This window comes from Solanum lycopersicum, chromosome 11 (assembly GCF_036512215.1).
Source record: "Solanum lycopersicum chromosome 11, SLM_r2.1".
NCBI lineage: Eukaryota > Viridiplantae > Streptophyta > Magnoliopsida > Solanales > Solanaceae > Solanum > Solanum lycopersicum.
Window position 1 is genome coordinate 36,018,201 of NC_090810.1, and position 72,089 is coordinate 36,090,289.

Below are 72,089 nucleotides of genomic sequence, written 5' to 3' on the forward strand. Positions count from 1 at the left end.
CCAAAGACGATGGGTAAGTACGACTCTATTTGGGTGATTGTTGATAGGTTAACTAAGTCTGCTCATTTTATTCCGGTTAAGGTGACTTACAATGCCGAGAAGTTAGCCAAGATCTATATCTCAGAAATCGTTCGGTTGCATGGGGTTCCACTATCCATCATATCAGATAGAGGTACGCAGTTTACTTCTAAATTTTGGAAAACATTGCATGAGGAATTGGGTACTAGGTTGGACCTTAGTACTGCGTTCCATCCTCAGACCGATGTTCAGTCTGAGAGAACGATTCAAGTGTTGGAGGATATGCTTCGCGCATGTGTAATAGAGTTTGGTGGCCATTGGGATAGCTTCTTACCCTTAGCGGAGTTTTCATACAATAATATCTATCACTCAAGCATTTATATGGCCCCATTTGAAGCATTGTATGGTAGGAGATGTAGGTCCCCCATTGGTTGGTTTGATGCATTCGAGGTTAGACCTTGGGGTAATGATCTTTTGAGGGATTCGATAGAGAAAGTGAAATCTATTCAAGAAAAGATTCTAGCGGCGCAAAGTAGGCAAAAAGAATTTGCAGATCGAAAGGTTAGAGACTTAGAGTTCATGGAGGGTGAACAAGTCTTGTTGAAAGTTTCGCCAATGAAAGGGGTGATGCGGTTTGGTAAGCGAGGTAAACTTAGCCCAAGGTATATTGGTCCATTTGAAGTACTTAAGCGAGTAGGGGAGGTGGCTTATGAGTTAGCCTTGCCTCCAGGGCTGTCCGGAGTGCATCCGGTATTCCATGTATCGATGTTGAAAAGATACCATGGAGATGGAAACTACATTATCCGTTGGGATTCAGTTTTGCTTGATGAGAATTTGTCTTTTGAGGAGGAACCTGTTGCCATTCTAGATAGGGAAATTTGCAAGTTGAGATCAAGGGAGAATGCATCCATCAAAGTTCAATGGAAGAATCGACCCGTTGAAGAAGCCACTTGGGAGAAGGAGGCAGATATGCGAGAAAGATACCCACATCTGTTTACAGATTCAGGTACTCCTTTTCGCCCTTGTTTTCCTTCTTGTGATCGTTCGGGGACGAACGATGGGTAAATTGGTATCTATTGTAACGACCTGTTTAGTCGTTTTGAGCAGCAGATTTTATTTCTGGAAAAAATAGGCTGAGGCGACGGACCCCACGACGGACCGTCATGGGCACGACGGACCGTCGCAGGGTCTCGTTTCAAAACACTTAGAAAATCTGAAAATTGGGTACTGAAATCGACTCTCTGAACTTCGTAACGGAATGGCAGGACGGACCGTCACAGGTGTGACGGACCGTCACAGACCCTTCAAAGAAATTGAGTCTCTGAAGTCTGTGACGGAGCAGCAGGACAGACCGTCGCAGGCGCGACGGGCCGTCACAGACTGCGTAATCCCAGTCTGGGTTGGATTTCTTTATACGTTTTAAGGGACGTTTTTGACTCTTCCTACTTTAATTATAAAGTTAGTGGGTTAATGTTAATAAGTCTAATTACTTGGGGGTTAAAAGAGGTAACCTTAAGTTAATTAGTGGGTTATTATTGCCATCTTTTATTCTCAATTATATACTAATTAAGGTAAAAGAAAGAGGGTTTGAATAAAGAAAATAGAAAGAACAAAGAGAGAGAGAGGATCGAACAGGGAGAGAAGAAGAACAAAGCTTTGGGAATTTGCTTGCTTAATTTCTAATCTTCAGTGGAGGTAGGTTATGGTTTTTATACTATTCGTAGTGAACTCTTAATAGCGAATGATATGTATGGGTAGTATTGTAAACTCTTTTATATGCTTAATTGTATGCTTGCATGAATGTGATTATATGATTGTGATAAAATAAGCATGATGAAGCTATTGAATCCCAAATCTTGAAAGATAACCCTAATCTACTTTGTTAATGATGATACCTTGGTATAAAAGAAGGCTTGATGAACGAAAGTAGTGAGATTAGGGGATCGGGTGCCACGTTCCAGTACCAGGATAGTATATGAGGATCGGAGTGTCACGTTCTAACACCAGGATAGAATATGGATCGGGTGCCACGTTCCGGTACCAGGATAGAATGAGAATCAAAGTGTCACGTTCCGACACCAGGATAGTATATGGATCGGGTGCCACGTTCCGGTACCAGGATAGAATATGGATCGGGTGCCACGTTCCGGTACCAGAATAGAATGAGGATTGGAGTGTCACGTTCCGCCACCAGGATAGTATATGGATCGGGTGCCACATTCCGGTACCAGGATAGAATATGGATTGGGTGCCACGTTCCAGTACCAGGATAGAATGAGGATCAGAGTGTCACGTTCTGACACCAGGATAGTATATGAGGAGCGGAGTGTCACGTACCGACACGAGGGGAATAAAGATAATGAATCTTGAAAGATGATAATATATTCAAATCTAATGAACCTAATTCCCAAATGAGTATGATGATGAGGCGTGAGTCCTCATTGATGTGCTTGGTGTTGTAACCAAGGGTTATGGTAACTGTAAATGCTGCATGCTAAGGATATTAGTTGATTTTATGATGTTGCTTAATATATACTGTTTTCTATTTTGAGTTGACCGATGATATCTACTCAGTACCCGTTTTTTGTACTGACCCCTACTTTTATGTTTTCTTCTTTGTTATTTGTGGAGTGCAGCAAACGTGCCGTTGTCTTCAACTCAACAGTAATTCTAGCCAGTCTTCGTCACACTGGATCTTCAGGGTGAGCTAACGCTTCTAGCTTGGACTGGATCTTCTTCCTCATGTCTTGATGCCTTGAAGTTCCGGCATGGACTAGCTTTTATTTGTTCTAGCTTCTTAGAGTACTCTTAGTTTAGTAATTTGATCATAGATGTTCTTATGGTGATGACTTCCAGATTTTGGGGAATAATAGATGTTGAATTTTAGAAGTTAATGAATTTGTTTTATTTAATGAGTTTGAGTCTTCCGCATTATTTACTGTTGATATTATATTGAAATGTTAGAGTTTAGATTGGTTGGTTCGCTCACATAGGAGGGTATGTGTGGGTGCCAGTCACGGCCCGGATTTGGGTCGTGACATTAAAACTCCTCGAAATTGCCATGTTAAAATCCTAGAAATAGGTGCTTTAGCATTGCTAGTTTACTAGGTATTTGAGTTAGACAAATGTAGGTTAAAACACTACCAATTCGATTTGGGTCATAGGGAATGAATGGGGCATCTCCAGTTCTGTCACTGAGTTACAGAACGAGACCTCGATGATGGACCGTCGTACCCACGACGGACCGCCATTGGGTCCATTCCAACCGCCCTAACACCCCACTGTCCAATTTTCTCCAAGTGTCCACCAACGGCCACATGCGACGAACCGTTGTTCCCATGACGGTCTGTCCTGCACAACCATTCTGGTTGTCAGATACCCTATTCCTAAAGGTCTCTCACTTTTTCTAAGTGTCCTCCAACGGACACATGCAACGGACCGTCATCCCTACGACGGTTCGTCCTGCACAACCGTTCTGGTTGTCAAAGACCCTATTCCTAAGGGTCTCTCATTTTTTTCTAGGTGTCCTCAAACGGACAACTATAACGGACCTTCATACCCACGATGGTCTATCCTGCATGACCGTTATGATGGTCAGAGACCCCTATCCTAAGGGTCTCCATATTTTTTTCAAGCGTCCTCTGACGGACACCTACGACGGACCGTCGTACCTGTGACGGTCTGTCCTTCACATACCGTCATACTTGTCGAGACTCTCCTTTAGGGTTCTCCATATAAACATAGTCCAAGTAAGACACGACGGACCCCATAACGGTCTGTCGTACTCACGACGAGCCGTCACCTGGTCCGTTGTGTTTCACTGTTACTATAGCAATGTCATTTATTTTAATTTTTATTTATTTATTTTGTGTGGTTTTTCTTGTCTTTTTTGCTCCTTCTAGTACTAATATTGATCCTTTACAGGTACTATCTACTATGCACCAAAACAAGATCGAGTCTATGCACGCGGGCGATCAAAGTCTGTCGCCCCGTCTGCCCGCCTGGTCATTTGCTCTGATAATGAGCATGACTCCGAGTACGTGCCTCCAAGCACTTCTATCTCATCCCGTGCTCCACGTGCTTCCAGAGCCACACCCAAAAAGGTGGCGCCCGGCATAGTCACTGCCTCCTAGTTTGATGAGGAGCGCACACTGATCGGCACACCTTTTGCGTTAGCCACTAATGAAGAAGGAGCGTATGGCTCCTTAGGAGTTTCGTGGTTGGAGGAAGCCTCCGGATCTGCTAAGGTTCCTGCACCCGCCACCGCTGCAATGTCGGCCTCGTCTGATAAGGCTGACAGTTCGGAATCCACACCCGGTTCACCAGCTCGTGCTCTCACCCCGGTTACTGACCAGCCCAATCGGTGGTGTGTCGACGGGCAGTTTCAAGTCTATTCTGATGCAGAGTTCCTGAATGACAAAGGAGTTATGACTCGGTCACTTACATTGGAGCGGCGGGTCCTTACGGGAAGTCTCCCGACGATGCCTGAGATCCAGAATCTCTTCACCAGACATCGACTGGAGTGGATGCATCCTACGTAGCGACTCTCCGATCACAGATTGATAGGCAGGCTGCCCCCGCCAAACAGGTCCCACTGGAGCAGGTCCGAATACGTGGCATTCAGGTTGATATCTCCCTGCCTGCCATCCGCCGGTTTCTATATGGCTAGGATGTTGATGCTAATCGGACCCCTCTGAGTGCCGAGTTTGACTACCGATGGCAGATTGTTAAAGATGGCCAATTTCTGAGAGAGACCACCAAGAGGTGGATGGCCCTGCACTTGTCCGTTGATGGAGAGGGTGCTGACTGGGTGACCGAGCCGAAAGGGGCCATCAAGAAGGCCAACCTGAATTTCACGACGAAGTTTTCATGGTTGATTGTCCGCCACTGCCTTTCCCCCACAACCGCTGATAATATCGTCACATGGGATCGAGCAGTACTGATGGCGGCGATGATAGCCAGGTTTGAGGTGGATTTTACGGGGCTTCTACAGGCGGTCATGTACGAGAGGGCTTTTAAGGTCACAACTACTTACCCTTTGCCGTGCATGATATTTTCTCTATGCAGGTCCGCAGGTGTGCCTATATGGCACGTTGATCAGCTCAAGACCCCTCTGGGCACTGTTGATATCGGCCTCATCAGGGATGAGGCCAATGAGTTGGCTCCACACAGAGGGCCCCGTCCAGAGTTGCCTCAAGTTGGTGATAATCAGGCTGATACGGTAGCGCAGGCCCACACGGCTACGCAGGCGGCTTCCACTGACACTACCCTGGTCGAGTCTATCCCGAGTAGTAGCACTGCCCCAAGCTCCTCTCGCTCAGCCCCTTTACCCACTCTGGTCCCGCTTGCTAGGGTCCAGAAATTAGAGGCGCAAATGGCTACACTTCTGCATCATATCCAACCTTGGATGCAGAGGTCTATTGCCGAGGCAGAAGAGCACTTGGAGCAAAGAATCGTCCAGCACACAAAGCGGAAGATCGTTGAGGTTCATTAGCGCTTGGATGCTTTTGAGTTGAGGGTACTAGCCCGTCCATCCCCTCCGGTGGATGTGTCGACCCATCAGGCTGCGGTCGACATTCTTTGCAGATATTGATATGATCTTAGAGGCTAGGGTGCCTGAGTCTGAGGCCCCTTCTGCAGAGCCTGCTGAAGACACATTGATGGAGGCCCTATTCGCCACTTCAGAGATTCCACCACCTCCCCCTCGAGATCATACCAAGATGCGTAGGGGTCGAGAGGAGGATGAGGCACGAGCAAGGAAGAAGGAGCGCCGTGAGATGGAGGCTGCGAGGAGACCCTCGCTTGTTGAAGAGGAGGCGCGTCAGATGAGAGCAGGAGAGTTAGCTGCTGGGGCGTCTAGCTCCAGAACTGTGGAGATAGCGGGAGGCACTGCTGATACTGCTGTTAATGCTTAGGACACCACTGAGGGTGTCCAGATTACAAAGGTAGTGGGTTCCAGGAAACCGGACCCACCAGCTTGCTGATCGTCGGCGCTTTGCGCCCCAGGTTTGCTTCACCTACCACTCTAGTATTTCAATTTTTTTATGCATTGGGGACAATTGCATGTCTTTTTGAGTGAGTGTTAGGGTGAAGTCTGAGTAGCCCAATTCACTATTCTCTTTTGGGGTTTTCTTGCCTTTGTTCTTTTTCCCAAGAGACTGATTACTCTTTCTGTTGAACGGCATGTCTATATCTTGTGTACATAGTTTAATTCTGGAGCATGATGGCTAAAATGATATCCTGAATAAATGGAAAATGATGCATAACTAGGCATAATAATTGATAAATGTGTGGCTCTAAGCATGACGTAGAGGTACACCACTGCATGACCCTAAGTCTGAAATGTGAACTACGTGTCTGATAATCTGGTAAAGTGATGAGATGTCAAGTGAGTGTGAGGAAGATTTGAATAGTCCACTATTTGTACTGAGCTAGAACTTGCCTGGTTAGTCCTGCTAAAAGTAAGTTGTAATAGACAATTAGGAAAGGATCATAGGCCCTTATTCAATATAGCCCATTTTTAGCCTAAATAAAAGAAAACCAAATGAAATTTATCCTTCTTTGATCCAAATGATTTGAGCTTAAATTTGACCTTTCTTTTTCACCCAAACTGATCTTTTCTGGGAATAATGTGTTGGCCCTGGTCCCTCCTTGGACATGTGCACCTCATCTTATGCCTAAAGCATAAGTTGAGGGTGGCTAATGCAGTAAACAGCCTTTTTAAGGCTCTGACCCAACTTTGGGTATTGTGTACTTTGACTCATGGCAAAGTCATGAGTTGAGGGTGGCTATTACGAGGAATGCTCTGGAAAGTGGGGTTGAAAGAACAAAGAGAGAGAAAGAACAAAAGTATAGTGACTCAAGAATTAGTTGAAAGAAAAGTAAAAAAATATATAAAAAAAAATTACAAGAAATACAAGCAAGAAAAGAATAGAGTCACTTACACAAATGAAGAAAAAAAAAGGAAAATAGCAAGGTGAAAGAATATGGGAAACTGGGCAAAATAAAATGATAGAAAATGGTATGTTTAGCCGATATGTCAAGGAAGGCAAAGGATAAAACATGGATACTATTGTACAAAGATATTTTATTGAGTCATAGTGCGTCGATTGAGGACAAACAACGAATTTAAGTTGAGGGTGTTGATATACCGTGGTTTCACGGTATTATTAATACTTTTTCCTAAAGTTTAGTGTGTCCAAAAGCCTTTTTGTGCTAATTTTTATATAAGTTTCTCCTTATTTGCAGGAAATCTATCCAAAGATGAATGCGGAGGTTTTTGAGCGAAGAAATGCAGAAGAGACCACCTACGGAGCTTGTGACGGTCCGTAGGTGGCAGCATAGTGCAGCTGCTAAAGGAAGATGGGGAAGTCTGACCAAGTGTGTTTTATACGGAAAGCGTGACGGACCGTCGTAGCCATGATGGTTCGTCCTGCAGGTTCATCATGAAGATCAAAGAAGTAGTCTCAGTACTCATATTCCAAGAGTTCAAGTGTTTTGAAATGGAGACCCTCGACGAACCGTTGTTCCTCTGACGATCCGTCATACCTGCCATCGAGGGTAATGAAGAGAGCAGCAAAAGAAATTGCACAAGTATGGGACGACGGAATTCATGACGGCCCCGTCGTGACCACGACGATCCATCGCGAGGTCCGTCGACCCAGCCGCGTTTTGACAGATTTCCAGCAAATAGAGTCCTTGTTTAATTAGGTTTTTATTTTCTATAAATAGTTCGAAAACCTCATTTTTGAGGTTAGACTCTGGATTATTTGGTTAGGCCCTTGATTATTGTTAGAATCTTGATTATTTTTTAGACCTTTTGTGAGATTCTTGATTATTTTGAGATTCTTGTAATCTATTGTTGGTGATTTTTGTTGATTAATCAAGCGAGCTTTCGAATTTTAATCTTTCTCATTGAAGTAAGTACATGAATTCTTATATCAGATATTTGAATATTGTGATTATGACTATGGGTAACTAAACTCCATAACTAGGGCTGTTGGAACCATAGGCGAATAATGAGGTAAAATCTAACTAAAATAACAATTCTAGAATAGTGTCTTGCATATATTGATAATTCTTTCGCTTAGTCTTTTTAACAGATGGCCAACGTTAGAACTCGCCTTAATGCTACTTGTCGGACCAAGGAGGTAGATAATAGGAAAAGAATTATCAACATAGATTTAGTGTATACAGTCTAATAGGCTAGATTGATTGGTACGAGGTAATAAGTTAGTCAAATATCGAATACGATGCTTAATATGAGGTAAAGATAAGGGTTAGGATAGCAACACACGTAGCCGGACCAAGGTGCGGAGTGAAATTTTCTAGATGCCGGACCAAGGATTTAGAAATACATAACTTATCACTTTGCATGCAAGATACTAGGAAAGAATTGTTATAGTTAGACTTATCAAGTTATGAACCTGTGGGGAACACGTAAACTCTAGTTACTTTCATTAATTGATTAAACTCCAACATTTGAAGCTATTAAGTGTCTCTTTAATTTCGCTAGTTATTTTCATTTATTTAGGAATAGAAACCCCCCTTTTTATCATTTTTGCTTTCCAAGGAAGTAATTGACTGAACAATAGTAATAATCGATTGAAGTTAAGTCTAAACTATTTTCCTCGTGGGAACGATTCCAACCTCACTAGTTGGGTTATTTACTTGACACAACCGCTTTACTTCTTATTTGAGAAGTAAGTTTGAGCGTATCAGTCCACTGAACCCATTGTGTCCTTAAGAAATTTAATTCCCTCAAGTACCCGAGGTTGCTGATTAATTCCTCTCAAGATAAAACGGATTAACCATTAAAGAAGTAGCGGTACCTCAAACTTCAATAATTTCAACGACCTCAAAATGAAAACAACGAATCACACACACAGATACAATCAATTGATTTTATTTTGTAAGAAATGTATGCAAGAGGAGAGAAGAATTCGATGCAGAAAAATGAAAGAATACCTCTCTATTTATAGCCAACAAAGGGTAAAGGTCGCAACTCTTTGGAAATAAGATGACCTTTCAGAAAGGTTACAACCCTTTGGAAAAGGAACAACCTTTCAAAAGGTCACAATCCTTTGGAAAAGACACAACTTTTCATAAATGTCACTACCTTTCGGCAAAGTCACAACCCTTTAGGAGAGTCGCAACCCTTCATTTTTTGTTCACACCTTTAGAACCCAACAAGAAATTGTATCGTTGATTGTTGACCTGTCCTTCAGGGAGGATTTTAGAATTTCTCAATGATACCATCATAATATATCATATACTGACATGATATCATTAAGGACTATTTTATGTAATTTGTAACACTCTTCAAATCATGTATGATATCATCACCATATATGAATATATTGTTGAAGTAGCACTAAGGTCCTCTTCGTTCAATATTAATATAAGTGTCAAAGGTACACCTAAACTATCCCTTTTTTTTGGTTCATACCTAAATTATTGATAATGTGAATTTCATACCTAAACTATTACTTATTAGTTTAAGAAACGCACATCTCTTTTAACTCTCTCATCATGCTGTCAATATTATGATTTGAAAAAAAATGAAACGAAAAGAAAGAATAAGAAATATTTTTAAAAAGAAAAGAGGAAAGGAAGAGGAAACAAAGAAAAATTTTACCCAACAATAAAAAGAAAATTAGATGAGAACAGAAACAATATTAAGGCAATGGCTACAATAAAGATAAATGTATTAAGTTTGGATTCAATTTAAATAAAAATAATTTTGTAATGGGTCCAAGTGATGTAGTTTTTCTTTTAAAATGAATCGATCCAAATAATTGCTTTAATTTATTATTGTCATCCCCTTTTACTTTGTTGCAATATAAACTAGACTTCAGCCTCATTTATTTGCAATTAATGGAGGTTGAATTTTAATCATTTAGATCTTCATTCAATTCATTAAGTAAGTTTGATTTTTAGGTCTGAATCTGAATCTGAATCATTCAAATTAAGCCCATTAAGTTTATTTGTTTTATTTTTTAAAAAACCTCTCAACGGCTATAAAGAGGTCTGAACGGATCAGATCTGTAGGAGACTCTTTAACAACATTCAGACTCATTTAATAATTATCAAATAATAAATCATCGCTCCTCTGCTTGTGCTTTTTTATCTCATAACTAAAAAAATTATGTCTCTCTTTTCTCAATAAACACCATTTTTTCCCTCTTGAACTGGTAAGTTTTTATAAATCCTTTGAAGTAATTTTCTTATATTAATAATTTTCTTGTATTGATGTGTGTCAAGAACACTGGTTGCAATAATATTTTTGATGTATTGTTGTTTATCAAGGTTTTGAATTAAAAGTAATACTTCATATCATGATTATTAAGAAAATTTACTATCAAAAGTGATATATTTTGTTGAAATATGAAAATTTTATAATATTCTACTAATATAATTTTCAATTTCACTTGCACATTCAAATATTGAAAACAAACAACATTAATTATTTAGTGTTCAGATTTAGAGATTACATCGCAATATTTAGATGTGTTTTCAGATCATAACACCAGATCTTATGTAAAATCTTAATACTCAGATGTGTATTCAGATTTATACCTCTTAATGTTAATGAAAACAAATGAGGTCTTATTAGGAAGTGCAACTTCTCATTCGATGATAAATGATTGGCGCAACGTTTATAATTCATTCTTTCCTACCAACAAAACACTCACGTTGGTGCAAAGTCTCAAATTTGACCACCAAAAGGCATCATGGTTCATGCCATAAAAGATTAATCACCCTTTTGATCTAATATTGTATTTAGAATTCATTCTTTTTTCCAGTTGACTAAAAAACAAAAAAGTGTGATTTCCTCTTGTGTCACTAACACTATGTTTAGATTATTGTTATCCATTATATTATATTACATTGTATCGTTATTACACATATACTGTTTGTTTCGATTGTTATTTAAAATGTACTGTATTGTATTTTTAAATTTTGTTGTTACATAACAATAAAAAACCCTATTTTATGGAATAATCAATTTGGTTTGTTCCCATCGTTACTTAATTTCTTCTTCCAATTATATATTTATATAATATTTCAAAATACTATTTATCCTTTATCTTAATTATTTAAATCTAGTCAAATGTCCTACCCTAGAATAATTAAGAATATTTTAGTAAATTTATAAATTACAATACAGTACGGTACGATCAAACCAAACAATTAAAATATTATTAAACAACAACAAACAATATAGTCTAACCAAACATTGTATTTATCATATAGAGTACAATAGAATACAGTACAATACATTATAAAATAATTGGTAACAATGATCCAAACAAAGTTTAAGAGTATGTTAGGGTTGACTTTTGATTTTCTTTTTGCTTATTTTTATCATTTTAATTTTAAATTAAATGTTTATAAATATTTTAAAAAGAATTTACTCAAATACTGCAAAGGTAAAATTATTTTAACTTAAGAACACTTAAAATAAGTAAAATCTAATTATTGTGTTGGAATAGCGTGCAATTGATAATATTCTTTGCAAATTGATAGAATTTTATTCAAGCACAAAATATACTTCTCTGTCTTCACCTACTTATAGGTCCAATATCATGCTTTTATGAACCTTACGTCTCATTGGAGTCTTGGACATCCAAATTATATAGTTTTTGAGTATCGATTCCAACAATTAAACTAATTCAAGCAAGGGTTAGAATAAAGAATCAAAGAAAAATGTTGAAACGCATATTTTTTAATGTCCTACTAGATCATATTATATTTCCAACAACTTCAAATGCCAAAATCTTGCTTCCTAAACATAAAATAGAATTTAACATGTAACAAAAAAAAACATTTTCTATAAATTGGTATAGATAGGAAGCACAACTTCCTCTCAAAATCACAAAATCTTGATTTAGCAAAATATATTTCCAAGAATATAATATGGCCCCAAGTATTGATGAAAGTAATGCCTTGTTTGATTTTGTGGTCCAAAAGGGTAATGGAGTAAAGGGACTTGTAGACAATGGCATTAAAGTAGTACCAGAAAGATACATACAACCACCAAAAGAGAGAATATTAATTGACAAAAAAATCATCAATTCAAATGATGATATTGATCAAGTATTGGTGGCCATTGATTTATCAAAAGTACATGGTCCTGAACATGATCAAGTGGTGGGAACTATTACAAAGGCTGCTGAGACACTTGGATTTTTTCAAGTGATTAATCATGGTGTGACATTGGAATTGTTGGAATCACTTAAAGGTGCAGCACATAACTTCTTTGCTCAAACACCTATGGAAAAGGCTGTTTATCTAAAAGAAGTGAGTCCAAGTCCGTTGGTTAAATATGGGACTAGCTTTGTACCTGAAAAGGAAATGGCTTTGGAATGGAAAGATTATGTTAGTATGATGTATACTAATGATGATGAGGCACATGCACAATGGCCTCCTCAATGCAAGTAGGAACTCTTCTTAACTTTCTCTTTAATTGGATCACTTTCTAATCCCACTTTTTATGGAAGGTTATACACTTAGTATAAACTTTTTCCGCTCCTAGTTTAATCTGACACAGAGTTTATAAAAAAAAGATTTTTTTAAAAAAACTTAAAGTCTAAAATATGTCATAGATGTTTGTATTATTATAAATTATTTTATTAAAGATAAAATAAATATTTTAAAATTAAATTATTTTCTAAATATAAAAATGATCATTACTTTTTAGACTGACTAAAAAAAATGAGTCATTTAAATTGTAACAGAGAGTACTTGTATAAATTAGATTATATCAAATAAAGAGCATGTGGTCATGTCCATATTAATTCCAAAAACCGTTATGTGAATACTTCGCTTTTGTTTTGATTTTAATTATGTACATGCAAAGTGTAAAAATCTATCCTATTAAAGTATTTTTAACTTATTGTAGCAAGTAACAATATTTTATTAAAATATATTTTTCTCATATTTGATTGATTATTTTTTTCAGAAGAATAAATTCTTTAAATTTTATAAATATGACTTCTATTGTGAAAGTAGAAAAATAAGTTTCATAAGTGGTGTTTCACATTAATTATCTATTCCTCATCCTCAAATCACACCATTTGAATAGTGTTTGTCGATATTATATATAAATGATTTTGGAACAATACTTTTTGCTAGTTATCAAACATAGAAAAAAAATTAATATATTTTTCATATGTTAGGGATGTGGCTCTTGAATATTTGAAGTCATCAACAAAAATGGTGAGGATACTGTTGGAGATATTATTTGAAAATCTTGGAGCAACACTAGATGAAGAAAAATTGGAATCACTAACAGGGCTCAAAATGGTAAACATGAATTTTTACCCAAGTTGCCCTAATCCAGAGCTAACAGTAGGCGTCGGACGCCATTCGGACATGGGAACCCTAACTGTTTTACTACAAGATGGCATTGGTGGTCTATATGTTAAACTTGAACAAGGTGTTGAAGATGAGTGGATTGAGATTCCTCCCATTCCTGGTGCTTTAGTTATCAATGTTGGAGATACCATGCAAGTAAGAATGGATTTCACTTTTATACCCTGACAGCGTAAATAATTTTTTATACTATATTATGGTTTGTTGTAGTACATAATCAATCTTATTTTCTAGGTTATTGATTTCATTTTACGTATAATTACCTGTAGTTATCCTTTTAGGCAACCATATAGTATATTAGATAAATTTACATATATAAGTTAATCTTATGAAATATACACTAGATTTTTACATAATCAAAGGAAATGGAGCCTAATAATTTTGGATTTTGGATTTAGATCTTAAGTAATGGGAGATACAAGAGCGCGGAGCATAGAGTTCGTACAACAAGTTCAGAATCAAGAGTTTCAGTTCCATTGTTTGCTACACCAAAGCCAAGTGAAAAGATAGGTCCATTGCCTCAACTTGTGGAAAGTGATGGAGTTGCTCACTACAAACAAGTCTTGTTTGGTGATTACATGAAAAACTTTTTTGGAAAAGCTCATGAAGGCAAAAAATCTCTTGATTTTGCTCAGAATGATGATTCTGCTTAAGTTTTATGTTTATGGGGTTTCTTCTTCTATTTCCATTCCCAAAAAGTGCTTCAAATAACTTTAAGCATTCACAAATAAACAATTGTACTTGTTGTAACCTTTTTGAGTTCATCTTGTCAAGTTGACTTTTATTGAGTTGCTATGTTTACTATAATGTAACCAATTTATTGAGTTTTAAATAACAAATTATCAATAAATTGATTGTTCATTTCTTTTATCATTGCAAGAAATCATCAACCATAACCCAAAATTTTCATACATTGTAGCCAAACATTAGATACTATCCAAGACCTCATGACTACAAGGTTACCCATCAATATATAGAAGGAAAGAAATGTGTTGGTGATAGTAGTCTATGCAACCTATGATCAAAGAATCAAACAAGAACAACGGAACTCGCTCGTAAATCTTACAGGTCAATGGCAACAGCCATAGTTAGTAAGGAGACTTTTAACATCATTTTTGGTGCATAGGAGAAGTTTGGAGGATTACCTGTGTTTCATAATGGAACTGTTGAGTTTCAATGATCATCTTATGCTTATAGATTTTCCCATATTGGATATATAGGAAATACATATATTTGATTGAATGGTACAATCGATCATAGAGGTTGCTTAAGAAATTAGACAAGATTCTGAGCAATACGAAGATGTTAAACATGTTCCCTTCTCTAAATCTCACTCATTTGATCAACAAGGCATTAGACCATGCCTATTGAAGCTTAATGTTCACACTTAGCACAATATCAATGGTAAAACACCTTACGTTTCTCAACTTTGGATGAATCATACTACCTTCACACTGCATAAAAAGTGATATTTAGCTGCAATTAATCAACGGCAATAGTTTAACGGCTTTAGGGACATTCTTTGTATATGTCCCTAAAGCCTTTAGTGATGTTGCATCTAATAACACTTAACTAATGTTGGAAAAGACTCTAGCACTCTTTATTAATCTGTCTATTTATTACCGCTAAAAGTTATTTTTATTGTAATGCAAGTTGGTTGAGGATAGCAATTGTAGTTCTTTCATGATAGTTCAACACAAACTAAAAAAGATTTTTTTTTAAAATATGGAAATATTTTTCAATAGATCGCTATATTAGAGGATGTGACTAGTGCATGAGAAGAGTTCTGCATATATAAGCTCACTCTATAAAGTAGAGAAAAGTTGCATAGGGTACAAACTGGCCCTAATACATATACTTGAGGGGAAAGAGAAGGAAAAGATATACAAAATGAGCATGAGGATTTTCTAATACCATAGGAGCACATGGCAACTATTTTATTTACAAAGCAATTCATAGAAGACAACCACCCTAATAATTTCCAAATGTTCAATCATATACCTTAATTAGTGATTGAAGAATATAACAAAATGTTGGTTCAACTATCCATCTTCAAGAAGAAGTGCATAAATTAGTGTTTTGAATTCAATATGGAAAGTGCAAGTTGGCTATATGAATTTACAGATAAATTCTAACAGACATGCTAGGACAATAATATCAAATGTGGCATTACTTCTATCATTAGATCCTTCTTTACCCAGATGGTTTATCCATGCTAGCTAATCAAATGTTAGTCCCCAAAGATAAACAAATACCTTTTTTATGTAACGCAAACAAGTCTTAAGCAATTTTAAAAACAGGATAATTTCTAGGTTTCTTCATTTGTCTTTACTTGGATTAATCTCAACTTATTAGGTTGGCTCTATAAAAGGGGAGAGTATTGTGAAAAATATCCTACTAACATAAGAAATAATAAGAGATATCATACTTAGAACCAAAACAAGCAATGTAGTATTGAGTGACTAACCTTTCATGTAAGAATTTGAACATAACCAAAACAATCAATGCTATTAAGTGAACCTCACCTTCACAAAAATTAACTTTGAAAATGTATATATTTAGTCATCATTTAAAAATCAATCTTGAAAATTAAAATTTTATAAATAAACATAGTTCCCAAATCAAATCCATTGACAAGACGAACCCTGGAAAAACTGGCGGATGCATAATTTTAACATGATAACAGGAGAATATTGTGGATGGTGCACCTCCTGGAAGCTGTACAAGCAATAGCATTGCTAAAGCACAGTAATGAAGGGATATGGATGTTATAGACGCAAAGGAATGATCACCCACTATACCACGAAAACACACAAGTGAAAAATATCAACAAAAATCCAGAATTGTAAGTCAGTCACTGTAGATACAGCTGCATCCACTATTTACGACTAACACCTCCACAAAGCATAAAGTTGACGGCTATATTTATACCACCTCATTCACTTGCTCAAGGATCTAGCTGGGGTCGACATCAACTTCAGTGAATCATTACTCAGGGCAGACAATATTCTTCCATGATTCACACATAAAGCAGACGGAGCAATCTTCACCTGCCTCTACATATCCTTTGTACATTCAAATGACATGTGGTCCGAAACCTTGCCCTCTAACAAAGACTTCACACATTCATGTAAAGCTCAGCACTGCCAATATCTTCCTGCTGCACTATGCGCAACTGAATTCTAGCTTGGTAGATGTGTATAAGCATGTGATATTTAGCTGGTTCTTCTAAGATTGCCTTCTGAGCAAGGAGAATCATATGCACCTTGAAATGACTTGCCTATTTGTGAAATCACCAGGAGCGACGAGTGCTGCTTCCATAGAAGAATATAATGACTTGTTAGAACAGAAAATTAGCATCATATTGATATGTATGCTTCTATTAGTCACATGGTTTCCAGCATACTGTTTAGAGAGAAGCATTATCTTAACAAGATAAGCAATAAACAATGACTGTACCAGGTTCTCAGAGACTACAAGCATTTCAAATTTAATTCACTTCTTTTAAAATTGTGATCCCTTTGAAACAATCTCAGATAACTTGGTTTGACTGTAAAGAGATGCAGGTTCTATTTTCATACGGATAAAGCAGTTACTGCCTCTAAAGGAACTGCATTTATAAAAAAAACACAGGAAGATTCACAAGAAACTGAAGAGAGGTAGCAGGACTGAAGTCTACATCTGAATGCCCCTCGTCTGCTGGGTTGGTGGCTGCTTGGATTCGTCATTGTCCATAAGATATCATTGTCTTGTGTATTATGTATGTAATAGTAGAAGTAAACATTAAAATAAAGATTGACCAAAGGTTGCCAATACTGAAAACGTAACACCAAATTTGAATTTGACTAATTATTTGAAATTCCGAAAACTTTTGAAAATAGTATTAAAAAGACATAATAAATGGCATGGTGTAAAACAGTCTGCAACATATGTGACGAATATTCTGAAGACAACTGACATCTTTTTACGAATTGCAAGGTCATATTTCAGCTTTGGTGCATGTATTTTTGCAACTCCACTTTAGACCTACTGCATTTCTGGAAAGAAAGGGAGTGAACAAGAAGTACCTGAAGACTTGGAACACTACAACACGCATCATCTGGAGGACTATTTAGCTTGAAAGAAACAGTTGAATTTGCTCTAAGGCATAAGGACAGACATACTTGGCCTTAAACAAAAATGCTTTACTAGTTCTTTGGTGCAACTTGTCTCTTGTAAATGATGTACATGTAATGTTAGACATGATAAGGGAGTTGAACAACTTGTAATTTCTTTTTATAGAACCGGCTCAGTGCAAGTTTGTCATCTATGAAAAAATTCATTATTTATAGAAAAAACATTTCTGCAATATATCAAAATAGAACTAATGTAACACAAATAGGGACAAAAAACTACGATAAAATGACATGACGTGCAAAGGCTTCATATATATAGAAGAATTTTGAGCATAACCAGAAAATAAGGTCCGTCGGGTAAGGTGAGTATACAGACCTTGGTTCCAACCACAATGGTTCCACTTGAGGGGTGAGTAATACATGCAGTAACACCTTCAGTTGTAGGAATGAATTGATTTTGCTTCTGCAGGCTCTTTCCTCCACAAAGCTCTTGCATCTCTTCACTATAAGAAGAATACCCTCACTTAAGCCATATTCTCCGAGCAAAAATGAACAACATTGAGGGTGTGTTGGGTATGGAGTTTGTCGAAATGTTTTGGAAAACATTTTCTCTATGAAAACAAATTCTTTTAAAATGAGGAAAATGACTTCTGTAATGAAATTAAGGAAAACAAGTTCTATAAATGACAATCCAAGTTCATCGTCTCCTCCTCACTCACCCAACACTCCCAACCCCTGCCGCTTGACCATCCCACCCCCTATTTACTATCTTATCTTCTGTCTATTTTCACTAAGTCATAGGATATATTATAATTTTATTCATCTCTTGTTACTATTTTATTATAGTTTGAATAAGTCTCCTAATGCTATGGAGCTTATCTAGGAGTAATTATTAGTTCCTATTCCGTAAGCGGATAATTGCCTATACTTTAGCTTAAGTTTGGTAGATAGTTGCCAACAAAGCTCAAGTTTAGTAGATAGTTGCCACTCCTATCATGAATGACGAGTCACCCTATCAAAAACTATTTGTTAGATCTCCTGAGTCCTGACTATACCACCTTACAGAAAATCTGATTATCTCTATTACCCATGGCTTAAACTTATATATATATATATCAAAATAAACTTGAACCCTGGTCCACCCCGCGTGTATTTAGGTATCTCATAGGCTCACCGTGCTCATATATGCTTTGACCCAGTCCACTCCAAAAAAAAAAAATTAAGTCATGATGTCTAGTTTTGAAAAATAGTTCACTTCTAAAAGTATGTTCATTCATTTACGGAAATATCCTTCCAATTAAATTGGGGAGTTATTGACTCCAACGAGAACAGTCCAACAACGATTCAGACTCCTCTCTCTATTCCATTACTTATTTCAATCCCTGCAGAGTCCAAGTCTAACAATATAATCTATTCCCCTCGTGATGCTCATTCCTACGACAACGGCTAAGTACCAGGCAGAGACATCAGGTAATCTGCAATTCCCTGCTCCTTCTTCACAACTTTGTGTCCCTTCTTCTTTACACGACACTGCTACACATAAGCCTCTGCTCATATACTGTAATGACCCTCCAGGTCATTTCTGTGTTATTGCCTTCTTTTCATCGTTTAGATAGTTCCTATAGCGACCCCAAGTCATTTATGACTTGCTGCGACTGAAGATTTGGTCACCTAGTCATTCATTTGGATTCTATGCAAGTTTTCGTGTTTTGGAGCTTTTGAAACTTGAATAATTGACTTGGGTCAAAAATTCAGGAAGACGGCCTCAAAATATAATTCTAACTGTTCTGTTAGCTCCAAAACGTCAAGTTAGTCTAGAAGGACCTTTCGCGCGGATCCCGACGCTTTCGAACTAATCTAGAGCCCCCTTGCAGTTTAATTAGAACTTGACTAATTGAACTTAGAACTTGAATATAGCAAATTATTGGATTTCAACTTAATATATAACTAATAACTTTTATATGGACTTGAATTTAGAACTTGAACTTGAATTTGAATATAACTAATTCATGGTGTCTTTAATTGATTAGAACTTAATAATTAAATTTGATTAGAACATGAATTCAATTTGAAGTAAATTAGTTAGAAACTTTGAACTTAATTTATAATAACTTGAACTTAATTAGAATTAATATAATTAATTATTTGAAATCTTAAACTTAATTAAAATTTATGAACTAACTAGGTAATTTATCTTTCTAAGCATTTGAAGAATCTTTCAAATAATCAACTCGTATAAGGAAGCTTGGGTGTAGGACCCACTTTTTGTCAAGATGGCCTTGATTGAATGTTTTGACGACTTTGTTGAGTTCGGAATGTCGAAACTGGTAAGGCAACATTTTTTTGCGCACACTGCGTTCTGAACGTATCTCAAGCACCCCATTGGAGATTTTGGCATTGGCCAAAACCAACTAATGTGCATCAGCTGGTGCTGACATACTTGCCCTTCGCTTCGTGGGCTTCTGGCCGCATTTGCGGTAGCCATAAGACCTTGTCTCCTCGTTTGTGAGGCCTTCGCCACGTTCTCAAAGGCCAGCATGATTGCCGTCCGTGTTCGTGAAGGTTAGTGAAGTTGTCCTCCCTGTTCCCGAGCCCGTCGTCACGTTCGCAAAGAGTAAGAGCATCGACCCTCTGCGATCATGGAATGTTTCCCGCGTTCACAATGAAGCTTTTTGTCTAGTCTTTTAAATAAAGATCAAACACGTATCAACTTAGTTAGGAAACTTCAAACTCGAATATCTTGAGCTACAAAGCTCCAAATTAGATGATTTCAAGTCGTGGGAGTCCAGAAGGCTCATGGATATGCGCCGGAGTGATCGGGCATTGTCGGGGACTGCTTGTTTGAGGTATAATCCTCCCTAAAGGGACTGTCAGTCGTCTTTCTGTTGCTTATATTGGTGTTTTATTGCACGTTGTTGATTATATATGTTCCAAGCCCCAAATTGGGTCCTGTTTTGGGATACATATTGGAGAGCTTAGTGGACCTTTTGACGAAGTCGATTCCAGGATTTTCGACGCAGGTCCCACATTCTCATTTTGACTCAAATTTGGTACATCTTCAATTATTGTGTTTTTGGTGTCTAAACGACCTCCTTAACATTGTGATCCTATTTTTGATAGCATGGAAGCATTCGAAGGTCGTACAAAAAGAAAAAGCTTTGGAGCACGTGCGATCTGCTTTGAGGTAGGCTATGGCTTCCCAACCTTTAGATTGAGCTCGAGAATGTAAATGCATGTTGATTTGTGTGAATTTTGGTTGGGTGGTTAGTTGATCATGCTTAGTTACTTAGAAATCATGTTTTATGCTTACTTCAAGTTATGTCGGGACTGTTGGCACGTTGCTCTTCTTTTTTGACCATCCTTACCCTGTGGCTTGATTGGTTTTTTTTTCTACTGATGTTGGAAGCATGTTTGGCCTTAGTCTAGTGTAGACTACTGTTTGCCTTAGACTAACTAATTTTGGAGCCGATAGGCTTTAGTTCTGTTTTGATGTCGCTTCGAACGACTTAGCTCCCTATAGAATGATGTAGGAGACTTGGTCTAATAGAATGAGCCTTAGATTAAGCGATAACTCAGCTTGATGACCTTCTATCCATAAGTGCCTCTTTCTACGGCCCTTCAATTTACGATTAAGATTTTGGGTCTTCCTTGGCGACGTGGAATTGGATTCAGTTCAGGCTTGGAGTACTACATTGATTACCCTGGTATGGACGTCAGCAGCTTTATGTTCGCAGATTCAAGGTCCGATCACACTTCTTATCATTGGTCACAGATTTGAGGTCTAGTAATTTGATCTACAGTAGCAGTACATGATTCAGACTCTTTATCCTCTACAGAGTTGATACATATCGACTAGATCCTATTGGTTCTTTAGGAGGTCTATCCTCGATTCAAGGTCCGAACGCACTTTCTGGCTTTGGATGATCCTATTAGTTACTTTGGGAGCTATCTATGTTACAAGGTCTGGGCTACGCACTCTCCAGCTCCAGATTCACCGGGTTCTGTTTTATGTAGGGATAGCTATTTTGTGTACTCGTTGGAATTTTGGAGGTCCATTCAGGTTTTTATTTGAACTTCACACGAGTATACCTCCTGGGCTTATGGGTCCAGTTAGGTTTTAGTTAGTTACTTCATTTCAGTCTTTTCTACACTCGTGTGCGTTTCTATTAGATTTCTGCTCTTTGATCTCTATTGTACTAAATTCTCACTTTTCATATTGCCTTTACTTTTCTTGCTCAGCCGGCCTATGTGCCTACTGAGCACCTGTTGTTTTGGTACTCATGCTACACTTCTGCATTTGTTTTGTGATGCAGGTGCGAGCACCAGCTATAAAAGTTGACATCAAGCCAGCAAGTGTAGTAATCGTAGTTGATGGTGAGGACATGGTTGTCCTGGATGATACTTGTCTCCATCTGTATTATTTGACTAGTCATTTGCGTTGTGAGACCAGTCTGTTTGTTTTGGTCCACTTTTGAGACTTGTACTATTTTATTTAGTAGCTCTCGTGACTTCTAGGTTCTAGGAGGGATCTTTTGGCTTTATATATATATATATATATATATATATATATATATATATATTTGCTTCCGCTCTATTCTTCTATTATTACTGATAAATTGATTATTCTTATTTAGTATCTACCCCTCAGTGTTTTGGACGGCGAGAGGCGACAAGGGTCTGCCTCGCCGCGTGGCGAGGCGCTCGCCTTTTTGAATCGAGGGGCCAATTAATATCAAAAATTAAAAATATTTAATTGCACATATCATATTCAAAATTTCAATAGCAATTACATATCTTACAAATACTATAATAATTACTATAGAAAGAATTATTATTTTTTTCAAAAAAATAATGGACAACAGTCACAGACTCACAGCACAGCGAAAACAGAAGGTATTTTACAGTAATCTGGGACAAAACAGAGAGTGAAGAAAATAGAGTGGAAAAAAGAGTAGTGAAGAAAACAGAACTCAAAGTCTGAAACGAAAATTGAAGAAGAACAGAAAAAAATAGGTATACCTCAGGTCTTCAGCAGTAGCAACTCGAAGATGATGGAGACCAGGATAGAGATCGCGAGGGGAAGAGAGTCGCGAGGGGAAGAGAGTCGGGGAGAAGAGTGTGCAGCAGCAGATTTTGAAAATATAAAAAAAGCCCTAATTTTGACTAATATTGTTAAGTTAAATATTTTTTAAAAAAAGAATAAAAAAGGCGCCGCCTTTTCTGGCGCCATTAGGTCGCCATGGGCCACCTTTAGCATACCGCCTCGCCTCAGTGGGGAATGGCGAGGAGGCCTCGCCTCTCGCCAAAGGCAATGAGGCGCTCGCCATTCACAACACTGCTACCCCTATACCCGTTACTTGACATTTCGGGTTACGAGTTGGCTTACATGCTAGTGGGTTATAGTATGTGTCATCATGACCTTGGAGATCGAGTCGTGACACATACCAGAGATGCAAAACCGTAACTATCAACCTACAATCCCAACAACCAGAGAAGCCACTCCTCCACCCTTGTCATCCCAACAAAATTCAAATCCCAGAAACCAAGCAGTTAAGCCCTCTCCTTCTATACCTGTTGTTACTGTAACACCCCGTATCCAAAACAGACAAAAAACCAGTTTTTCAGAAAAATCTGCAGGCGCAACCAACGGGGCCATCGACGGGCCGTAGACTGACCCACAGTCCGTCCTGCACATCCGTCAATAGGGTCAGAAACCCCCCAAATCTCAACCCAAGAAAATTTGGTTAAGTCATGATCGACGAACGGACCTACGGTCCGTAGTCCGTGACCATCGATCGACACCCCATTCACTCACTCTCTAACAAGAGCAACGGATGACCAGCACGGTCCGTAGATGGACCTACGAACCGTAGCTCTGACCGTAGGTGAGAAATAGCAAACATTTAGGGGGAAAATGCAGTTGGGTCAACTTCAAATGATCATAACTCTCAGCACAAAATGAATTAGGTGTCCCATGACCTACCAACAGATAGATAATTGAATTAGCTTTCCATAGCCACCAACCTTGCTAAAATCCAACCTTCGAGTAAGAAGTTATGCCCGTTTTAGTAAAGGACTGTCGAACAGGCCCAACCTACAGACCAAACGACGGAGCATCGATGGAACGACGGACCGTCAGTCCTGGTCGTCGTTTGGTCTGACAGCAACTAACCCAGAGGTCTTTTGGTCTTTTCCCACTTCGTTTAAACCCTAAGATAGGTCGTTTTGACCCTAAATCATCAGATTTTAGTCAATTTAAGCCTAAAAACATAACTAAAACTTACCCAAGTCAAATCATTAATCAAAACTTAGAAAATTAAAAACAAGAAATGAAAAAAAGGTCAAGAACCCTAATTCAAGAACGTAGCAAGGTTCCAGCAGTTCCAGCCCCGAAATCAAAGTGTTTCTCCGTGAATTTCATCACCAAGTATGTGAGATTTCACTAGTGGGTTCCTTTCACCCATTGGGTCCCTAGTTTTCAGTCAGTTCTTGATTCTCTTATCATGATTAAACCTAGGATTTCTAGAACTTTGGTAGAACTTCATGAATTTATTAAATATATGTTCCAAATCAGATTGTAAAGTTATTATTCAGTTTATTGCATGAATTTCAGAACCCTAGCTATGTATTTCTTTAGTTCTTGAATTACACATGCTAGGTCAGATATTTCAGTTACTTCATATATACATGTCTCAGTTATAAATGCATAATTACCAGATTAATTGTTGCATTCTCAGTTTGCATGTTCAATTTTGAGTTATCCAGTATTTACAGAAACTCAGTCATAATCAGTTAATCACATAAATCAATGGGAGTAGCATAATACCGAGTTGGACTAGAATTCAGCATACCCAATTAGCCCCAAAACTACTAGCCAAGTAGGTTGTAAGTCCTCTCTGTGGTCAATCAGTTTAGTGATCACGCCAGCATGTCTTTATACCTTTGCAAGGGTATATTGAGTCCTCTGGATGGGGCGTATACATCGGACTCCACATTTAGCTCATGTGGTTTTATTATCGATTATTAGTAGCTCCCACAGTTCAATCAGACTCTTGCATTGACCATTTATCAATATACTCGGTATCCAGTTTCAGCATGTTATAAATTGGTCCTTACATCCAGTTAGCTCAGAAATCAGCATATAATGTTCAGATTATTATACTTGCTTTTGTGCTTGTTCAGTTATGTTTTATTTCAATACTGACGCATACGTGCGCTACATCTTCTCGTGATGTAGGTTCAGGTTCTCAGCATCCACATCACGCATAGATCGATTTCCAATCTCCAGTTTAGCAGATTTAGTGGTGAGTCCTCATTCTCCGAGGACAATATTCATAAGTTTCTTTTCAGTATTTAGTCTTTTAGTTTCAGTTTTTGCTAGATTTAGTTGGGGCTTGTCCCAGTATTTTTAGTCCAGTTTAGAGGCCTATTTCAGACATAGTTAGTTTCAGCTTAATATTTAGTTAATAACTTCTTTGTATTAAACTCATTGATTTCATTTATCTCAGTTACAAAATATGGGTATTCCACATCTTTTCAGTTTAAAATTATGATTTAGTTTCCGCAACAGTTTATGTTCTTTAGTATGCTCATGATCATGCCAGCAAAGTTAGCTTGGGATCACTTGTGGTCCTAGGTTCCGTGTCTACGTCTCGGGGGTAGCTCGGGGCGTGACAGTTACGATTCCCCCACCACCCCCAAACAGTATTGTAACTAGGTCACAAATTAATATCTTCAAGAAAAAAAGAGAACTCTCTTTTCTGAAGCATTTGACTCCTACACTTGTAACTTTCAAACAAGCCGATAAACATGAAGAGTGGAGACAAGCCATGACAGTAGAGTATGATGATTTAATAACCAAACCATAAGATTGGTGCTATCTATAGTTATGCAACACAATTGGCCAATCTATCAACTTGATGTCAATAATGCTTTCCTACAAGGAAAATTGGATGAAGAAGTTTTTATGCCTGAACTCTGGGGATTTATTAATCCCCAATTTCCAACTCATGTTTACAAACTGAAGAACGCTATTCATGACCTCAAACAAGCCCCCCTGGGTTAGTAAAACATTGAGTGAACATCTGCTGAGAATGGGCTTTGTCAAAACAAAATTTGAAACCTCTTTATTTGTATGGAAGCATTTGGATGTAACTATTTATGTGTTTGTCTATGTTGACGACATCATAATCACTGGGAACTATACACTAGTTATTAAATTTGTCATCAGATTCTTTGTAGAAATATTTTCATTGTAGAATCTTGGCTATATGAACTACTTCTTGGGTGTTGACTTAAGAAAATACCGAACGATCTCATTCTTTCACAATCAAGATACATTTTGGACATTCTTTCCGAACTGGATATGGACAATTGTAAAGGTGTTCTTGTTTCTACTCCCATGTGTTCCAGCGTACCACTTTGAGTATGCTGATGGTTCTCCATCTACTGATGCCACGTGCTACCAATGCACCCTTGGAATATTGCAGTATTTGTCCCTCACTCGTCCAAACATTTCTTATGAAGTCTATAAATTGTCACAATTTATGCCTACGCCTACTCATGAACATTGGAAAGCGATTAAAAGAGTATACGGTATCTCAAAGAAACTCCGAGTTCAGCACTTTGCAACCTTCGTAGCTCTGACTCTAATTTGTATGTGTATGCTGATGTGGACTGGGATGGCGATCCAAATGACAAAATCTCTATATCAGGTTACAACCTTTTCTTTGGACCAAATCAAGTTAGTTGGTCGTTAAAAAAGCAACATTATGTGGCTCGCTCATCCACCAAGGCAAGTATAAATCAGTCGATAATGCACTTGCAGAGCTCACTTTGGTGAGAAACTTACTCATGAGTTACATGTCACCATTTCGAAGTAACCAACAATCTACTATGACAATGTTAGAGTTATTTATCTCACAACCTAGTGTTTCATACCCGTATAAAACATATTATTGTATATTTTGCATATGTCCCTGACCAGGTTCAAGCTCATCGAGTTCATGTTACCCATACTCATGCTTGTGATCAACTTGTTGATACCTTCACCAAGCCACTGCCTAATCAGCCTTCACTAGATATTGTTCCAAGTTAGGGATTGTATTTTGTTACACCATGCCTAACTTGAGGGGGTGTATTAACTGTCTTATGTTCTGTCTATTTTCACTAAGTCATAGGATATTATTTTATTTATCTCTTGTTACTATTTTATCATAGTTTGAACAAGTCTCCTAATGCTTTGGAGCATATCTAGTAGTTATTAGTTCCTATTCTAGGGGCAGATAGTTGCCTACACTTTAGCTTAAGTTTAGAAGATAGTTGCATACATTTCAGCTTAAATTGGTTGTAGTTCATGTATTTAATGTTGGATGACAGATTCAGTAAGAAGATCCCTTTGACCTCCTCATCTGAATCTCTATACCCATCCCTAAACCCCACCTCATCCCATTCCCATCGTGTTTAGTTAGATTACATATAAATACTCATGGGATAATATTTATTTGCTTCATCATCAAACACCAGAAAATAAGTAAAAATTCTATCTGTTTTCCTAGAAAATATCTTAACACACCGTGAATCCCCCAGATTTTGTCAATTTGGCCAGTTAAGAATCTAAGTCGAAAAGAAATCATATGTAAGGATCTGCGTCAAGTACGTTGAAAAGAAACAGAAAATCAGAACTGTCCACTATGGCCATCAAAGAGATCATATGAAAAGATCTGCATTTAGTACCATGAAAGTAAAAAAAAAAAAAAATTAAAAGTCCACTATGAACATCTAATGTAAATATGTTAAAAAAGGAAATAACAGAAAACTGAAAATTACTTGAAATCCACATGGCAAGGGGAGCTTCGATCTGGATAGAAATCCAAAAGATAGAGCCCATTACTTGACAATGATCCAACCACATAAATCTGCAGCAAAAGAAATTTCAGTAGAACATAAGAACTCGCATTGCAGCAAAATATTCTACTTGAAGCAAACAGATGTAAATTGTTATAAAATGTTCATAGACACATCTGCATATAGTATACATCGGTATTGCTACTGAGAGATTTTCTTATTTTGTTTCCTCTGATAGATTTACTTGTAAAGAGGAGGCGTATCCAGGATTTCGGGATGATGGGTGTGTTGACTTGTACAGAGGCATATCCAGGATTTCGGGATGATGCGTCTGTTGAAGTGTGATGTCATCTCCAGTGTTTTGGACGGCGAGAGGCGACAAAAGGCGACAAGGGCCTGCCCCGCCACGCGGGGAGGCGCTTGCCTTTTTGAATCGAGGCGCCAATTAATATCAAAAATTAAAAATATTTAATTGCATATATAAATATCCAAAATCTTAATAGTAATAACACATATTAGCAAATATTCAATTCAAAAACCAATAGTAGACACCAAACGTCTAAAACTTTAAAAGTCTATTCTTCTTCAAAACTATCCAACTCTTGAAGAAAAGAACTAAAAAGATCAAAAGAAGAAGAAAAAAAAGAGGTATACCTCAGGTCCTCAGTGCAGCAGCAACTCGAAGATGATAGAGAACAGGAGAAGAGACGCGACCGGCAAATTTTGACAATAGAAGAGATTGCGAAGGGAAGAGGAGTCGGGTAGAAGAGATCGCGAGGGGAAGAGGAGTCAGGCAGCAGCAATTTTTGAAAATAGAAAAAAAAAATAATTGTGACTAATATTATTAAGTCAAATCTTTTTAAAAAAATTTAAATCAAAAAGGCAGCGCCATTTATGTCGCCATTAGCTCGCCATGGGTCGCCTCGCCTCAATGTGGAATGGCATTCACAAGCACTTTCTCCCCCTTCCTCCGCCCCCAAGGCTTACCCAAAATGAATAAAGAAGAAAAGATGTAAAAGGATGATCCAAATAACTGTAAATCAGCCTTTGAAACAGGGGATCATAGACTCGTAGAAACAATCCACTGAGATATAATTTTGCCCAAAATATCAGTATCTTCCATCTAGTTTCCTCATGCACAATTAACTGATGATGGTTTAATGCAGTCAAGTTGAAACCAGTTTCTCTCACCATCCACGTTATAGAAACAAACAAGCCATTTTGAACAGTATTTTTAGTCATGTCCATAAGCATGGGAGATGATAAAATATCAGCATGATGTCTTAGGGTCAAAAATCAGCAAAAACACTGGTAAAATTTTAAAATTATAAATTAATATGGAGAAAAGAAAAGCTACTATCACCTGCTGCTACCTCCCATCAACAACAACAACAAACCCAGTGAAATCCCACAAGATGGGGTATGGGGAGGGTAGAGTGTGCACAGACCTTACCACTACCTCTTAGGAGTAGAGAGATTATTTCCGAAAGACCCCCGGCTCAAGCAAATCAAAGGAGATATCAAAATAAAAACTTTTTGGAACTCTTAGTACTTAATGATGCCAAAGGACTTCTTATTAAATGCATAATACTGTATAAAATAGGATATTAAATTGACCACTCCTCTAGAACATATAACGGACAACAACTTTCAAACAGATAATAAATTAGAGATGGAGCCCCTCATACCAATACTTATCATGGTCAAGTACTATATGAAATTTAAAACACAGTATAAGTGACTAATCTAAAGTATATAAAACCTGATTTTAAGAGAAAAACCATAATTTTTTACAGAAAAGCTTCTCCCGAAAACCATCTTAACAAAATTGAATCTATTGTTCACTGATATAACTCAAGGAGAACTAAAGAAGTATGTGCAGCAGAAGGATTAGTCTTACAGAATACGCTGGTATCCATGAAGGTTTCCGTAAACAACGTAAGTTAGCCAAATCATTGAAGCCATCCCTACACTCAGGAAGAAGATACATTATGTAAGATAAAAGTAGTAAACAGATCGTCCTTTAGAATACTGAACTAATAAATGTCTTTTACTCACAACCAAGGTGGAGGAGGACAATGAATATGTGTGACTTTCAAACTATGGACATCCAAAACACCTGACCTGTAAAAAAACCGAGACTTACAAACAACTAAGGAGTGGTATATGTATTAGTGGCAAAACAAGACAGCACCAACACTTTGGTAGTATGTCACATTTAGTTAAAAATAAATATCTAATAATCAGTACTTAGGAATAAAGACGAGTATACATTGACAGACAGGAAAAAGTGGTGATTGCTCTTTGATTTCATCCACTTGCTTTCATACTTCAGTGTGCGAATTCGAGAAATGTATGAAATATCTGTGGCTACTTGATGCGTCAATTACCAGAAGCAAGTAATATTAACTTCGGCAATCCAAAATAAAACACCCAACATAGGACCTACTTTCATGCAGGAATACTCAGAAAAAACATAATGACAAAGCCTTGAAAGCATGCTTAGTGTATGGGTCACGTGAAAATCTTTGATCATGATTCATGACTCAGTCAGTTTCCTACTCCACCTCAAGTTTGAAAAATTTTATTGACACCACCATTACGTAACAAGAGTTCTACCAAAAATATTCCAGTACCTTCTCTGTTAAACAAAAGTAAGTATGTGAATGATCTGAAATCAATAGAACGCATTCCAGTAATAACAGAGAAAAGCCACCAAATAAGCAACGCATAATTCAGCACACTGGGTATAAAAATGCATCAAGAAGTACAATGAAAGAATGTCTATGCATTTCCTTTCCAACTTACCAGCCATCATCAAGATGAAATGCCAATTGATTTTGACAAGATGGATTTATGTGAATGGAATGTATTTCCTTTGATACTATATTTGACTGAGCCTGCAAAATGGTATCTTGAATAAGATGGAAATAGATAATGTATGTAAATTATGAGAATAACTATACAGAATGTGAAAACGGAAGAGAGGATGAGAGGAACTCGGCTTGGTTAATCCCTCAAGCTATTGTGGTTTAAATAACTATGTTCAAGGACCTTAAAAGGAAAGGAAATCAATACCTTATTACAAATCACAACGATTCTAACCCACCCCTTCACGTTGGTGCATTCAAATTTATGTACCAAGCTTGCTACATATATAACTCATCTTGTGACTGGCTAGTGACTGTGAATTGTGAATATGTTGTAAGTTGATCATTTGACCGCACAAAACTTCTGACAAAATTACAACCAATCTTTGTGTTTGTTTCTCTCTTGAAACACTGGATTTGATGCAATATAAAGTGCAACTTCAATAGGCCTACAATTTGCCATCCCTATTTACTCAATAATACCAAGCATATACTGACTCCATTAAATGGCAATTGAACTGCAATTCCTAATTTAGATTGAGTAACCCGAATGCCCAAGAAGTACCTCAATCAACCAAAATCATTAGTCTAAAAGTGTTGAAAGAGGTGATGTTTCAATTTGGTAATTCCCTCGTCACTGTTACCCATGATGACTATGTCATCAGTGTAAACCACCAAGTGCATGCATAAAATTGGGGCAGAGTGACGATAAAACACAAATGATCAGCTTCACTTCATACCATACCATGTCAAATGCCTTAATAGCCATGCTTAACTTCTCAAACCATGCTCAAGGAGACTGCTACAGACCATAAAATGCTTGTCGTAGTCTGCACAGCATGTTACTAGTCTCCCACTGAGCAACGAACCAGGTGGTTCTCCATATATACCTAATATTCAAGTCTATTGATGATTTCTTAACTACCGTGTAAGCTAATAAAGTTGATCAATCTATTAATGATTTTTTAATTACCGTATAAAATAAAAAGTTTTCATCTAATAGTGGACGGAGGGACTATAAGTCACCGTGATTGATAATTTAAAATATTTAAAAGATATACAAAAAAAAATCGATCAAAAATAGTCTTGTTTGAATCTCGAAATCCAGAAGGTGCCACACGAATTGAGACGCAGAGAGTATCTTTTAGGTATTTAAATACATTGTGTAATTGACACTTGGTATTTCCTCTCAAACAATGGCTAACACTAGGATTTTACCCCATCTTTGTTTTCCTTTTCATTTAATTAATTAGCTGCAATATTTTTCTCAGAATCCATCTAAAATTGCAATGGAATTAGCTAAAAACATTATACTCCGTCCATTTCAAAAAAAAATGACCCTATTTCCTTTTTAGTTTGTTTCAAAAAGAATGACCCCTTTCCTTTTTTGGCAAAACTTTAACTTTAACTTTTCACGTGGCATGTTTTAAACCACAAGATTAAAGGACATTTTGGTATATTTGACATAACTTTAATTTAGAACTCACAAGATTGAAAAGTCTTCTTTCTTTTCTTAAACTCCGTTCCAAGTCAAACTAGGTCATTTTTTTTAAACGGAGGGAGTACAAAGCATTGTGTACATGGAATAAGAGTATCCAACACTCTTTTCACTTCCAAGAAATTACAGTATGATTATTGATTAGACTTCTCATGCTTAGATGAAAAATAAAGCTGATCATACTGTAATTTCAACTGTATCAGTAAATTATTTTTTTGGTTTTCACATTACCTTTCCCATTATATTTAACCGTCTTGTATTCTCATTTTGTCTTGTGTTGTGAATAGTTAAAAAAATTCATAATTTAAAATAAATAATTAGTTCAAAATTAAAGAAAATTTTGGACTTCTTTTTCATATTGATGTTCTTAACTATTATAGTGTTAGGGCATGTTTGGTCATCTGATATGAAATCGTTATATGAAGTTGAAGTTTTGTTTGGATATACAACTTGAACTTTTTATGTTGAATGTTTTCTCATAAACATAAAAACTCCATAAGTTGTAAAACTATAGAAATTGTCAGAAAATAATTAAAAATTTATAAAATCACATAATACACAATCACAAAGTTATTCTAAAAAAAATTATTGATCAAACTTTAATTCAATAAAAAGATAAAATTAAACATAAGTTGTATTGTACTACTCTTTAATATAATCCTCTCACATAATATGGACAATCTTCTCACGTTGAACTGGCATTTCACAAGACATGACAAGACAAAATAAGAACACAAGAGGGTTAAATATAATGGGAAAACCAAAAAAAAATAATTTACTAATGCACCTAAAATTAGAGTGTGGTCAGCTTTATTTTTCATCTAATGCAAGAGACATTTGATACTCTTATTTAGTGCAGACAATACTTACTTTGTATAATATTATTAGTTAAATTTCATTGCAACTTTAGATGGACGCTTGACAGAAATATCAGCTAATTAATGAAATGAAAAAGAAAAACAAAGATGGGTAAAATCCTATTGTTTCACATTGTTTGAAAGGAAATACAGGTCAATTACACAATGAATTTACATACCTTAAACATACGCCTTCGTCTCAATTTATATGGCACCTTCCAGATTTTAAGATTCAAACAAATCTATTTTTTACCAAAATTTTTGTATATCTTTTAAATATTTTAAATTGTCAATGATGGTGACTTATAATCCCTCCGTACCATATTAGATGGACACATTTTACTGTACACGGTAACTAAGAAATCATTAATAGACTGATCAATTTCATAATTAAGACTCTCTCATTCACTCCTAAATTTCTAGGCTCAAAAACTTCAAAAAAAAAAAACTCAAGGATTCAAGAAGCAAGATCTAAGGTTAACTCTCAAGGTCTCTTTCCTAAGTTCTTCGTCAAAAGGTATATTTGAACATTCCCCATCTCAAACTACTCATATAAGGTTCATTTCTATTATTTGTATTTTCTAAAATACAAATTGAGGTTAAGGTTGAGAGATGTTTTATTGAAAATTGATTACAAATGTTCCTATGTTGTTAATTGTGTTCAAATTACTTTATTATGATTTCGAAACTTGGATTGTTGGTTTTGAATTGGTGAATTGCCTCGTGATTTTGAAAAAGGTTCTTTGGTATAAATAACGGATTAGAGAATTTGTGAGATTTTCAAAGGCTTTGGTTTAAAATGACGAGCAAAGGAATTTCCCATCCCGATTAGATGTTAATGATATAGCATTTTTATGTTGACTTGTAACTTGGAAAGACTTGGATGATGGCATTGAGCGAAATGCTTTAACATAAATGAGTCTTTGATTTTCAAAGAACGAGTTAAGAGCTTTAAATGGTATATTACACATTCAACATAGTTATTAAGTGATGGTATGACGATACTAATGGAAATATACCTTATTTGGATAACTTTAAATAAACGTAAACTTGTAAAGGTTTTAATGGGGGCTTAAAAAGAGGTTGGTCCTATCACCGACAAGGTGTAAGGTCCTCATGACTCATCACTCGAATCCACATTTGCTGATGTGGAAGGTCCTTGTCCTAAAATAAGATTGACAATTGTATGTTGTTAATTGGAGCAGCTCTTTTCTTTGGGAAAATTTGGTTCCGAACCCATATAGCTCGTGGATCGCTTTTATGTCGTTGAACACTACCCTATTCAAGACTAATGGTTATCGAAAGGTCGATGTTTAAATGCTTTGGGTCTGCACTTGTGATTGTCTTTCCTATATGATTATATTGTATGAATATATATTGTTTGTCCTTTCCCCTGGGTTGCATAATTGTACTCGTGTATTGACCGTCCTCACACGCTACATCATTTCATGACGTAGGATAAGAGACACAGGTTTATGGTTTCAGGCAATAGTAGATCATTCAGAGACAACGGTCAACAGTTAGCGTTGTGGTGAGCTTGCCATCTTCCGAAAAGCAAACTTCTCTTTTATCAGTCTTTCCTTTGATTTTCATGGTATTGCGAGGGCCATGTCCTGACATAGACATTGTTATTATGTTAGTAGAAATTTCATAGACCTGTGGTTAGTTGGAATTGGTTTTCTTATTAAGAGTCGAATTAGTTTTCCTCTTTGAAATCTTTTAAATATTAATTGTAATGGGCCTCCTTTTCTGCATTGGTATCTGTATTGGATTATCCAGGTTAAGTAGGTTGATTGGTGCTCTTGGGCCTAATTGAGTTCCGAGTACATGTCACGTCTAGGATTGGGTTTCGGGACGTGACATAAGAATATCAGGAAAATAGATAATTAGGATTATCTGTACTCAAACATGCAAAATACTAGCTTCAGTGCCCTACTCGGCATGCTAATAAGTATACCAACAAGAATCAAAAATCAAATATATTGGGGAATGGAGAGACTAGATGATGTCACTATAGTTATTACTGTAGAATAAGATAATGGCTACCTAACATATGTTCACCAATTCTCAAAAAAAAAAAGATAATGGCTACCTAACATGACTTACAAGTAAACGTACCTTCAAAGAAGCAATTCTCTCTAGCTCAGAAGCCAATTTAATTGATGTCATAGGAGAATAACTTACCTGAAAAAACAAAAACTCTATATTATATACAATTAAAAATTTTACCAAAGTCATGGGGAATCAAAGATCACTTGCTTTCTCATGTTCTACTTATCGATGGCGTAAATAAAATTCACATGATATCAATAACCAAGATCCTTTTTTTCACTTACGATAGACTTAAGTTATTAACATCTTTTATCTTAACAGTAGTGAAATAAGAGATTTCATTATATATTTTCGCAAAGCCTCAAGTACAAAAGACACAAGCACTCACAATGGCAGAGAAAACAGGAGCAGTTCAAATTTGCTAGTCAACTATTAAATCTGACATGGACAACAAAGCAACAAAATATTTTCCTATATGTTGCATCATGATTGGAAGCCTAGAATAAAGAAACACACATAATATTAATACCACTCTGTTATTCTGGAAAGCTGCAGATGATCTTCCACCACGAATATCCCACATGAAAATAGTTCCCTGCTTGCTAGCTCCAAATATGATCTACTATTTGGAAAAAAAGAAGATTTACAAATGGAATTTATTGATAGCAAAAAAAGAATCCATCTTAGTCGTAACCTGATCATCTGCATTCAATTTGATACTGTTAACAGGACTATTAGAATTGGTTGCCAGCTCAAGACATGGAAGAGCACTGGCTCTTCTATCCCATATATTTATAACACCATAGACATCAGAAGCAAGTAACCTGTTGAAGCAAGCATATAACTATTCATTAGGGCTTAGAACAAAATATGTAAGTTATGGAACTACAAACCTTAAACTCCATTTTATAATTATAATGAAAATCAGAAAAGAGAAACTATAAAGATGTTACAAAAATATGATTTAAGGTTGCAACTTATAAATTAATATGTAGAATAAACACAAAAAAGATTATTTAGAAAACTTAGCCTAACAAGAAATGTGACAATTAATATTGGATGGAGGTAATAGGTTTCTCTCTAGGGACACGTTAGGTGCCTGTAACTTGCACACCTTCCCGATGGCACAGGAACGACCGAAGAAAACCACCAACAGATTGCCAGCAACAAATGGAAAATGTCAGCGGAAGAAGTACCCTGTGACACAGGATCCTGGTAGGGCAAGTTGAAATAACCATGAAGAATCAGGATAAACATGATGACGGTGAGCTTCAATGGCCATATTTACCGAGTAGCAGCTCAACCTGGAAAACATCATATAATGACCCTAAAGGTCATTTTTGGAAATTTTCATAAAATTACCATTTAACCACTCCCCATAGTGAACCCGGTTTTTGGGTCGTGACACGTCACCATCTCTAACTGTGAACAAGGTGCAAGTACAAAACAGATAGATGAACCCTACTGCCACACCACTGAATGTGACGGGATCAACCAATGGAATAGTATCAATGGGGCTGACCAGTTGTGGAAGATCTTCATTAACATGAGGGGCATTAGCTGGACTATGCCCGGAAGAGTATCTGATGTATTAAAATGTTGAAATAGTGATACCAATCCCTCCAATCAGAAAGAGAGATGGAAAATTGTTCCAGTTTGTATTTGGTGGACTGTGTGGGGAGAAAGAAACAAAGTTTGTTTTGAAGACAAAGCCATTAGTATACAGAAACTAAAGTTGAAATTTTTGGGGCTTTTCTTTTTTTGGTGTAAACATAGCTTAATGAAGGAGTTTGAATCAGCAAACGATGTACTCGACTCCTTACAAGAAGATTAAGGACTAGGAGCTTATTTTTGCTCATCTGGATGTAAATATGGGGGACTACACACCCTTTGTGTAGTTTGTTATTAATACACAAAAATGTACCTGTTCAAAAAAAATCTATCTCTACTGAAGTACTTGAAGGGGGCAAATAGTGAAAGGCAAATCAACTGCTAAGCAAGTGGGGTGTTCCACAGTGGTAGGGAATGGGGAGCCCAAATGCTTTCATTGTCCTTGGTGATACTCGTAACCCCCCCCCCCCTCTCTTTCCATTCATTAACAAAGGTGCTTGGAATGTCAGGGGTATCAATAAAGTATAAACATAGTGGTTCACTAGCTTTGGTGTTGGGTGGCTAACTACCAAGAGACTCCTTGGGGGGGGGGGGGGGGTTGGGTGTTGTGGGACAAGGCTGTGGTTGATTTCAGAATGACAGAGTACATGCACAGTTTATACATGGACAGGTTGACTTTACTCCACAATCAAGCTAGTTTTAGCTAAAATATTGAATATGGTCTTCAAGCTAGTTCAAGATAGACAGCTATTTGGAAGGATCTAAAGGGGCTTATTAATGGCTAAACAAAACCAGGATTAATCATGGGAGATTGCTGCACTGTACAAGATAGGGAGGTTAAGGACTTTAAAGAGTTTGTCCAAGATACTGGTCTAGTAGAACTGAAGACTGTTGGCACTGGATACGTGAAGACAAGAGAGCAACTAGTTGAATCATTTACAAAGGGCATTGAATGGAACTCGAGTTAATTATCTTCGTAACAAGCTGGGCATGATCCATACCCGGTCCAGCTTGAGAGGAGCTAAAGAATGCATCTAGACAGCCTATAATGAATGTAGACACCCATTAGTATAATGTACAAAGCCTACATATAGGGATTCATAGAATTTCTTTTGATTTCTTTTCTTATTAGAGTTCAATGTATATTTATGTGTACCTCTCACATTATGGAAAAGACAATTTGGAAATTACTCCATTACCTTGTTCAGTAACAATATCTAACTGTAGCATTACAACAAGATCTTGTCAGCATTAGGCTAATAAATGACTTTTCAACATGAAATGCCATCATGATTTTAAGATCTGAAGTGTTGATTCAGTAACATATTGGCTGACCTTGAGTCATCATGGGAACAAAAGGCTACATCAGAGAAACCTTTATGCGCATTATATCCATGAACAGAGATAGTATGCCTTTTCCGTAACACCTACACAAATAATAAAAAAAGGTAAAACAACAACATTTTGCCTCAATCACTTTGAGTTGACTACTTTATCTGCATTTTTGGGCTTTGTGTATGATATGACTTGGATAACTATGACAGTTGAAGCAACTCTATACTTTCTCTTGAAGAACAAAATGTAATTGTTTGAAACTCTAGTGAGTCATAAATGGTACTTACTTCAACCGGTTCTGAAGATACGTAACCAATGTCAAATATGCATACATTTGAACTTTTCATAGATGTGCAAGCAACCTGATTTTGGGAAAATAAGACGTGTCAAATCTAAAGTCCAACTAAAAGACATATACTCCAGATAGAACAAGATCTAAACTAATCAACTCGAGAGAAGACAAACAGACCTTAAAGCGAAAGTTCCCTATTAGATACACATTTTATGTGGTGCAAAGTTCAACAAAACTGACAAGTTGAAACTAATGCTTCACTTGTCTGAACTTAATAAAGGCTTTAATCTTAACCATTCAGATCTTAGTATTAAGTTTGTTTATTTTATTGGTCAACTCTTAATCATTAAGTGCATTTGTGTTAAAAATTTAACAGCCATTTAATGGGTCGGAGAAGATCTAAATGATTAAGATCTATAACAAAGTTTTTGATCTGTTTACATTACGATTAAGTCTGAATTTGAATGCACATCTAAATGATTAAGATGTTGTCTCTAGATCTAAGCATTTAATGATTAAGATTGTTTGTTTTTCAACAGTTGAATGTCTAATATCATGAGTGTCTATATGGTACCTTTTATCCCAACACAATGTTCACGACTTAGTAAGCCATAATGTTTCTAAAGTTACTAATGTTTATGAATTACAAGAATGGCATTAAGAACTAAAGCTCGTGTTAGACACAAAGCCCAGGATGTGGCGGATAATATGCCATGACTATAATATGCCTAGCGACCAGGTCCGAACACACAAATGGTCTTCTATCTCTATATGACGGAGAGTATCCCAAATGGTCAAAGAAGAAAATGATGACATCCCAAACGCTAAGGTTTAAAAGTAAGATAAATGATAAAATGCATAATGAACCTACAAGGTGGCTTCCAGTTATCTTATGCTTTAATTTACTACTTCATGTACTTTCTTTATGCGTACTGCCTACCGTATGCCATTATGTCTGCTTTCTGCATGAGTACTATTTCATATATACTCACATTTTTTTTGGCGGGGCATCGCTTTTCACAATGTAGGTCCAATGTTCATAATAAATTTATTTGTGAATGTGTGTGAATATATGACGGAAGCATTGTGATTTTAATGTGGATAGAAGTCTTGCTGATTATTAGGAAACACATGTTACATGAATATATTTTAAATGGTACTTGCATTTTAAATATCATGTCTTAAGTAGAAAATTTGAAATATAAGCTGCACGGGCACATGGCTGGCATATCACAGATTATTATATTATTTAGCTTATACTCTAGCTTACAGAAAGATTACAATTTAGGATGCAAATAGTATACATGAACATGGTGAGAATACTGTGGAGGTTATTGATCATGCAGAACCAAATCAGAAAAAAGTTAACATTAGTTGTTTGCTGCTACTTCAAAAGACCTGGCAGAGCTATCTATGGAATTGAAAGTGCAGTGTGTAAAGCATCATTTAAGTGCAGTTCAACTCTTGGTCACCAAGGCAAAAGTTATAGGACATCACATTTGCAGCGCCATAAAGATAAATATCTAATGCTTAAAGTTCATGATTCATGTCAAATCTTTAGTCAAAGAAGGTAAAATGTAGTCTAGAAAAATTGATCAGTGGACACAACGTGGAATACTTGTTGGAGCAATCATAAGCATGATTTGTAGTATTCTTTTGTTGAATATGATGGACTTAAGGCTTGGGCGAAATATATAAGTCCAGATGTTGTGATTCCTTCTAGGAACACTTCTGTAGCAAACGTCACGAAAGTGTATATAGGGAGAAAGAGAAATTGGAAAAAACCTTAGCTAAAATTTCTAATAGGATATATTTGACTTTTAGATTGTTGGACATCATCTAATTCTAAGGGATATATTTGTTTAACTGCCCAATTTAATGATAAAAATTGAAGTTTGTTTTGTAAAATTCCAATTTTCTGTCACATGTATCCACCTCACAGTGGAGTTGAATTGGCTGCTATACTATATAGGACTGTTTGAGAGAATGAAGCTTAGACAAGAAGGTGTATTCGATAAATTTGGATAATGCCACTGTCAATGACACCTTGCAAAATATTTAAAAGGGACATCTTAGACTGCAAAAGAGCTTGTTATGTGATAGCAAAAGAAGTGTTTACCCAAGGATTTGGATAATGCCACTGTCAATGACACCTTGCAAAATACTTAAAGGGGACATCTTAGATTGCAAAAGAGCTTGTTATGTGATTGCAAAAGAAGTGTTTACTCGAGGATTTGACATCAAAGAGCTTGGGAAATTAAAGAATTTAATGGGAATCGAAGTGGCACACTCAAACAAGGAATCTTTATTTCCCAACAATACTATGTGCTTGATTTACTGAAAGAAACAGGAAAATTAGGGTGTAAGCCAGTGGCTACACCAAATGAATATAATTATAGATTGTGCAATGTTCCAGAAGATTCTGTGGTAGAGAAAGGCTTGTATCAAAGGCATGAAGTGAAATTGATTTACTTGTCCCATACAAGGCCGGACATTGCAATTGATGTAAGTATCATTAGCCAAGTTATGCATGATCCTAGAGAAATGCATCTTCAAGCTGTCAACCGGATTCTATAATATCTTAAAGGAAGTCCTGGAAAAGGAATTTATTCAGAAGGGGTGGAGACATAGTTTTAGAGGCTTATACAGATGCGGACTATGCTGGTTCATTAGTAGATCGAAGGTCAAGTTCTGGATATTGCACTTTCTTAGGAGGAGGCGTTGGTGACGTGGACGAGTAAAAAACAAAAATGCAATAGCTAGATCAAGTGCAGAATCCGAGCTTAGATCTACGGCTATGGGAGTTTGTGAGTTGTTATGGTTAAAGATAATCCTTGATGATTTGAAGATAAGATGGGAAGGACATATGAGACTATATTGTGACCATAAATTAGCAATAAATATAGCTTATAATCCTGTACAACATGACCGCACTAAGCATATTGAGGTAGATAGACATTTCATTAAGGACAAATTAGATAGTGGACTCATTTGTACGCCATTTTTATCTACAAAAGATCAGGTGGCTGATCGTTTAACAAAAGAACTTCCAAACAATGTGTTTCAAGATCTAATAAGCAAGCAAAGAATGGAAGATATCCATTCACCCGCTTGAGGGAGAGTGTTGGCTGATAGAGGATTTCCAAGAAGATTTTCTTGTTATCAAGATATGATCCTCTAAGATTTAGGATAATTAGAATATCATATCTCTGACTCTTTCTCTTAATGTAAAATATATGATTCTGTATAATACCATATTTCATGGGGTTTAGGTGATTCTATTCCACAATCTCTTATGTATATATAGAGTCATGTATATGACATAGAAACACATGAATGAAATTATTCAACAATCTTATTCCACAACGATACATTGTGTTGTGATTGTGCATTATGTGCTCACTAGGTTGTGGTTGTCTGCCCATATTTTGTATATTGGAACTAGCCAATGATCTTATAAGTACACTATTGTTATGTGTTGATACTGCACTTTCTCTGTTTGCTGAGTATGGGGCATCTTTAGGTGGCTACTTCATGACCTCAATTGTGAGACCATCAAAATGTGAATCCAAGGGTGAGCCACTTGCTCCGGGATGCTATGGATTCCTCTTATCCTCTAAGTCCATTATTTGGACTCAAACATTCTAGACTTATGTTTTCGTTTTGTTCGGGGTAGCCGGTAGCATCCCCTATCCTAGACTATGAGATGTATTGGTACTATGACTTTCAAGCTCTAGGGAGTTTTATTCTGCATTAAGATTTCTTGTTAAATTTGAGTGTATGAGAACTCAATCTTTTTAATTATTAAAAGACTTTTTCCTTAGTGTTTTATATCATGACTTAGTTCGTAATTGGTGTTGGGTTAAACATTGGGTTAGTAGTTGGTTCTCCCAGCAGAGGGTTAGTGAGAGTGTCACTCACGATGTCGTGACACAAGTCCTTCAACAACTTCACCAAATTTGCTTATACCAACTTACATGAAAACCAATTAATGATCTTTAAGTATCATAATATAGGAAGACTAAGTTTTTTCATTGCATAAGATCTTGCAGTGAAAATTGTTCAAACCTCATCTTGATTGGAAACATTCCATCGAACAACATCAAGTTGTTGACCAGTAGAAATGTGCAGCAACTGATTTGTTTCATCTTCTTTTGAACCTATATGAAGTTTTCAAGTTCCAAAAAACTGTATAAGAAGTAGCTCAACAATAAACTACATCAAAAGGCAAAGCATGTAGGACTTGTCTAGTTTAGTCTTTCAATAGTCCAAGATCATATACAGGTTGGTTAAGGAAAAAGATTAGTACAGTTCCATTAGCCAACTCTAGATGGTTGGGGCTGAGTTAAGTTTTAAGATCTTCCCATAGTTGGAATACTGGAGTTAAGTAAGTTTTAGCAGAAATACCTACCCCATGGTGTCATGCTTATGTAAATAGGTGATTCTATAACAAAGGCCAATAAGTGGCTTTAGTTATTATTAGAGGATAAGTATAGTTTTAAGAATTTGATACCAATTGAAAAGTATTATCTCATGGATAATTGCAAGGGATATTATACTTCTTCTAATGATATAATCAGAATGATTATACGACAAATTCTCGGGAACAAACACTTAGGAAAAGTGACACATGATGAAAACTTATACCCCTTACCATTACAATAAAGACTCTCGTAGTCATGCACAGTTAAGCAACCTGATTGAGTCACTGATGCTAGATATATTCCCTGTCAAAAATGAAGATGCAGTTAAGTATGAAGAATTGACGAACAGACCGAGAAACTTAAACTAAGAGAAGGGACCGGGGAAAATAATAAGGTAATCCTGAATTAAGTGTAAATGATAAGTTTTTCTTTTTGATAAGGCAAGATTTTATTATATAACAGTATCAAGGAGGTATTGCAGCAAATACAAAGAGCTAGACCTGATCACATTAAATCCCTATAAAATTTAACAAGTATAGCATATCCTGAAAATTAAAAATAGAGTTTCCATTCTTCCAGTAATACATATTTTGAGTGCATCTATATTTCACTAATTGAGTTGTTCCTGTTTGCCATCAAAACATCTCCTATTCCTCTAAATCCAGTTTGTCCATGCTATGCATGACGGAATGATCAACCAGATATTCTTCTGAAATTTCCCTGCCACACCGAAAAAATCCATAAACAAGGTCCAAATCTTCCAGGTATAATTATAGCAGACAAAGAAGATTAACAGTATCACAAGAGTGTTCACATAGATAGAATCTACTAAAAAGTTAAGAGCCTCTTTTCCTCAAACTATCCTGTGAAAAGCATGCATCATGAACCACCGCCCAATCAAAACAAGCCTCTTTAGTTGGTGCAAAGCTCTTCCAAATCAACCTTCAAGGCCACATAGATCCCAATTCAGTGTATTGCTAAAGGACTTCTCTATAATAAGAGTTGAAAGAAAAGATCCTTTCAACTAGGATTCCAATTGAATACATCTTCCCTCCCAGGTTCATCGGTCTCACAAGTACAAGAGTTGGGTCTGGTAGAGTCTTGTGGATTGGTGTGGAGACATCCATTACTTATCTTCGAGAGTCTAGTATGTGGTTCATTTTAAGATCTAAACTTCATTCTTTCATTCTCTCGCCAATAGTGACGAGATGTTCTTGAATTCGTAGGTCAACGATATTACTGATGTTACGTGGTATGATGCGAGATGTTATGGTGTGGTTAGCAAAATTACTAAGTAATAAGAGTTGCGACATTGAGGATGTTGGACATAGTACATATGGTTCGTCTGAGGTGTGATTTGGACGAAAATACTTTAAATGAATTCAGATTTATTACAACAGACTTATGACACATACATATTAATGACAAGTCAATAATTGAGCAACAGAATGGTTAGATATTAATGTCTTAAAGACAAGAGTAAGCTTTCAAGGATTGATTAACCAAATGAGAGAATAGTTATCTTGAAAAAAGTATGATAAAAAGTTAAGGGTTGACAAGGACATAGATAATGATTCTTTATAATGACATTTTATGTCACAGGACTTGTTATAAGATTGTATGAAAGATTTTCTTTCTATCCTTTGGAGTAGAGGTGTACTAAAAAGAAAATAGATAGTTCAATTTGAATGACATACTGACGATGTTGATATAGTGTCTATTTGACAATACATCAAGAGATATGAGCTAAGTTGAGATCCATATGACATCTGTACCAATACACTTCTTCAAACACCAGTAAGGTAAGTAGATATAGTGTCTGTTTGATGTAAGTCGGGAGGTGATCTCAATATATACATCAAGAGATATGAGCTAAGCTGAGCTCCAATTAGAAAAGAATTTTAACTGGCGTTTAAGATATATTGACATATTCAACTCGTGAGGTGTCTTTCTAAAATTGAATTGAGGATCAATAGTATAAGTTGAAACAAAAAGGGAAAGAGAGTTCTTAGTTAAAGAAGTTCGTAAAAGGATACATGTATGAAACTATATGGAAATATTCATAATGACATGAGTATAGTGGAAAGGAATCACCCTAGAAATCATGGATCAATGTTATGGTGGTTGTGAATATAATAAAGTCAGATAACTAACTCTGTTGGAGTAACTAAGGTCGTTCCAATTACTGTTCAATATGCTTTAGATCTTCTGCAATTTTGTTATGACTATGGACCTACTTGAATGAATATGTTTCATGACCCTCCTTCTATGTTTGTATGTATTCATACTCTCTTAGATGGTTCTTAGTGGTGGATCGATTACACCGATCTAAGTTGTTGATTTGATAGGACAAAACATGTGGATATACTTAATTATTTTGAATATGACAAACGTTGATATCACATTGGGTATAGGTTGACTTCATCCATATTATGAAATTCTAGATTGTGACCTTAGATATGTTGGGCATTCTTAAACTGAAGTGGTTGCTCACCCTTAGTCCCTATTTGGGGAATAAAATATCATTTTCAAAGACTCAGTGTATGATTGAGAAGGGATATCACACCTATTTGGATTATATTCATGAAATGAGTATCGATAGTTCTTATTTAGAATCAGTATCAGTGATGAAATAGCTTTTAGAGGTGTTTCACCTGATTGTGATGTTGATTTAAGTATTGACTTAGAGTTCAGAATTTAGCCCATTTCTATCATTTCTTATTGGAATGCTCCAATAAAATTAAAAGAACAGTAACAAGATTGGTTGAGTAAGTTCTTTTATTTGATCAAGTATTTCTCCTTGAATTGCTCGTCTTAATTGTGAAAAGAAAGATGTGAATCAACTACAGAAAATTTAACAAAGGGATTACTAAGAAGTGTTATCAAAGGCATGCTTTAAGCGCACTTAAGCCCTAAAACGAGGCTCAAAATATGTTGAGCGCTTCGCCTCGCTTTAAGTGCGCTTTGGAGTTGTCATCAAGGTTTTAAGGCAACGTTTCCTTGCCAGTGAGCCTCTTCTAAAGAATTTGAGGTTAAATAATTGATATTTCACTTTATCAGAATTTTTTTCATTTTTTTGGTCATATATTTGTCATTCATGTTTATAATTATTAGACTTGGACTAAACATATATATTTTATTCTTTTCTTTCTTTGCGCCTTTTTTTTGGTTAAAGCTCAAGCTTTATTTGCATTTAAAGCCCCCACAAACTTTAGAGCTTTTTTGCGCTTTTTGTCTTTGATAACACTGTTATTAAGGAGAAGGACCATATTTCGCGTATTTAGGACCTGTCTAGGAGTTTGGTAACCTTTAAGATTGAGTTGAGAGTTGATTACTATGGATTCACGATTAGGGTGAATGATATCTTTAAGATAGCCTTCAGGACCCTTATGACATTATGAGCTCAATTATGACTTTTGGGATGATTAACTCCCCATCGACTTTTATGGAATTGATGAATAGGATGTTCATGAATTATTTGAGATTTCTTTGCTATAATCTACATTGGTGATATTTTGATCTACTCTAATAGTAGAGAGGAGTATGAGTATCATTTGAGAATTGTAATCCAAAACTTTAAGAAAGAACAACCTTATTTAAAGTTTTCAAGTGTGAGTTCTATATCAATTTTGTAATATATTCGGACATAAGGTGACTGAGGATGACAATATGACAGATTTGTAGATAATCGAGACAGTTAGAGATTGAGCTAGGTCTACTTCATCTATAGAGATCCAGAGTTTTGTGGGTTTGAATGGTTACTACAGATGGAATTTGGACGACTATCCTTCTTATTGTGCCGCTATTGACAAAACTAACTAAGAAGAATTAAACTTTCTAACGATCTAAGAAGTGTGAGACTGGCTTTAAAAACACTTAAGACTTTGTTGACTCCTGCCTTGATTTTGACCTTATCAATGAAAAATAAGGAGTTCATGGAGTTCTATAATGCTTGGCAGGTTGATCTTGGGAATGTCTTGATGTATAAAGGTGAGGGAATAAAGTATACTTCGAGACAGTTAAAGGTGTAGGAGAAAAACCACTCTACTCATTATTTAGAGTTGACACCTAGAGGCATTATTTACTTGGAAAGCAATATGAGGTGTTCATGAGTTATTGCAGCATCCAATATATTTCTAGGTAGAGAGATCCAAATTTGATGTACATCAGATGCTTAAAGTTGCTTAAAATGAACACATTTTTGCAAAAATCGGTCCCACTTTATGCATTTTGAATAATAGAAATACCTCCTGAACAGAAAACTCCAGCCATCTTCATTAAAGACATCAGTCATTAGCACATCTGTGTTGTTCGTTGTACTGTAAAGGCAAGGAAATCGCTCTTTTAGCAGTTCAGTACCATTTTGATTGCCCTTGCACAGTCTTAACTCTCTTCCCATTACCAACTATAAATTACAATGCTGACATTCTTGATGAATTCTCCTCAAAAACTCTTTTTTCACACAGCTACTCTGTAAGGTGTATTCACAACCTTAGGAGCCCAAAACCCTTCCACCACAGATTTCCAAGGGGCTACCTTTCCTGCGTTCCGTCTCCACACCATTTTCACAAAAAACTTCGGTTATGATCTTTTAAATTCCCGACTCCTAAACTCCCCTCTTCCTTGTGTCTAACTATTGTATTCCACTTAACGAAATGAAACTTCTTTTTCTGAGCACTATCCACCCACAAAAATATTTCCTTATCTTGTGAATCTTCTTCTCTATACTGGCAGGAATAGTAGCAAGAACATCAGGTATGTTGGGATACCATCTAACACGCTATTAACTGGAATTAGCCTTCCTCCAAAAGTATGGTGTTGTTGCTTCTGAGGAGTAAAGCAACTCCCAGTACAATAGGAATCTTCATGGGAAAAGGCATCTGGCATGTTGCTCAAGGAGCAAAAGAATAAAATAGAATAAAAATTCTGACTGAGATTATTAGGTTCCTATTGCTTATTATTTAAGAAGGGAAGGACAATGCTTACGAAAAACTCTCTGAAGACAATAAACAGAAATCTGTATTTGGAAGATAAAAAAGTAATGAATAGTCTCTAAAAAGCAAACAGATGGTGTGTTGGATTTGCGGTAAGGATAATGGATCTTCAAGGGCACGCACAAACATAGTTGAGTGACTGATCTTTGGAGAGTCCTGACGTCCACGTGGCTTTTATCATAGTCAGAATCTCGGTATAGTTCGACATGTTCTGGAGACACTATAGATGAAAACCCAAAGATCCATTTTTGGTATTCCTACCATTCCTTATAAAATCAATAAAACTAACTGAGCTGTTAAATAACTAGCATAAAACTATTCATATCTCTAACTTAGAGCAGGAATACACATTTTATGTTGATCTAATACCTAGACTTAAAGGCAAGTTCTACAGAGTGGTCGTTAGACCAACTATGTTGTATGGTGCGGAGTGTTGTCCGGTCAAGAACTCTCACATTCAGAAGATGAAAAGTGGCGGAGATGGGGTTGTTGTGATGGATTTTTGGATATACCAGGAGAGATAGAATTAAGAAATGAGGATATCCGAGATGAGGTAGGGTGACTTCAGTGGAGGACAAGATGCACGAAGCGAGGTTGAGATGATTTTTGGCAAGTGATAAGGAGAGACACGGATGCACCAGTGTGAAGGTGTGAGAGGTTGGTTATGGATGGATTCAAGAGAGGTAGAGGTAGACCAAAGAAATATAAAATAGAAGTGATTTTACAGGACATGGCACAGTTGCAGTTTACCGAGGACGTGACCTTAGATAGGAAAGTGTGAGGACACAAATTAAGGTATAAGGTCAGTATGTAGGAGTGTGTCCCTACTAGAAGGGGAGTGCTTTGTCTTGTTCCCTTACTAGTACTCGTAGGATCACTCTTATAGTTTCTTAATCATCAATTCCTGTGACTATTTATTATTTCGTGTAGACTGTTTGTAGTATTATTTTGCCATAGTACTACTAGGATATTGATCGTTGTTTTTGTCACTATTTATTGTATTTTGTACTCCCATTATGTCTTTTCCTAGACTGTCTTTGACTTGAGTCAGGGGTCTATTGGAAATAACCTCTCTATGAGGTAGAGTAAGGTCTGCGTACACGCTACCTTCTCCAGACCCAATTGTGTGAGACTATAATGGGTATGTCGGTGTTGTGTTGTTGTTGTTGTAAGGTATGAAGAATTGCATTACAAAAGCCTATTTTACTTCCATTTAGTTAACAGAATGTTATTTCTTGAAGAACTTCCAGATTACATTATGTTTTATAGTAGCTTCACTTTAATCAAGATTGGCAGCTAATCTAATCCCACAATATAGAAGCAATGAACAAATGTTCTTTCAACCATCTGATAATGCAGTTATAGGTCATGGGAGCTGGAAACATACAGCAGCCAAAATTTTCCAAATAGAAGAACACAACAAATTTGTTAAAGAAAGAAAATCTCACCACAAAAAAAAAGATAAAGAAAGAAATAGCAAATGCTTTTCAGAACAAGTTCCAGAGATAAGTAATCCAGCAGTTACCTTTTTATCAAATTCCAAAGCCGAGATACCCTCTCTGAAAACAGAAGACATGAAATCAAGAGAGGACACATCGAAAAGACAAAACTCGGACACCAGTAATATTCAGTTGCTTCCAATCAACAACCAAATAAATTGAAACAAATTAAAAAAACCACAATACCCGGCTAACGGATTTTGACTATAGTTACCACCAACAAACCAGTTCACCTGGAATGAACCTCATATAAGAATAAATGAGGAAGAACAAGTTATAGGTATATAACCAAAAAAAAAACTGTAACACGTCTAAATTGCTACTGTGATGCAAAGTTTTCCTTCAAATCAAGAATGATGTAAAACATAAACCTAATCAAAACTAACAAAATTTAGTTCCTACAAGAGAAAATGATGTTATATTTTTCTATTGGAAACAGAAAGGCATGGATCAGCAGTACATGTGTTTGACAAGGCGCTCCATGGATGTGATAAGTATGAGGTAATGCCATAACCTTCAAATTCAAATATTAAAATAAAATTACAACACAATTGAGCAACCCAAGTCAAAATTGAAAATGAAAATGTACATAAACACATAATTTTTACCTCTGAATAAGATTGCATGAGTAATCCAGAAACATCATGCTGATACTTTCGATCAAATTTTCCGTTCAATTCGAGTAGACTTCTCTTCCATTGTGACCTAAAATCACGTAAATTACAGCTTTTTGTATTCACCAATGTAAAGAGTAAGAAAAAAATGGTTACCTCTTAGTGGGTTTAGGGTTTATGGGTAAGGGATCCAAATATTTGTCCATGGCCTGTACTGTATCCCTAATCTTGTTCAGTTTAGAAGAGATGATGATAAACAATTGTTTCAAAATACGGAGAAAATTGGTGGATTTTCTCGCCAAGGAAATTAGACAAAATGCTAAGGTTTGTTGGCTTAACCCGTAAAAATTTTAATCTATACAGTTTGCATAATAATTTTTTTATTTTAACCCTGCCCATTTTGCTCCGTATTATCTCCTATAATTTTTTTAATACTTTTTATAGCTAATTTTGATACTAAAAGTAAATTTAATTTTTTATTAAATTTGTATTAATTTAATAGGATAGCAATTTTAAAAATTATTTTTTAGAAATCAATTAGGAAAGCTATAAAAATTTGTATTATTTTGTTGACAATTTTCATTTACTTTCTTGAATATTTTAGTAGCTCTAAAGACATTATCTTAATAAAATTTTATCATTCTTATAAAATGTAAAAAGTTTAAATTATGAGTCCACATAAAATTACATAAACCCACAACTCATCTTGCTCCGTCCCGTATGAATTTCAAAAAAAAAACTCACTTTAATTCGCCCAATACAACTTTAAATACACTCAGCCTCAAACCCTCTCCGCTCCACGTCCATCCCGCCCCATTGTCAACCCTAAAATATGCATGGGTTATATTTCTTACATAAAAACTAATCCACTTCAAAAAAATAAGTAATAAATAGTCTTTTTGACACTTTTCCTTGCAAAAAATTTGGTCCGCTTCAACATGGTCTTTTCTACTCCTTATGCTGCTTCTTGTTGCTTGTGTTGATTCCTTTTGTTGTTGTTGCTGCTGATTCTTCTTGTGGCTTTCTTTTTTATAAAAAAAAATTATTGACATAACCTAAATGTGAATCATTTGAATGAATTATATTTAAAATATTCAAAACATCAAAAAAATTAAATATTTAAAATTTAAAATTGTTCAGAGGTAATTTTGAGTTGATCGAGATTGAATAATTATATACTTTATGTATAGTCAATATATATTTCATATATAATGAAATTATATTAAGTTTTTGGAATGTATCATAATGTATAGTCAGTGTATAGCTCATGTGTAGATATTCTAAATTGTATAGATATGATATATTGTACCGTCAATGTATGCTTTCTATGACTTTTGGCAAACTATAGTGTATAAATAGTGTATATTTCCTATGACTTTTGGCTATTTTATATGTAAATAAAACATGATTATATTTGTTGTAAACTAATTAGTTTATTGTATATATTTGAAACTAGTCATAAATAGTATCCATGCTATTTTTTATTTTTTTTTAGTAAAGGATCAAAAAGACATTTTAAATTGTTCCAAAATTATGAGTTATATACCTAGCTAACATTTGGCCATAGATTTTTAAATATTTTTGGCAAATATTATTTGGGTTAGAATTTAGGTGAAATTTCACCATGTATTTGATCGTAGCACTAAAAACTTATTTCATTTTTTTAAGAAATGAGATTTATATCCACAAGTTTTAAAAATCATCAAAACTAACCATAAGTTTAAGTTTGTATTACATAGCAAGATAGAATAACAAGATGCGTGACTTCTCAACAAGTTGGATCTTCGTTGCAACAAATAACAAGTAGTGTCCATGATATTAGAGCAATGTGGTAGTTCGGAGTTAATACAACACGCACCATTTCATAAATTGTGAAGTAGATGAAATACATGAGTTTGTTGCCCTAAGTCAATTATATGTTATTTTCATCAATAATCATATCATCAATTTCATATTCATTGAATATTTCATCATTATTTTGATGTTCACATAAAAAAATTATGTAATACAACACAAATAACTACCATATATAGTAATTTTTAAATGATAAAAGTCTAAAATAAAATTTGAATTTCTGAAAGCTTCCAAATAATGTTAGTTTGGCCCAAATACTAGTTTTTTTCTAGTAATTCAGAATGTGGGTTATTGTGAAAAAAAATTGCCATAATGGCAAGATTGTATTATTGTATATATGGATAAACACAGTTGCCAAGTTTTTTTCTCAAATTTCACTTGTAAAATCTATGGTCAATCAGATCCCTAGTAAACTAGTGAGAGTGTGAGTTTCTACTTAAATTATGACTCAATACTCAATAGTTTACGAAACACACATCCAATCGCTTTTTTCTCTCTTTCTCTTGCTCATCTCTCCATCCCTCATATCATCTCTCATTTTTCTAGCTTTGTTTGCTTCTTTTATAATCTTTTTTCTTCTTCTTTTAAATATACACTATCAATCAAACGTGTCTTTTCATTATTTTTTTTTGAAAAATTCTTTACATGATTTTCTTTCATGTATTTTGCTTTGAGTGTTTGTATCGATTATATTCTGTCATAGGTAGAAAACTAATATATATGAAAAAGAAGAAGATACTTGAATCTACTTTATTAATTCAATTGTATCACTTAATGGTTGTATCAATGTACAAGAGCATTGTATGCATAGAATACAAAATGTATTGAATACAAGAAAATAAGAGCGGATAAATAAAAAGTAATACAAAAAATACATAAAAAAATTCTCCGAAACTTGGCAGCAAAACTTACTTTAGTACTTATATTATACAGGCGTTTAAATACCCTCTTTTATCATCTTTGAAATGATTTTTTTCACCCTGATACTATAACACCACTCTCACCCGCCACATCATAGCCACGTAAATGTCACATATGACAATGAAGGTACCACGTCATTAGTTTTTAATTCTTTCTTACTTATTCACTATTTTTTATTAGAACACTTTTTAAGATTAATTATATCAATTAATTAATTTATAAATGCATACCCACCCCCAACCCACCCCACGCTCTCTCTTTCTTCTTCCTAGTTGTTCACCATTTCAACCTTTAATACTTACTTTTCTTCTTCTTCACTATTCAATAATTTTTTTAAATAACTAAAAAAAAACTAACTATAGTATTCAGATTATCTTCTTCGAATCCACCCCACGAATTTACCCTCTTGGATAATGATTTTTTTTTAAAAGTCCATTTTTTCTTGACAACTCAAATAAGCAATGAATATTACATAAGAAAGTTGATAAAAAAAATATAAATTCTATGAGAAATGTTTGAATAGATCTAGAAGTCAAAATGGGTCACTCAAAATTCAAGAAAGTTTACATTTACGAAATCGACATCAATAACATGGAGCGAAATCAACGTCAATAATCGCTTTGGTATTCAATTTTATGAATTAGTAGATGACTAGTAAAATGAAAATAGTTTGAAGTGGGGAGGAAGATGAAGGAGGAGGTGTTTGAATGGAGAAAAAGGTGAATTGAAGAAGACAACAAAATGAAAAGAAAAAATCAAAGAAATCAAAAGGTGGGACTCCTAATTCTATATATCTCTAAATCCAAAAAAAACAATTTGGAGAAGGGCCTAAAATACTCTTCAAGTATAGAAAATGAAACAAAAATGTCCTCCTTCCACCTTTAGGCTCCAAAATACCCTTCCATCTACCTATATGGACCTATATTACCCTTTCACTTAACAGATTTTTTAAAAATAATAATTAATTGTTTTATTAATGACATGTCAGTCTTTAATTGGTTGAAACTTAAATTAACCAAAAATAATAATTTCTTTTTAATTATACTACGATACAACTAAACTCTACTGACTCACTTAGAATTCTCCATTCTGCTAATTGGCTTTCTCTCCATCATTGTCAAGATATAATCTTTGGGATAATTTATAGAGTAGATTTTCTTTTTCTTAATGAATAGATATAGTTCAAATGATATGTATTGTAATCTGTAGATCCTTGTTTATTTGTTTATATATTTATTTTTTTTGTTACTTCTTTTCCGTCTCCACCTCAACATATTATATCTTCTTCTCCTCTTAATTTCTTAAAATTTCCTTTTAACCCCTTTTACATGTTTAGCTTTAACAAACAAACTATTCATAAAAAAATGAAGAAACTCTAGATGGATCTTGAATAAGCACCTTATTATTCGATTCTTTTCGCAAAATCTGTTAATACCCATTTGATATTTTTTACAAATTCTTTAATTGTTTAAAATTTTCGTCAGTGAATTCACATATTATTTAGGAAAGAACACTTTTTGGCAATTGAATTGCAGGTAATTTCAAAATTTTAGGAAATGAAGAAGTTTGGGATAATTTGAGGAATTATTGATCGGAATGCCATGAAAAATGCAGTTTTTTTTCTTTTGAGATTTTTGAGATTTTCTCTATTGAGAAAAGCTGGGATTGGAGAATATGAAACTGAGGAGACTCTTTAATGGTGGAAAGTATTTTTGCTTAATTTAAATTTAGCCAATTAAAAGTTGTCACGTCAATAATGAAAGGATGAATTATTATTCTTAAAGAATCTGTTAAGTGGAAGGGTGATATAGGTCCATATAGGTAGATGGAAGGGTATTTAGGAGCCTAAAGATGGAAGGAGAGCATTTTTGTTCCATTTCCTATACTTGAAGGGTAATTTAGACCCTTCTTTAGAGTTAATATATCAAGAAAAAATATTTAAAATATTCATTATATATCGACTAATAAAAAAAGGTCATGTGTAGAATTTTAAAAAGATTCAACTTTTTTTTTCTCTTTTTCACCTGCTTTAAGAGAGTACACTCAGTCTCTCTCCCTGCCACATCATCCCTTAAGTGGTGTTTAAATCACTTAAAAAATATTAAGGGAGGTATTTAAATGCACGTGTAGTTTAAGGTTAATGTTTAAAGTAAGTTTTGCTGCCAATTTTTTGGGGGTTTTATGTATTTTCTCCAAGTAATACAATATGTATTTTTTTTATTTATGTAACACGAATAATATATCTCGTAATTTTTTTGTAACAACTTGTATGTACTTAATACAACTTGTATCAACATGTTTGTACTTATTCTATTCATAGAGAAAAGTACTCGTCAAATACAAATTGTATCTCTCCTCTCTCTCAATATTGATGACACTCTCTTATTGTTATTAATAGTAAATTTTTAAATAATAGCTATAAATTTCTAATTAGTCACAAAAGCTAGTCATTTTTAGAATTTTAGAAATTTTTACATGATTTAGCAAGCACGCATTATGTAATTAATTTATGACTAAACATAATGATGCTTTAAAAAATTACATTTTATTGCTATACTTCACCGTTTTAGCATTTCTCCTCTCTTTCTCTCTCTCTCTGTATCTCATTTTATGTGCTCCTTTTTAACCTTTTTGTTGTGTTTTCCTTTGTGTGCGTTACTTGCATCTTTTTCTCCTTTTCTCTTTCTGCTTTTCTCTACTAATTCTACATTTGATATATGTGTTTTTATTCTTATTTTCTTTTGAAAAATCCTTTTTGCGTCTGTATTTCATTGAGCATATTTTATTTTGTGTATTTTCATTAATTATATTATACTAAATACATGAAATAGTTGCATAGAAAAAAGTTAATTGAAAAAACTATTAATTGTATAAGTCTAGTGGTTATATTAACATACAATCTCGCATCAGCTTGTATGTATCAAATATAACTTGTATTTTTATATCGCGAATGAATACAAGCGAGATAAGAGGGTCTATATGCAACAAATATAAGAAGTATTTTTGTATCATGAACAAATACAAACTATACGAGAGATAATAAATATAATTGATACATTCTGTATCAGCTTGTATTTTCTGTATTTTGCATCGCTAGTGAATACAAATGACATAAAATTGGCATCAACATATATGTATTACATGTACAGGCATATGTGTCAAATACAGTTTGTATCAGCTTGTTTGCATTGGACAGTAACCAACTGATACAATTTATATTTATCGAATATAATTTTACTCGCATTTCTCTTCTAAATCTTGTTCGCCTCTCTCTTTTGTCTTCTAATCTCACTCACCTCGATTAATATTCAAACTATAACTATAAATCACAATAAATTATCAAATTTTAGGTGATTTACAGTTGCATTATGGACTGAAAATCACTTAATAGAGCACATCTTCAATCATAAAAATCTTCATATAGAGATTGTTAACTCAATATCTGCAGATAAAGGTTAGAACACAAGGTTGCAGGATCATCAATGAAATAAGCTTGACTCAAAAGGAATTGAGTTGTCATGAAATATTGCCGAATATCCACTACTAAAATCTTTTCCACACATTTGAGTTTCATATTCTTATATCATTTTTCTTTCATTCTTTAGTGTAAAAATAAGAGGAATACAAAAAACGACGGGTTAATGAAAAAAGAAAAAAAAGTAAGAGAAGATGAAATCATGGAAACACATACTAGGGACCATGAGAGGATACCCATATATGTGTAGATAGTAACAGTTAAAATCCTATTGTATAGTCGAAAGCAATAGTAGTGATCTGAAATCTGGAACAAGACCTTAAGTTCAAAAGGACCAGCTGTACATATTTGCAATTTGGTTGAATAATCTGGATTATGTATGAAATTATTGTCTATCACTCTAAACTCTAGAGATTCTAAATTTCTCATCTCTTTTACATCAATGATTTAACTCTTATGACTAAGGATAACTAAATCTCTCAACTCTACAAAATAATGTCTCTCTGGCCAAATGGTCAATGGAACCAAATTCAAAATTGTCACACTACTTTTGTTCAACTAATCACATCTAGTCTTGACATTTTCTTCATCGATTCATTGATAAATATTTTTTTAGAAAGGTAATGTTAATTTTATATATCCATAGGTATACTACATCAAAGTATAGTCCCCCTCCAAAAAGTTTCACTTACATCGTTCCTTAGGTCTTTTAGTTACAACCAATCATTAATATTAAACACATATTCAGCATCTCCTATCACTACTTGCTTATACCAATAATAATAAAGCCCTGGGCAATCAGTCTTTATCTTCTGAATTTTTGTTCTATTTTCCTTCAAAACATGTTTGATTCCTTTCCTTCCAAATTGTCCACCAATTGCAAGGTGGGACAATCCTCCATATCTTCTCATTTTTTCTAGCATTTCCATCCTTGTTCCAGCATTGTAGGACTTTTATAATACTCCCAGGCTTTGTCCATTTAATCTTCCTCTTTTGGATGAACATTTGTCACAATTGATCAGTCCATTTGTAGTGTAAAAAGAGATGGTTGACTGTCTCCACCTGTTCTTCACATAGATAGAATCTAGAACGTAGATTGGGTTTGACTGTCTGCTTTGCCAAGAGCCATATGAAGTAATTCACCTTGTAAGGAATTTCTGTTCTCCAGATCATCCTCCTGGGCAATCTTGCATGTTGCTCCTCCGCAGACTTGAGTTCTCTATATGCTAATTTTACAGTGAACTCTCCCCCGCCCCCATCTCTCCCTTCTATACTATTCTATCTTCCTCTATTGTCAGATTGATAATCATTTGCATTGTATCATGAAATCTTGCTATGGTTGTCATCTCTCAATCATTTAGGCCCCTTCTTAGAAACAGGTTTCACCCCTTATCCTGTCCATAACTCTGCCACTGTTGCTTCTTGTCCTTGGCTCAAACTATTTAGTACAGGAAAAACATGTTTAAGTGAATCATGTCCACACTAAATGTCATTCCAAAAAGCTATTTTTTTCCATTGCCCACCTTGCAGCTTGTTCTCTCTTTGATTAGCTATCATAGGTCATGATAGACCTCCATACACTACAATTGTAACGGTTGGTGACCACCTATGTCATCCATTTATCCTCATTGCCATATTTTTCTATTCTTACTTCCTTCCATAGAGATACTTCTGGTGAGACAAATTTCCACAACCTTTTCTTTTGGGTTTTTAGCTCCCTGATATTGAGTCCACCCCCTTTCTTACTTACCCAACAGTTTCTCCCATTTGACCAAATGGTACTTTCTCTTATCTTCGCTTCCCTGCCACAAGAAGTTCCTTCTAATCGCATCCAACCTCTTGGTTACCTTGGCTGGTATAGGGAATAATGACATCATGTATGAGGGAAGGGCATCTAGGACAGTGTTAACTAGAGTTAGCCTGCCACCTAACGATAAATATTGACACTTCCAATTTGCAAGCTTCCTTTCGCACTTCTCAATTACTCCACTCCATATTTCTTTTGACTTGCTCTTAGACCCCAAAAGCATTTCCAAGTAGGTTGTTGGTAATTGACCCAATTTCCCTCCTAGTGTGTTGGCTAATTCTTCAATATTTATCACTGCGTTGGCTAGATAGATGAAACTCTTGCTTCAGTTTATGTGCAAACGGAAAACAACCTCAAAAATATTGAAGATGACCCTCAAAATCAGTATCTACTCCTCTACTGTATCACAAAAAACTAGAATGTCATCTGCATATTGTAGATGAGTAATCTCTAGGTTATTTCTTGTATTATTTCCCACTTGGAAACCTCTTATCCAGCCCTTTACTTTTGTTGTCTTGAATAGGTTGTTCAGTCCTTCCATAGCCAAGATAAAGAGAAAAGGGGTCCCCTTGTCTCACACCTGTATATGATGAGAAGAAGCCACATGGGCTTCTGTTAATCAGAATAGAGAATTTCACTGAGCTTATACACTGTCTAATTCATTATAGCCATTTTGGTCCAAATCCCATGCAGTGTAACAAATTCATCAAAAAGTTCCAACTCAAATGATCATATGCCTTTTGGATATCTAGTTTACATAGGATCACTGGTTGCTTGTCTCTCTCCCTGGAGTCTAAACTTTCATTGGCTATCAATATTGCATCCATGATCTGCATGTTCTTGATGAAAGTTATTTATTGTCTATCCATTAGCTTATGTATCACTTTTTCAGTTTTTCGGTCAATAGTTTTGCAATTATCTTGTACACTCCTCCTACTAGACTTATTGGTCTGAAGTCATTTAGTTCCACAGCCCCATTTTCTTTGGTATCAAGGTCGCAAAAGTAGCATTTATACTCTTCTCAAATACCCCTTACTCATGGAAGTTTTGAACTACTGCTACCACTTCTTTTTTGATGACTTCCCAACATTGGCTACAGAAAGCCATGGAGAAACCATCTGGGCCAGGGGCCTTGTTCCCGGCAACATGCTTTTATGCCTTCTATGATTTCCCGTGCTTCAAAAGGGTCCATCAATTAGTTATTGTCATTCTCATCAATCTTAAGGCACCCTAACATTTCTAAGTTTGATCTCTAGTCCTCAGTTTCAACATATAACTTCTCATAGTACTCTGTGATCTCTTTTTGTATCTTAGCGGGCTCAGTCAATAGCTCATCTCTGACTTTAATCTTATTAATAGTGTTGATTGTTCTATGTGTATTTGCTATTTTGTGGAAGAAGCTTGTATTCCTATCCCCTGTTTAAGACATACTTCGCTAGATCTCTATCTCCATGTTGTTTCCTCTTTTTAGCTATCTTCTCAAACTCAGTAGTAAGAGCCAATTTGGAAGTTATCTCCTCTTTCTCCAAAATTCTATGGTCCTGTATCATTTTAAATTCTGCTAACTGGTTAACACCAATTGCTTTTGTTGACTTAGATTGCCTTGACTGGTCTTGCTCCACTCTTTTAGTTTAGATTTCAAGGCCCTTAGCTTTGCTACAAGTACAAAGTCTGGTTTCCCATGGAAGCGAAAAGACTCCCTCCAGATCTTAACTCTATCATTGAATCCATAAGTAGTCAACCACCAATTTTCTAACTTAAAATATGATTTGTTTGTCCACCATTCTCCACATTGTACATTAATGGGGAGTGATCTGAGACCTTTATCTGTAAGACAAATTGTTTAATGTTCCTGAAATTTGAGTCCCATTTTTCAGAGATCAGAAACCTGTCTAGCCTTGCTGTTGTGGAGTGGTTGTCACCTTTTCTCCAACAGAAATCTCCCCTGCTAAATCTATGTCCATAAATTCCATGTCTTCAATGAACTCTGATAGATTTTTCATTGCCCTGTTGATTCTGTTGCAGTTGTACTTCTCAGAAGGATACCTCACAGTCTTGAAATCCCCACATAGGATCAAGGGCACGTGAATAGACCTCTTGCTGCCCCTAGCTCCCACCAAATTTCTTCCTTTTCTGCTCTATCATTCGGGGCGTATACACCTGTTGGATGTCATTTAAAATCCAGATTCTTTCCAAAGAAACAAACAAAAACTGAAAATTCACCGACACTACTCACTTCCCCATCCCATCTTCTTTTATCCCACATAATTACTATGCTTCCCCTTGTTACATTAGCTTCGAGTTGCATGTAATCTGCCTATCTACTACCGCCGATTTACTTAACTTTAACAGCAATCTCCCCTTCCATTTTTGTCTCTCGAAAAATACCACATCTGCTTTCCAAGTTCTTATCATGTTCCTGATAATACTCCTTTTCCTCCCACAATTTAGCCCCCTCACATTCCATGACACATTCCATAATGGCTAACCCCCTCCCCCTTTACTACTAGTATCATTGCTATAGAACTTAGAATACAATTGCAGCCTTCTTAGTTCTAATACTCCTTTCCTCTTGCCTGTTGTTTGTTTACTCTGTTCCCCCTTGTTTCCTTGTTTATTGCTATCGATCCTCATAAACAACTCCTTCGCCTTTTCCTTACACCGTTTAAAATTAACCCTAAATACCGAGCTTAGTTTGATTATATTTTGTTGCATCCAGTCTGAAGTGTTCATGTCTTCTTCTAGAAAATGAATACCCAATGAAATAGCTTCCCCTGTACCTCCGTCTAAATCCCCTTCCTCCAATGGTTGTACAATTACTGTTATACTCTTCTCCCCCAATTTTTCTCTATTCGTGACTGCCTACTCCACATTCTGTCTCACGACTACCAGTTCCTTTCAGCCTCTATTCCATTGCGTGATCTGGTGTTGAAATTTATTTTCCTTTGCTTTGTTTGCTGATATCTTAATATGTACTATATCTGTCGAATGAGATATTAATGATTGGGCACTAGAACTTTCCACAGAAATTGGGTCGAAAAAATTTGGCCAGAGTTTTTTGGCCCAAAAATTCCTTTTGACCTAATTTTTTCCTGCTATACACATTATTTTCCCCTCCTATAAATCTCAGTCCCATTTACATACGAGACACCTTAATTGAAGTCCCCACGTGTCCATCCACCTTTTTCATTGGTTGTGCCTCCTTTATCTTCTGCAAAAGTTTATTCTGGGTATTGACCACTGGATATTTGCCTTTCTCCTCACTCCTCTCCTCAGATAGTCTAACTGCGACTGGAGCTTCGCACCATACCGGAATGGTGTGAGTAAAGCCATCGCAGGTTACTTCTACTTTTCTGGGAATCCTCTTACCATCAGATCGTACTTTGATTCCAGCCCAATGAAGGTGATTCTTTAGAGAAGTTTCCTCCCCTGTCTCGATAAACCCTCCACATATGTGTTACCGATCTCCTTGAAGACTTTTTGTGACCAAAAATTCATAGGTAAACCCAACAACCTAATCCATACCCAATCTCTACTTATCTCTGTCGGCCAACATCCTATCTTTGGTTTCTACCATTCAAGCCCCAACTTCATCTTTCTCCAGATCCACTGACCTGTTAACACATGCTCTGCTACCATTTTGGATGGCAGTCCAAACATGAAATATCCATCATTCATGGCATACACTTTGACTTGTATCGCCAACTTCCACGAATTACAAGCCCATCTTCTTACATCGTTCAAACTGGGGGTTTCGTCTGCTTGGCATTGAAATTTTCCTACGATGCACCTATTTAAAAAATCATTCACCGGTTGCGATTCACCAGCTGTGATACTTATTTTTTTGCTGTACTCTGTATTTCGACCTTCTCTGTTGCCTCTGTCATTCATCTATCTTGGAAGAGGGCTTCTTTGTAAGACTTCTGAAGCTATTTTCTGTCCTTCACGTAGTCCCCTGTGTTTTAGTTGTCTCATAAATGAACCCAACAATCTTGTGAGCTATATTCCCCCAGCCTCCTTTGGGTGTGGGCTCAGTAGTTATTATGACAGACTTCTTTTGCCCTTGTAATGCTATGAAGCTGATGTATTTTCCACTTCAATTGTATTTAAGTATGTAATAAAACTCTGCAAAGTGGTCCTTCATGTTCCACCTTTACTGTCCTTCCGTGTATCTTTGAAGCTTCAATAAATACTGTAACTAACCATTTGAATACTTAAATGCTAACTTTCACTCCTCTCATCAATTTTCTGATGCGCTCCACCCATTCAAACCATTTTCCACCCTCATCTTTGCATCTCGTAATGTCATAGGATTTGAACCCTGCATTGTAATAGATAATATCCTCCCCTATTGGGTGTGGTCCGGCATCCTTGCCGGATCTACCCATCTGAAACCTAGAATTTGAATAATTTAAGCTAAAAGCTAACATACCTTGATTAAAGTGCCTGAGAGCATTTTCTAAATCTGAAACATAATTATTTTTATTTGATAATATTTAGGTTTTTCTACATAGAAATCGAAGATCGATAGATCTCAACTACATCATTAACAATACAAGGAATAAATTTATCGATTGTTTTTCAGTTAAATACCTCTCATATTGATTGAACTATACCCAAAGCTACTTGAAACACTATTCCTAATTATTTCTCGTGTGCTATATTGCCACTAAATTTTGGGTTGTCCAATTTATGGAAATACATGCTCCGCCCCAAGGGCTTAACATTGCCCACCAGCAACTATTCCACCATTACCATTGGCAATACTAAGTTACCACTACAAACTACTTCATTCATTTCAACCACCACCATATCTAACACCTCCATCATCTCGTCACCTCCACCGCGACTATCACTGTTCTATGAGCCACTATGACCATTATAGTCAATCCTACTACTAATCATCTCCATCAACATAATTAGCACCATCACCTACAACCACCAACACATCATCACCATCATCAACACCTCTAACTACTAACATCAACCAACTTCACCATTAGAACTACTACCACCACAGTCATTACCTCAATTTCTAAAACACCAACCGCTCCACCATCACAATTATTACCAACCACAATTATTATTTAGTAACATACCATTATAACAACCATCATTACAAACCATCTCTGCCAAACATAAATATTTCATTTTTATTCAAGAAGTATTTTTATTTAATTCAATTTTTGATTTTTTTTCAAATATTTAATTACTCCCTCTGTTCACTTTTACTTGTCACTTATTCCTGAAATAAAATTTCATTTTTACTTTGTCATATTTGACATATCAAGAAAAAACAAATTATTTTTTCCATGTTTGACCCTGAACACTAAACATTATTCTACGTATCATTTTTCAAGACCCAATACTAAACATTGTTTAGTAGGGATAGTATGATAAAATACCTATATCAAGAATTATTTCTTAATGAGTGACAAGTAAAAATGACCAAAAGAAGTACTTTTTTATTTGAATTGCATATTTATTATGGTTGTAAATAAACAAATTACGCATATTTAGATGTTGAAGAACATACCATATAAATAATTCATTGTTCAGATCTAGATACAAATCTTAATATTTTACATTCAACCATCTTCATCTTAATTAAAAAATACAAATGAGGCCAAGAGCTCCTACAAAGATTGTTTTCTTTACGTGACTTTGCAACCACAAAAGATGTCTTTCACGTTTTTATATAAATTCTATCAACACAAGACCCAGTATAATCTACTCATTAAATTATAAGAAAATACAAAGGAGTCCATTAAGCATATTTTCTTGGTTTTTGGACAAAATTGGGTCATATTACTATACCCTCTTTAAATCAAAACCAATCTCAATGGCTTGTCATGCTTATGAGCACTCCCAATAACACACACAATGCTCATTATAACTTATATAACATCCTTCCTTTTTGCATCTGGCACACCTAGAACTTCAATCACCATAACAATTTACAAAATAAAATCTCCATAAACTCACTAGTAATGAATTTTCTAAGATATGAATTACTATCTATTTTATATCTTTTAGGGCAGAGGAGATTGGGTTCTTGGCTTCCATGACAGTCTATCTGCAACTAACCACACACATGCAGAATTACTAGCAGTACATACATGCATCAAGAGTTCAAGACTGTTAATGTGCATTGTTTATATTCATTGGAAATGAAAACAGACAGAACTGAAGCCATGAAATTATTACTGCAAATCTTCATCTACTTATAACACACTGGCAAACAACTCCCTGTTCATAATGGAGCAACTGGGAATCTGCACACGTTCCGGAGAACTAGTCAAGTTGCAGATTTGCTTGCAAAAGAAGGAATGAATTGAGAACCTTTTCATAAGATTACCAATCTATATACTGCTTCCCCTTTGGGCTATGCAACTAGAACTAGATAGATCAAATTCCAGTACCTCTAGGAATATCTCAAACTATGTATGTAGAGTTTTGGGATGTCTGTGCAACTTACACTAAAATACGCCTCAATGTATAATGACATTACTAAGTTATCAAGATTATGCATCTATTAATATATGAAAAAAACTAGAATATAACAAGATAGTTTCCTAACTCTGATTGACATAAAACAAACAGTAAAACACAGGTGCAAGGAGAATAAGAATCAAAGGTCATCACGAAAAGAGTGGCAGAAAAAGAAGAGTTGGAAAAAGGCCGGAGAATGGAAAGGCAAAAAAGTCAATTACTACGTAAATAAAACAAAAAGAGTCTTATTTTCACCAAAGTTCATAAAAGAGAACAAATATTAAATATCATACCTGGTAGGAACTCCTTGCGCTACCTTCCAAATAAATTCTTGAAACTATCTCGAGCAAGTTAAGATGAAAAGAGAACTTACTTAAAGACATGCAAAACTGCACTCATTCTATTCAATCAATTAATCAACTACATTTCAATACCAAACAAAGCACTCATTTTGTATTGAGAGGCCACCAAAAAAAGATTATTCACAAATCTACAATATACAAAAGTAACTAACCTAAAGTGAAATTCCACCAAACCATAAGATCCAAGTTCTAGATGGCTGAGGAACAACTATAATTTTTGCCGAATGTTTCATCAAGATGTATTCAATTCCAACAATCAAGTGAAAAGAACAACGCACAAAGTAATCCAGTACCCAAATTCGCAGCAGCAAGGCATATAGGGCGAGAGCAAATGAATGAACATCCAAAAAGCAACTATCTGACTAAAATCCGCTCTGCTTTCATGCAGATGAGCATAAGAGATGCGGAAGTCGATGTGGACCAAAGAGTGTTGGTTTCACACTTGCGTACTTGAAAGACATCTCCATTGCCCAACACGAGGTCCCTTGTCTAACAACATAAGCAAGCCCACCCTGTTGGCTGTCAACCCAAACAAGTACCTAAACAAGTATATTGATTATTTCAGTGCCAAACTCAACTGACTCAAACTAGAACTCAGATAACAGATTTTCCTTTAGAAGAAATACAGTAAAAGCAACTACATAACATAGTAATAGCTTTCTAATGATCAAAACTCACTTGCATCTATGTGCTTTCCTTCTCCACAAGACAACAGACATTATCCACTGAACAGGAAAAAACAGATATGATATCAGCAATTATACACCAGAAAACATGACACGGGAGAGCCAAAAGAAATAATTGGAGTTCAAAGGCAGGGAGCAAGGTTGGGAAAACTTTGATACCAAAAAGCAAAAATAGATTCTCTATGCTCTCTATCCCACACAGAAAGGGAAAGGAAGAAGTATCAAGAATAAACAAAGTTCAGCAAATAAAAATTAATATACAAAAGTTAATATCTATAATCTTCTCATCCAAAATTCTACTCTCCTTAAATCAATATTTACCCCTCCAAAATAACCAGTGAAGAGAGATGTGAGACAAACATACAAGTCAAACTGGAGAAAGCAATTAGGTACATCAACAATAGAGCAACATATAATAATACATCAAGATCTCAAACTGAGGTCAAAAGTAATCCCAGTAGCAGATTTCATATAACTCGGAATGTTGTTCCACCCAAAGTTCATGTTCACATTGAGTTCTTCCTATTCTTGGATAGGCTCAATATCTTACTTAAACATAAGCTCTAGGAGGTCAATATATTTGATGATTACAAAAAGTTTAATATTTTATTCAAATATACAAACCAAACTTTTCTTAAATAGACTAGCTATTAGCCATACCAATTCTAGCCAACCCAATGAAGCAAAAATATTCCACGGCTCACGCCAAATGGAGGTAATGCAAGGGATATTATCAACCCAACAGCTTGCGAACCAGAAAAATATTTACCTCATCATTTTATTTTCTGAAAAACTGAATACAGTGTGATGCCCACATTTTCAGCCCAAACGCGGATGAAGGAGGAAAGTAGCGTTACGTAGAAAGCAATAAAACTGGTCTATTATGATCAATACTCACAATATTGAATACAGACCAACGGGAGCAACATTGATAGAAAGGATTCATGAATCGGATTCCAACTAGTTTGGATAGAGGTGTACTAGTTGTATTTTATATTCAGAAAGGTTTATCCTATTACACACACAAAACTGCAGAATAAGTTGACAACTAAAATTTGTGAGAGTTTGCATTCTTCCAAAGCCTCAACCAGTAGGAAACAAACAAATACAAGACCGATCCTCACATAGAATAGTCACAACATCAACAAACCGGAAAAAATATTATTGTAGTTGATTGAAGCACAAAAGTGTTACAATCAACGAAAATATGCATAAAACAAAGTATCCTAAATAACCAATAGTACTCATCGATCAACACTTCTAGCCCGAGAGCTCAAGTCATAATGATAAGTAAACTACGCTATTTTATTTTACAAATACTTGACACCATATACATGACAATAGTTTGGCATTCATTTTTTGTTATCATATAAGAAATAGAGTACTAAAATTGGAAAAACTAAATTGAAGAGACATAAGATGACTTCAGGTCAAAATTGTCACTGTAATGGGATTGTAACCAAATTTGATGAGATGTAGTGGTTCACAGAAATGGAAATCAGGGAAGAGAAACAAGAGAAGGTAATGCTTGTAATATAAAGTGGCTCAGCACACCTTGCAAATGAAAGATCCAGAACATCTCTACGATCCAGAATTACAGTACACATTTCATAAAAATCAGTAACGGTTATATCATGATACAATAATTGTTTCTACTTCGGTTGCAATGGTCTAGGAGAGATCACATGCACCACATACCTTTATATGTGAAATGAAATCATTGAGCACAAAAATGAAGAATCACATATAACGTCATACCTTGAATATGGAGATGAAAGAAAAGCTCTTGACTACAGATGTCTTCCTAACAGGTGTCCTCCTTTTTGGAGACGCTTCTTTACACCACTGCTGAGCAATTTCTTTAAGCAATATCAGTTGTGCTTTATCAGTCCGCATAGAAATGATAGCCTGCCTCATTGATTCCCGATCAGCATCAAGGGCCTGCAGCCTAAGGTAAAGCTTTGTGACCTGAGGATCTCCAAAATCTGTATGATTTAGGGAATCTCTTGGGGTATGAACTAAACCCTTGGTCTCTGAGTTACCATTATATCCAGCACCCTGATGTATAGAGTCAATTGTATAAACCTTGACACTCATTTCATCCCCAACTTCCGATGACTCATCCACCTTCCTAAGTTTGCATACTCCTCTGTTTGCGAATTTTCTGCTTTTCCAACACTTCCACCAAATTTTGGAGAACCTGAGATGAAATCTGAGCATATTTCTTTATTTGGTACAAAAGGAGACTGAGCAACTATTGCTTTTTCAAGGATATTGTTGTTAAATACTTCCCCATTAGTCCGACTACTTGGTGTTGTTTCCAACTGATTGATCCTCTTCCCCAGATATCGCAAATTATCACATGATCGTGGGGCCTCCCCAAATGCATATTTATCAATATCGACAACCTCATCATTAACCTCAGTATGCATTTGGTTCTCATTTATAGTGCTCTTCAAGGGAGGGTAATCATAAGAAGGAATGCCAAAGCGGCCATCGGAACTCTCACCTACACTATTGTTCCGGCTAAAATAGCCATTCTCTTTCTCACCATCATACTCAACCTCAGACTCCAATAGCACATAACTCAACATCTCGTGCTTATACATTTGCACTTCACAAGTCAACGACTCAATCACTTGCTCCCTCTAATACAAAAAATCCTCCAACGCCATCATCTCTTGCTGATCATGAGCCATTTTCTCCTCGGTAAACATTTTAAATTGCCTAAATTCCATTTGTGAATCAGCTTTTTCCCTTTGCAACCTCAAAATCATCGACATAGCTTCATTAGCAGCTAAGGATGCCGCTTCCCTCTCTTCCTCCAGCTCAACACTCAATTCCTGAATCGTCTCCTGTTGTCCACAAACCATTTCCCTTAAAGCAATACACTCATTTCCCATATCTTTACGAGCCTCTTGCGGCAAAACTAAACCCGGGATCACAAATTTCTTCTCAATCTCATCATATTCATCAAATTTCTGCTTCACAGCGTATCCAATTCCCCGAAAATGAACTACTCGTTATGGAGCAATTGCACTCGCAATCACAACATTTGACCACACTGGTAGACGGGATCATACTTTCAGAATCCATCGACTCACACAATTCAATAAACTCCTTGAAACCCTAAATTGAAAATAACACATAAATTGAAAAATAAAAAAATTCACAAACCAAAACACCCATAAACCACAATTATGCAAATTCCTCCCTCTTTCAAATAAATATGCACAAATCTTCCCTTTTCTCTCAAATACGAAATCCTGAAGAAAAAAAAGTCAAAGCTAGAAAAATATCGCAATCAAGAATAGTTAGCAAATATGCAAAGTTCGAATTGACGAAGCTGAGAAAACAAGATATTCCGATAGAAACATGAAAGTATGAGAAGTATTGGAAAAATACCGGGAGAAAGAAGAGGGAATTTGGGAACCCTAGTTTACTGTATTGATTTGTTAGCTTCGTGTTTCGTGAAAAAAATGATAGGATATTTTTGTTTGGTGATGTTAATTTTCTTTTTACTTTTCTTTTTCTGAACTGAAATTACAGAAGAAAATGGGTGTAGTTGGAGAAATTCAGGCAAAAAAGGTGGGTGTTCTTAATAATTTTGTACAATTTTTTTTATGTCATGTTCATATATCTCAAACATATTTTAATTATGTGGAGTTATGAAGGATCACATAAGTTTAAAATGTATAAAATTATTTAAGAGAAATGAATTCTAGATAATATGATCTTAATTTAATTAAAGTGTGTATACGAGGTCTTATTTGTTTGCAGGGGTTTGATTATTAATAATTCAGATTCAGCGTATTAACTGCCTTTGATTTTTAGGTCAGAATTTTAATCATTAAAATTTATTCCATTAAGTCCATTTATTTCTTTTTTAAAAAAAAAAAAACTCTTAATGGGTCTTAATTAGTCTAAGTGAATTAGATTTATAATAGAGTCTTAATATCATTCAAACTCTATTTCATTAAGAGATTAAGATCTTGAATATTCCACAAATTGATGAAATATTCATGAGGTTAAATTAAATCATCCTTGTTCGAGAAATATGTTACTAACGGCTCTCGAAACATGGATGAATATCTTTTGAGAGAAGAATCAAAACTAGAACAGAATTGTACATGCAATCTTTATCAATAAAGTTATGTTTCTTCAAAAAAAAAATTATCTTCTTCCTTGTTTCTCTTCTGAACAAGCTTCAAGTTTCTTCCTCTTCTTCTCCAATCAAGTATCTATCACGATTCAATTTAGAGATCATGAGCGGCGCTAAGGTGAAGAATCTCAAAGCCAGCCTTACCAGAATTCTACAGAAAATCGGGCAAAATATCCTTTGTTTTATGTCAAACCTGAAATTTCCCAGTCTCAAAAGTTCACAACACAACTAATAACAACTATAAAACCACGACATACAATCCATCAATGATGTAATTGTTACACAATAAAATCAATTTATCTCCAAATGTGAAAAGGAGTTTCAAACTAGTCACTTGACTACAATTCGAAAGAATATCCTGACTTAAATAAGATCTGACAAATGGAGCGACTCTAAGAGTTTAAAAAAAAAACTAAATAAACCTAGCAAATCAATTGTTCTCTTGCCACGCGAAGCAATGCGGGGCTCACCAAATGCTACCAAATCACAATCTCTAGTTAATGAAATCCTCCTCAATACTATCTGAGTTCTTTGTAAAAACAATTAGCGAGGAGTGAGATGCTAGTTCAATGAGTAATAACACTTAAACACAACCATTTTAATTGGAGACAAGTCAAAAAACATGCTAGTGTGATAATCAAATGGTGAGGTAATGCTTTTTTAGAAATCATATTAATATCCATGTTATGTGCCTCATATAAGCAAAATCAATGTAAATACTTAATAGTAAACTAAAAAAAACATTTATATATCAAATCTTATAGTTGGGAGGTTTTCAAGGATGAATCATGTAATCAGTGTGACTTCTCTTTACGAAACAACCTATAACAGTGAACTTCTCATAAAGGAGTTAAATATTCATATCGGTAGATCCTTACTCGAGGGATATGAGTAACGGTATACTAGTTCTACTATCCCACTAGCAAGGACTTTATCAGTTGTCGGTAATTACAAGGTGCACCAGGTCTAACGATCCCGTCGTTAGCTACGGGATTCATCAAGGTCTACTCTCATTTATATTCTTCTTAAAATCAGTAAAAGCATTTCAAAATCAATCAGAACATTTAAAACATATCAAATCATATCATTTCAAAGTCAACAATCACCTGTCAAAATACTGTTTCTCAATTAAGTGTAAAACCTTTAATAACAGTAATCATATCTTGTAAGAATGAGATATCTCAAATAATCTTTTCAATATCGTATCCAGTAAAAGAATTGTCCCACATGCTTGTTCAAAACAGTCGGTAACACATTTACTTTATAAATCATGTAAAAAATTATGAAATTTGTGAAATACAAATTGTTGCTACTCACTGTAATCCTGTCGAATTACCAAGCTTGCCACTCGATTAATCTGTACGAATTTCTCTGGTCAATCTATAATCACATTCATAACAATTTCATGTTAACTCCTTCATTTAGGCTATTTCATGCTAAATTCAGAATATTCAGCCCCTTTTGGACCTATTGGTTGCCTACCAATTTGACGAACCATTTAAATTCAAGCGAAGAGTAATTCAGTTGGAGAATAAACTACTAACTCCATCTATTTATCCATCTTATTTAACTAATTCTATATATTTTTTAATCTCTAGCAATCAGATTTCTATCCCCCAAAACAAACTACTTGGGTTAGAATTCTTAGCAAGTTTGTAGAAGAAAAGAAACAAAGATTTACCTCAAACCTCCTTTTCCTCCTACGCCGATTACTGTTTTCACCCTTCAACGTTTTCTTATCGTCTTGTTCCTTCGCTGGAAAAGAAACGCAGCAGCTGCATTTTCTTTCCTTTCTCTTTTTTTTTAAATTTTTTTTTTTAAGTTGCAGCAATGTTGCTATTCTGTTAAGGCTTTTATCCCTTTTAAAAAAAAATTCTGATTTTTTATGAGAGTTAAATGACCTCTATGCCCTTGTTTAAATATAGGGTATTACAATATCATTTTTTTCTTTTGAATAAGTAAGTTTTCATAATTTTTTACAAGTATTTATCTAATATTTCTAATGTATAAAATCTTCTTGAGTGAAACTGATATTTATGAAGAACTCTTCTTGTCACAATTCGTTTGTTGTCAACTTCTTTGGAAAAAGTTATCATTATTTCTCGAGAAATAAATCATCTGTTTTGTGAGGCGGGTTATAATCTTATTCTAAGAACAATTGTTTGGAAGAAGTATTCTCGGTTTGGCTGACAACTTTTATTGATATTGTTTGATTCTAATTAAAAAAATGATCATGCACATTCAGATATTGAAAATAAGCAATCTTAATGATTTATTGTTAAGACCTAGAAACTACATCTTAATATTCATATTCATTTTCATATTCATATTCATATTCTGACATCTTAATTTAATGTTAATCTTAATATTCAGATATGCATTCAGATTCATACCTCTTAATCTTAATAAAAACAAATGAAACGTGGGTTTTAGTCGTAGTCTAGGGGATTGCATGTGTGTTATCCTTTTTTCTTATATATATATATATATATATATATATATATATATATATATATATATATATATATATATTACTTGCTCTCTACACCATATTAATTGAATTTTTGAGATTTTTTTCATTGTTCAAAATAATTGAATTGTTTTTATTTCAAAATAAGTTGTTGAATTTTTTTTCATATTTATCATTTCCTTTAATGGATTTTGATATTTTTCAAAATATAAATTACATACTTATAAAATTATATTTATAATTTTATAAAGAATAAGAGTAAAAAATATAATTTTAATTATGTTTTTAAATTATTTTCTTATTAAGTATATATTGCTTGAAAATTCAGTTGACATAAAGTCGAGGAAGTATTTACGTATTTATTTATTTAGGTCCAAGTATGTGGGCTACTAATGGTTGAGGTTTGACGGCAGTGAATAGTCTTTAATGTTGTATAGCTTAAAAATAGTTAGATCTCA

At 35.3% G+C, this 72,089-nt stretch overlaps 3 protein-coding genes across 13 annotated transcripts; 1 reads left to right on the forward strand and 2 right to left on the reverse strand.

Moving 5' to 3' along the window:
* The first annotated feature begins 11,865 nt into the window (after positions 1-11,865).
* Positions 11,866-14,245, forward strand: LOC101262174 (scopoletin 8-hydroxylase). The gene is made up of 3 exons (XM_004250732.5): positions 11,866-12,458; positions 13,200-13,533; positions 13,794-14,245. Exons 1-3 carry the CDS (start codon positions 11,938-11,940, stop codon positions 14,046-14,048), a joined length of 1,110 nt encoding a protein of 369 aa, XP_004250780.2. The 5' UTR covers positions 11,866-11,937; the 3' UTR covers positions 14,049-14,245.
* Positions 14,246-15,921: 1,676 nt separating this feature from the next.
* Positions 15,922-49,762, reverse strand: LOC101261879 (uncharacterized). Of its 7 annotated transcripts, none has more exons than XM_004250731.5 (18): positions 49,559-49,762; positions 49,397-49,493; positions 49,249-49,302; positions 48,975-49,021; positions 48,815-48,848; positions 42,526-42,598; positions 41,940-42,031; positions 37,867-37,941; positions 37,580-37,671; positions 35,328-35,457; positions 35,163-35,252; positions 34,700-34,765; positions 30,165-30,256; positions 29,415-29,480; positions 29,257-29,323; positions 27,339-27,427; positions 17,887-18,013; positions 15,922-16,706 (listed from the first exon to the last, which is right to left on the reverse strand). In XM_004250731.5, the coding sequence occupies exons 1-18, from the start codon at positions 49,606-49,608 to the stop codon at positions 16,611-16,613; spliced, it is 1,437 nt and encodes a 478-aa protein (XP_004250779.1). In that variant the 5' UTR covers positions 49,609-49,762; the 3' UTR covers positions 15,922-16,610. The 7 variants fall into 7 exon arrangements, with proteins under 7 accessions (XP_004250779.1, XP_010313120.1, XP_069147804.1 ...); XM_010314818.4 differs by having other exon boundaries at positions 34,688-34,765; positions 49,559-49,761; XM_069291703.1 differs by lacking the exon at positions 37,867-37,941 and having other exon boundaries at positions 49,559-49,761.
* Positions 49,763-64,376: 14,614 nt separating this feature from the next.
* Positions 64,377-70,998, reverse strand: LOC101261577 (myosin-binding protein 7). 5 transcript variants are annotated; one of them, XM_069291119.1, is made up of 5 exons: positions 70,843-70,998; positions 70,479-70,541; positions 66,758-68,128; positions 64,992-65,038; positions 64,377-64,852 (listed from the first exon to the last, which is right to left on the reverse strand). In XM_069291119.1, exons 3-5 carry the CDS (start codon positions 67,217-67,219, stop codon positions 64,750-64,752), a joined length of 612 nt encoding a protein of 203 aa, XP_069147220.1. In that variant the 5' UTR covers positions 67,220-68,128; positions 70,479-70,541; positions 70,843-70,998; the 3' UTR covers positions 64,377-64,749. The 5 variants fall into 5 exon arrangements, with proteins under 5 accessions (XP_069147220.1, XP_069147219.1, XP_069147221.1 ...); XM_069291118.1 differs by having other exon boundaries at positions 66,758-69,354; positions 70,843-70,996; XM_069291120.1 differs by lacking the exon at positions 70,479-70,541 and having other exon boundaries at positions 70,843-70,996.
* Between the last annotated feature and the right edge of the window lie 1,091 nt (positions 70,999-72,089).

Bases quoted from the DNA above. Each gene is read 5' to 3' on its own strand.
- LOC101261879 (XM_010314818.4), bottom strand. From the start codon at position 49,608: ATGGACAAATATTTGGATCCCTTACCCATAAACCCTAAACCCACTAAG. The intron at 49,494-49,558 runs GTAACCATTTTT...ACGTGATTTTAG, and splicing joins AACCCTAAACCCACTAAGAG to GTCACAATGGAAGAGAAGTC. The intron at 42,032-42,525 runs GTAAGGGGTATA...AACTTCATATAG, and splicing joins CGAGAGTCTTTATTGTAATG to GTTCAAAAGAAGATGAAACA.
- LOC101261577 (XM_026028115.2), bottom strand. From the start codon at position 67,219: ATGCTCAGATTTCATCTCAGGTTCTCCAAAATTTGGTGGAAGTGTTGG. The intron at 64,853-66,757 runs GTATGACGTTAT...ATACTTGTTTAG, and splicing joins CTTTCATCTCCATATTCAAG to GTACTTGTTTGGGTTGACAG.
- LOC101262174 (XM_004250732.5), top strand. From the start codon at position 11,938: ATGGCCCCAAGTATTGATGAAAGTAATGCCTTGTTTGATTTTGTGGTC. The intron at 12,459-13,199 runs GTAGGAACTCTT...TTCATATGTTAG, and splicing joins CAATGGCCTCCTCAATGCAA to GGATGTGGCTCTTGAATATT. The intron at 13,534-13,793 runs GTAAGAATGGAT...TTTTGGATTTAG, and splicing joins ATGTTGGAGATACCATGCAA to ATCTTAAGTAATGGGAGATA.